General features: G+C 43.3%; 2 protein-coding genes across 5 annotated transcripts; one reads left to right on the forward strand and one right to left on the reverse strand.

The window, feature by feature from the left end:
- The first annotated feature begins 2866 nt into the window (after positions 1–2866).
- On the forward strand, positions 2867–17084 carry LOC136362815 (SERTA domain-containing protein 2-like). Of its 4 annotated transcripts, none has more exons than XM_066321653.1 (4): positions 2881–2994; positions 4779–4877; positions 5878–5996; positions 13506–17084. In XM_066321653.1, the coding sequence occupies exon 4, from the start codon at positions 13510–13512 to the stop codon at positions 14359–14361; it is 852 nt and encodes a 283-aa protein (XP_066177750.1). In that variant the 5' UTR covers positions 2881–2994; positions 4779–4877; positions 5878–5996; positions 13506–13509; the 3' UTR covers positions 14362–17084. The 4 variants fall into 4 exon arrangements, with proteins under 4 accessions (XP_066177748.1, XP_066177750.1, XP_066177749.1 ...); XM_066321652.1 differs by having other exon boundaries at positions 2912–2994; positions 4121–4877; XM_066321651.1 differs by lacking the exon at positions 4779–4877 and having other exon boundaries at positions 2867–2994.
- Positions 17085–21789: 4705 nt separating this feature from the next.
- Positions 21790–31822, reverse strand: CLBA1 (clathrin binding box of aftiphilin containing 1). The gene is made up of 6 exons (XM_066321663.1): positions 31735–31822; positions 30457–31147; positions 26929–27077; positions 25342–25471; positions 23529–23642; positions 21790–22567 (listed from the first exon to the last, which is right to left on the reverse strand). The coding sequence occupies exons 2-6, from the start codon at positions 30913–30915 to the stop codon at positions 22400–22402; spliced, it is 1020 nt and encodes a 339-aa protein (XP_066177760.1). The 5' UTR covers positions 30916–31147; positions 31735–31822; the 3' UTR covers positions 21790–22399.
- Positions 31823–71337: the final 39515 nt, after the last annotated feature.

A 71337-nucleotide genomic window follows, 5' to 3' on the forward strand; every position in this document is an offset into this window, starting at 1 on the left:
CATTCTGTACTGATACCTGTAATCCTGATAAGGGAGAGACATAATTTTCCAGGCATGAGACCAGCTTCAATTAGAGCTCATACCTTAGACACAGAATAATTAATCACAGGCATAAATCCATAGGAAAGTAGTCTTCAGTAGTTCCTGTGTTCCTGGAACCATGCTTTTGAATAGATGCCTAGTATGAAGGTAAGAAGAAGTAGCAACCTCCAGCTTTTCTTTCAGATGAGTTATATAGAGACATTGATAAAAACATTAATGTTTTTTCCTGGTTTATGCAAAATTTCCTGCAAAAGCAAATATGCTCCTCGTGAGAATGACATCCTGGCCTACTGCAGTGAGTATAGTCATACTGAAAGGCCATGTTTAAATCATTAAAAGATCATATGCAATCCTCTGTTTGCCTCAACCTTAGTTCAAGTCAAAATGGGAGAGCATTAAACTCCTAGAACATTAACTCATTTGAGAACGTAAGGACCTTTTAAAGGAAGTTTTTTGTTAGGAAAGACCTTATATGTGACCTCAGACTTCTGAATTCTATCTGAGACAAGCATGGCTCCTCTAGCACGAGACATTAAATATTGCCAAGCTAAATGAGGTTCCAGTTGTTTTATGTTAATCCCACTGTTAACACTAGCAAAAAAATGACCAAATCTTTTGCAAATAATCACCACATTTTGTGTTATTTCTATTAACTTCTTCAGGTGTTAAGCCATGAATCCAAAATTCTGAAGCATGCATTTAAACAATCTCAGGTTCTTTTTTTCTGCAGCTCTTGTCAGAGCATGCTTGAAACAACTGACCTTTCTAGAAACACCTAGTATAGAAGGTACATTCACCTTTCTTATTGCACAGAACAAAAATTGCTTACAGAACAGCTGACCACCTTAAAGTAATAACTCAAGAAAGAGTGAGGAGAGCAGGGTAACCGATGTTGGTGTCTTTCTGGAAGGTCTGCTGGACTAGAGAATGCCTGTACCAGAGGCTCACGCTGTAGAAAGGGAGAATTGTCCAGGACTGGTGCTGCAGGACTGCCCAGAGGTCACAGACTTTTGGCCAGCAGGAGTCAAGTCTGCAAAGCCTAATCTTGGCTCAAGCCGTGGGGACACTCTGATGGTACTACTAGTTAAACTGCCCCTTTATATTCCATATTAGATGTAATGATTCCAGATCCATCCCTTCTGCACCAGCTACCTTTGTGTGCCTATCCTGCGTCTATTCCTTGGAGATAATCCCCAGCATATGGCAGGGGTTGGTTCTGGTGCAATACTTCTGGTTGTCCATCTCAAGAGTTACTGCTCCACATAAGCCACAGTGTGGCGGGAAGGAAGGGGTCTGGGGGAGGTATTTGGCCCACTCCTCCCCCTCAGTGCTGACACTTACACTTGGTGCAGCAGATGGACCATGGGGGTCGGGGTGTCACCCCTCAGCCATGCAGGGAGGCGACACAGCTCTGGCAGCGTGTCAAAAAGGATTCATTAGTGCTTCTCATGGCAGCACTCGCTCCCCTTCTGTGCTCCATGACCCCCAGCAGTGAGGTCAGAGCACAGCTGTGGCTGAGGAACTGGGGGCACCACGCTGCAGGAGAGAGGTGGCCTGGAGAGACGGTCCACTCGTCCTCAGCGAGGGACCCACTTCCAGCTTCGGCTTTCTCTCTGCCCTCGCCCCTACATTTGGGTCAGGCCTCGCACACTCCTACCCCTTCGCGAGTGCCCATCAGGAGACACAAGGGTTAAAATCTGTTGCACCTGAGCGTTTAAAAGAAAAAATCTTTACTGAATAACCACAAAAAGCAGCTGATCGTTCATTGAAGTTGTACTGTATCTCCACCAGACAATTGCAAATGTTTCTGTAGTATTTACGAGACCGACATTGAATCTTCTGTGTGAACTTGGTCTGTGCTCGCTTGTCGATGCAGGAACCCATCTGTGCAAATGTCCTTAAGTTTTCTTTGGTTTTAATGTCCTAGAGACTGACCCTTTCAGAGATGGGTTTAGATCAAGCAGCTTTTTGGGGATGTATAAGGTAACCAACCCGTGGCAGGGTTTGACAAAGGATCAAAATCGATCTTTACAAATACTCCGGTGTCAGATTTTGTAATCTGGTTTGTACAAACACTCGTGCCAACGTAACTTGATTACGCAAATACCCGTGAAAAGCAAATATGAGGTTTGAGCATGGCTAAAACCACCTCATCTTTGAAGAAAAAAAAAATCAAGTGAATATGGGAGAATTGTGCAATATTTGACGCAGCTCTAGGGCTGGCCGAGAGACGCGTGTGCCTCGTTTCCCAACAGCCCTGGCACCGGGCGTTGTAGGACCGCTGCTCTATAGAGGCCCTGGGCGTGCCTTTTATTGAAATTTGGTAGTTTTGGTCACAGACGGACTGCGAGTTTATTGAAAACCAACAACAACAAAAAAAAGGAATGAGGGGTGGCGGTGGTTGTGGGCTTGGGTCCGGGCTGGCCGGTGGCTCCGCGGCGGTTTCAAGGCGCAAAGTGCGGCAGCAGTGCCGGGTGGAGCAGCGCGGTGCCGAGCCCGGCCCGCCCCGGCCCGACCGCTCCACCATCCCCGGCAGCGCGGGCGGGGCCGCCCCCGGAGCGCCGCGCCGGGGTACGCGGGACTCGGCGGCGCCCGTGTCCTCATTGGGCGAGGCGGGCGTGCTGCCCCGCCCCCCCGGCTCTCCCGGCTCTCTCATTGGGCGGCCCCGCGGGACTAGCCATAGCCCCGCCCTCCCGACTCGCCGGCCAGTCAGAAAATGGTTGCCGGGCAGGTTGAAAGCGCCACCGGCCAATGAGCGGGCGGGCAGCTGGCGCGCGCGGCGCACGCAGCGCCCCACCGCGGGAGCGGCGGGCGGAGGGAAGGGCGGAGCGGAGGTTGCCGGGGCCCGGCGGGGGTGGCGCTGCCTCCGCCTCCTCCCGGCCCGAGTCCCAGCCCCGCCGAAGGGAGGGAGCTCGGCCGGCTGCGAAGGGACCGAGGTTCCTCTGCTCCCAGGTGGGGCGCCGGTCGGGAGGCGGCGGGAGGGCGCGGGGCCGGGAGCCGGGGCCAGGGGAGGGCAGCGGCGGCGGCGGGGTGACGGCCGGGCACGGCGGGAGGCCGAGGCGAGGGCGGCGGGAGGCCGAGGCGGGTCGGGGGGGCCCTGCCGGTGAGGGGTGGAGGGGCAGCCGGCGGTGCGGTGGGAGAGGAGGGACAGCGGGGACAGGTGGAGCGAACGGCGGGCCCGGTGCGGTGCGGAGGGACGGCGGCCCCGGGGAGCTGAGCTGGGACCGGGGCCACAGCGGGGCCGGGGTGCGGGCACGGCGGCCCCGGGGAGCCGGGCTGGGCGCGGGCGGAGCGCCCGGAGCGCGGCCGGCGATGGAAGTTGTTCGCGCAGTTATAATTAGCCCGGCCGGGGTCTGAGCGAGCCGGGCGGAGGAAGGGGGAGGAGTGTAACTTTTCGCAGCTCGGGAAGCCCAAGGTTGTCTCTGGTTACCGCTGCCCACGGCCGCGGGGGGGGGCGGGACGCCCGCAGGAAGCACCGACACTCCTTCCACAAAGGCCAAATGGTGGCAGGAGCCGCGGGAGCGGCTGCGGGAGGGCGGCAGGAAAGGGCTTTCCCTGAATCCCAGCGCTTCCATCCTGGTACTCCTGGTCGCTGCCGCTTGGTCGTTGCGACTTATGTATAAGCTGCAGTTACATTTTTAATAGCAGGTTTTGTTCGGCGTAGTAAACGTGTGTTAGTCTGGGCTACGAGCAGGTGGATGGGGTTGGAGGAGCATAAGATTGGTCTTTATGCGTCTTGTCGATTAAGCTCGCAAATAGGTGCAGTTAATAATTTCTGCCCTAGTTAGGCCTGGAATTTTTCAAACTGTATTGGAATGCTCGTTTCTAAAAGCATAGGTAGGAGCCTCGTGCAGTAGTTTTCCACTTAATTTTTGATGTGGCTGAAATTCCGTAGTTCAGGCAGCTAACTGCAGTGTGGGAAATACCATTAACATTGAAATGATGCTATGATCTCAAAATTCTAAAGTGACCCTTAAACACGTACCGCTAGGAAGGGAAGACAAAAAGTAATCCAATTCACAGTGATTTGCAGCTACTCTGTATCTTCTATAGTTGTTGTTGTTTTTTTTCCTAACAGATTGTAAAAACTAAACCTAATAACCTTGGTTCTGTACTTCTTCCTGACACTCAACCCAGTGTGAAATCATACAGGGCAAAAGTCAAAGCCTCCACAGTTACTCCTGCAGGAATCCTTTGATGTATCTAATAAAGAAATTAAATTTGAAAACTTCTTGACTTCATCTCCTTCTAGCAAAATATTGGACTTCTAAAACACAAGTAACAGTACTATTGTTTTATTCAGTGCTTCTAATTTTGTTGGGTTTGGGGTTTTTTAGCTAAGGTGCTAAAATCTAAAACTTTTCAACATTTTGCTATGCCTGTTAGCTTTGTGAAGTTGTTTTCGCATAAAAAAAACCTAAAACTCTAAAGCATGTGTTTTTATATTCAGTGTATAGAGAATGCAGTGACTGCACACCTCTCCCTGTGACCTAACGAGTACACTTTATTGAATTGAACCTCAGTAGTGACCATCTGAAGTGCTGCTGTTTCAGAGCAAATAGGTTCTGAATCTTCCTTTGGGGCTTTTTGTTATTTTTGGATAGTGTGGATATCATACTGGGAAAGAAGTCAGCTTTGAGGAGGAGGAGGGAGATGCTAATGTGTTTGATGCTGTGGGTGAGATTGGCTTGCTTAGGTCACGGGCATTTTACTGCTGTTTTACTGCATCTTTACAGTTCCGAGGTTCTGTAAGCGGAGGAGCCCTTTGGTAGCATCAGGCTATGAGTTGCTATGTAAGATGAACTGTAGGCGTTTACTTGCCCGTCTGTCTGAATGTAAGATTGCCTTTCACTATGTATTATTTTAAGATTTGTGAAATAATGTATGAACTCTTGATTTTTTTGATCACAAGGACCGTGTTTCTCTGGATAGTACTGATCCTTGCTCCTGCGGTGCGTTTGTGAGGCGGTTTGCCGTAGCTGGGTCAGGTGTCTGTGTGTGTGATGTGCACAAACAGGAATGTCACATCCAATCCTGGCTGCAGGCTGTTAGCCCCTGCAAGGGCTTTAATTCTTGGAATTCATAACTTGGATTCTCCAGGTGGAGGTGAGACCTCAAGAGCATGGATCGTGCGATTCCCTCCACATTTCCTAGCCTAGTCCATAGTTTACTGTCACTTCAGCCTTTTCGCATTTCCCAGTTTCCAATCTAATGGAAACTAAGCTAATCCATGGTTTAATCCATGTAGTCATACTGCAGTTGTTGCTATATCAGGGTTTTGATGGAAATGGTGCCACACTGAACATTGGGCATAATCATAGGACACCTTGTCAGCTGTCTTCTCATACTAGCTTTGTGTATGCTGAAAAAAAGGAAAGTTGGGAATTAAAAATCTAACTGCTTTTGCAGCCTGTAAGCATTAAGGGGTTAATTCAGAAACATATTTCTTTACAGTGCATGGTATTCTCTCTCCTGATTATGTAATTTTGGAGATGATTACAATTGTAAATTGGTCTTCAATAACCTGAGGAAGTAGCAGTGCGAGTCCTTATCCTAAAGCCTAACACTTAGAGGATCAGCATTCTGTAATATTCATTTATGAAAGATAATTTCCACATTTTATGTGTTCACAGGTGAAACTATTAGGTCCTCTTATTTTAGTGTATTCATGAACTTCAGGGGGGTTTACCCATATTTATCTGCTTTAATAGAATTTAGCACAAATCATTTAAAAAGTTGTATTGAATTGTGTGCTTAATGCTTCTGGTTTTAAAAAAATAAAAAACACCACATAGTAATTAAATAATCCGGTTTTGTTTTGTTTTTCCTCTTAAGTCGCATCATCCTACCTCGGTGGATGGCTTGGCCTCTGGGATAGTTCAAGACTCTTGGATGACCACGCTTTATGCAAAATCCAGAATCTTCCTGCCTGGACTCCTTTCTGTTTTCTAAGGGTAACTACTTCTATGATTTTATGAAATTGTATCTTAATGTGCATCGAGCGTGTTCTGATAATGGGCTGCAGATGTTATTTGTGGATTAGAGTGCTAAACTGAAATATGTCTTTAAAAATGGGATATATAATAGAAAGTAAGGTAAAAACCCTTTGACTTGAGAATTTTGCATTTCCATTACTATGTTTTCCTTCATAAGGGGGACTTACTACTATTCAATAAGGCACATTGCCTTAAGATCACATTTTTCTTGGAAATTGCTTAATTAAGACTTCAGTCTTGCAGCAAGATCCACTGTTCAGCTGCTAAAATTGAGTGTTGCCATTTTGTGTTGTGAGAAGGTGGGACTTTGGATACTGAAGTAAAGTTGTGTGCTACAAGAGAAAATTCAATGATTTCTGATTTCGTTACTGAAAGAATAAATTCACAGTCCTCTATCAGGAAAAGAGCTTTTTTTTTTCTTGTTTGCTTTTACTGTTAATGGTCCAGTTTTTTTATGTTAAAAGTGTGAGTGTGCCAGTTTTTAATATTTAACAAGCTATAACTTCCTTTATTAGTAGATCTTTTAGATCACTGTAACCCTAAAACGTGTGTCAGTGTTATGTAGGTGAATGTATCTGGTATCTCTATTTGAAGCAAATATGGGATTGAGAACTGCTCAGTTGACTAGAACAAGCTGAAGGGGTCTGTCATTGCATGTATAACTCTAATGATCCTTTGTCTATCCAGTGAGATGCTTTGGTAGAACCATAGTGGTTTGGTTCTTGTTGTTTCCTTTATGAGTCTTATGTTCTCATTTAATTATAGTTTCTAGGTTTTAGTAGCTCTTGATCATGTATTAGCTTTTAGTTCAAGTGATTCCAGGCCCTTCTTCCACTAAAAAAAAAAAAAAAAATCCACGTAAAATCCCTGAAAAAACCTTGCTAAACATACTCTCATTAAAAATACACACATGAGCTTTATCAATAAATGTGGAATGAGATACACAAGCGATAGTAGTTTAGTTTGGGGTATTTTTAAGGATGGAAGTTTCTCTCTACTAAGCGCTGGAAGCCACTTGTTTTAGCTGTAGAAGGTACAGATCCTACCAGAGGAGTCCCTTCTCCAGAATGAAATGCCATGCTCTGAAACTCAGCTGCCATAGTTTGTAAAGCAAAGCTCTTATCAGTGCTTTGTGAAATGAGATGGGAGTAAGGAACTAAGAAAGATGTCCTTAGGTGCAGGAATTTTCCAGATCCCAGTAGACATAACAAAAACAGGTTGTTGTGGGGGGTTTCAAACTAACTTTTAAATCAAGGTAAAACTTACTTCAAATGCTTCCTAAACATAATTTCAGCTCCTAAAATATTTGTGTATGTTGCTGTTTATTTTCTTCTTCCACACATAGTGAATGACAGTGGGAACCTTATTAATTTCAGAATAATTCTGTTCTAAACTCAGTCTTTCTCTCACTCCTTTCCTATACCTAATGAATGCTATTCAGGCTGGTCTTAGTTTCAAAATGTGGGGAAATCCTTAGGTGTGGGGTTTTTCTCTGTCCTGTTTTCAGGATTGGTGTGTGTATGTGTTCGGTTTTAGGTTTGTTTGTTGTTTTTGTTAGGGTTTCTTGAGTCTGAACAGCAGCGTATCTTGGTTCTGTGTTCCAGTTGCTTTGTACCAGACCGTGGGTGTGTTATAGGTCAGGGTTTGTTGACCAAAAAGTTGCCATTAAGTCTGCTTTCTTTGAGCAGCTATTTTCTGGTAATTTCTGTCTCTGGTGAAGAAGTTGTTGCATAGGAGTTTCGGTATGGGAGTAAGCTGGTAGGACTGCACTCCTCCCTGTATGCACACTTTTAGTCACTTGTGCCTTCTCCAGCAGTTACTCATCTTGGCTAAACTGGGGCAGTGCTGAGGAGGGGGTGGGGAAACAATGGGCTTAAACACACTTTTGTATATTTGGAAGTATCTTCAGGTCTAAACTGCTTTTTACTTTGGTGTTTCCTAAGGGGTCTAGTCTTTCCCTCACTTTCTCTGGGTAACAGCTGAGAAGGAGTGTGGGGATCTCCAGCACTTGCTGGGGACCCCAGATCAGAGATGTTCTGTGTGCTCTGACAGCTTACACTGTTATGTAAGGCATGTCCAAGTGATCAGCACTAAGCCTGGATGGGAGGAAGGGATTTGTGCTGTGTCTGTTAACTGCACCTTCAGCCTTTCCATTTTCTTGTGCACTTCCTTCTACGTGAAGTACAAACCAATAGCCAGTTCAGCACTTAATTAAAACTGCTCATGAAGGTGTGTTGCCTAAAAATGTGTGTTGGGTAGGGGAAGGATTGTTATTAAAAGCAGTGTGCGGCATACATAGAATAATTCTGGGAAACAGCTGTAACTGTTGGGGTGCTTGTTTTGCTTTGCACTTCTGCAGATAGATCTGTGCTTGTGAGGTGTGTCTATGGAAGAGAGGGGAGAGCAGAACACCAGGTTATCAGCCAGCCTTGGTCATTCGCTAGCACAAGTCTACAGCACAGAGAGACTTCTGCCTGTCTTTACTCTTACGTGGTTTCTGCAGTTATGAGACAAAGGAGACTTGGAAAGGGAATTGCCCAAATTACAATTGCAAGGAGTCTCTAATTTTGATTTTAATACTTAAGCTGCATTACTACAAACTGGACAGGCAGCTTTCACTCATGAGGTGTTTACACACCTGCAAAGCAGGTATTTTTTTCCTGTAAGAAAAAGTAGTATTTCATTTTGAGACAGTCTTGGGCCGAAAAATGCAGCAGTGTGGCTGTACAGAAAGGATCAAGCAAGTTTGAATTTATAAATACTCTAAAAAGAAAAGCCAAAAGGAACCACTGTGAATTCAGTTATCTTTACCTGCATACTGAAGGCCAGGTACTTTATTGATGATCTTGCTATTTAAACATACTAAGTGGCAAATAAATAACTGTTGTGTAGTTTAATACAGTGCTTGTTTTGTGCATGAAAAGTTCATGTTCAGACCATACTAATCTTGGCAGTTGTGTTTGATACACTCATTATTTTTGAAGCTCTCCTCTACTGAAAATTAAAGGTCTGTGAGGTCCTGAGTTTAACTTTTAACAAACTAAAAGTTTGTTTAACTTTTCTCTTTAGTTCTTCTCCCTCATCTTCCAAAAAAGTTTTTAAGTAGTAGTTTGCCCAGATAGTAATTGAAGGTTTTCACATTTGCATTATTCCTTGAGAGTGTTCCCAGCTGTACTTCTCAACCATGTGTCAGTGGCAGCTGCACTGTCAGACCGTGTGACAGATGGAGCTGAAATGGTGGCACGGGCCCTGTATTGTCCACAACACATCGCAATGTGAATTTTTCTTGGTAGCCTGGAATGTTTCTTCTGAGTAGCTGCACCCTGACCAGGCCTGTTTGTTTGGTATTGTGTGGATTTGCCAACCAGGGATGTGCCTCTTCCCTCCCAAGTTTTTTCAAACCCCGGGATGGTTGGTGTAGGATTACAGTGCTTGGATGCTTCTTCCCATCTTAGCAGGGAGGAGTTGCTATGAAATGTCCTCCATGGAAGACTGGAGGGAACTAAGGAGCATGCTGTCAGGGCGGAATTTCTACGTAGACTCCATTGTAGTTCAGTGATGTGAATAGTTTGGTACTCCCAGATACTGAGTTCACTTTGCTTCCTTTTCTCTGTATCTGAAAAATTATTTCCGTTAAAAAGCGTTCTGCCATAAATGGCCTGTGGCTCAGTTCACATTATTATAATGAGAGAGGATGAGAAAATGCCAGGAAAAAAGTTGAGATGTGTTGCTCCTCATTGTTCCTGTTTTTTTCATGACAAAAGATTCTGAAATAGATCATCTGAATGGAAAAAAGAAATTCTTTTGTGGAACCTTTTCAAATTCAAGAACAGGGTGACTTAGAGCTTGCTGCTTTTATAATTGAACAGCTGTGTACCGACCTCACATTTGAAGCTGGCATAAACTTTTAATTTTTATTCAGTTTATTTATTTACAAGTTACAGAGTTATCAGACTGGCAAGACTGGCACATCCCAAACTCCTGTTAGTTGATCCAATTTTTTGAGACGTGAGTGGGTTCCTGGAATTAGGCTGGAGTAAGGAGAGTGCAGTTTCTGGAGAGACTGTGCTTTAGTGTGCCCAGGTTGTGCTGCTCTGAGCAGGAACTGGGGGTTTATGTGTGCATGGCTGCTTGGTTGCCCTGCTACCAAAAATTCAAGTGGAATAAGCACTGCATAATTAAATAATGCCATCAGCATCTTCTGCTGCAAAGTAATGCTGCAAAAGAGAGCATCTGACTGAATTTTGGGTTTGGGATGAGGTGTCAATGCACAGTGCTGTGGAAGAACAAGCTACTTAGAAAATACACAGTAGTTTGTTAAGAATCTGATCCAGTCAGAAATTCTTGTGTTAGAAAGTAAAGCAAAAGGCCTGATAAAATGTAGATTAGCTGCTAACAAAGGGGCTTTGTGTCTTTTGTAGGTCAACAGCTGAGTGTGTTTGACAAGAACTGAAATTTAATGTCTCCTGTAGCAACCATGACACGAGTCATTTTTAAATCCACTGTACCAATGGTACTCTGGTTTTTATTAGCCTTTTCCAAATTTTTGTGTAACCTCTGAAGTCATCTAGCTCCTAGAGGGAGAGTAGGGGATCCTTCCTGTTAGGAAATAAATCAGTGTTAGACAGAATTTCTAAAAGTAAGGTAGTACTGTGTTTGTTTATTTAAAAAAAAAAAATCTTGAGAGTGAGGAGTATGTTAAGTAGAAATATTTTGAAGTTGGAGCAAATAGCGTTACTTGCACTTTGGTTTTTTAGTCAAGTGCTGTCATGCTCAAGCATTGTTACATATTTTTAAAATGCTCTGGGACAAATTTTATGAAGGCACTTTGAGGAATCAAAAGAGGGGTGTCTGCTTAAATGAGCATGAAGTATTTAGTCTAACTAGACTGCTGGTTGAATTGAAAAGTAAAAGATGTCATGTTAAGTTGTTTTTGTGAAATTATACATCCTTGCATATCATAGTCTGCTTTCTCTTTAAGCTTGCTTACAGAATTGAAATAATAGCACATTTTTGAGATGTTAGGAATTAACATCTTTTATATAATTCAGAGAGATAAGAATAGTATGTCCTGTGTGTCTAACAAAGTATAAATGTTTAAAAAAGATACTAAAACCAGTAAATTATCAAAACCAAGTATTCTGAATGTATGAAATGTCAGAATTGTTGTTTCCTGCATGGTCATAACTTCATTCCCGTAGGGGTGTAAATTTGGGTCTGTTTAATCAACTGAGAGAAAAAAACAAACAAGCGAACACACAGGTCCAACTAGTGTCCAGAATGATAGTGCTTAGTGAAGAAACAGCTGTTTTGATGCATAATTTTTGTTCTTATGGTGATGCTATGAGGTAATGCCTGAGGTAGTACACAACATTTAAATGCTGCTTAAAATAGAGGGTTCGCAATTTTATTGTGAGTTTAGGATTCGCATAAATGATGGTCTTCACGATGAGAGTTGGTATATTTAGCAACAGTCTACTTGTCCTGCATAAATGTGATTTTCCATGGATTGTGTCAAAAATGATGAGCTTCTGACAGTTAGAGGATCCTTGACACACACACTGCCTCTCCAGAATACTTTGTTATTGTATTTTGTGCCTGAGTTTTGTATCCAGATTTGTTCTGATTTTGTTGTAGTGGAGTGCTCAGTACTGGCTGGGTCTGTTTGCTCTTAATGGGGTGCCAGAGTGGGAAAGCGATACATGATCATGTGGGAAGATGACCCAGGTGAACAGGCACACCAATCCAGACACTTTCTGGTTTTTAAAGAGATTCAGCTGGTGCTGTGGCAGTTTAACAGAAAACTTTGGAGAAAAACAGTTACAAAGTTAAAAAATCGCAGCAGTGGTAAAATTACAAGCAATTAAAGTTTGTTGCCGTTTCGAGGGTGAGCATGTTAATGAACTGAAGATAGACCAGACTACTCCCTGCCAAGTAAAAATGCAGTCCTAAGACAAGTTGAATTTCATCCAGATATGTCCTTAAAAAAAAAAAAAAAGTGCGTGCTGTTGAGAAGTCTGACACCTAAACTCCTGTAGCAGCTGTCTGTTTTCTCTCACGTGTCTTGCTGAGGAGGATGCACTGCTTGCTTGCTTTCTGTTCCTCCAGAGCAGCCGAGTTCTCCAACAGCCTTGTCTGGGCAGATGGATGTAGCCATGGAGCCCTGCCATGCTCCCTGCAAATCTGGAGAAATCCTGAAAGTAAAAGAGGCTTTATCCTGCTGCCTTCTCCTTGTCCCCAAAAGTCTAGCAACAGGCTAGCAGCTGGCAGCTGCAGCCATCAGCTGAGCTATTGCTGGCAGCATCCAGTGCTCACATGAAAAGGAAGTTGGGAGGCCCTCAGCAGCATGCAGGGTCTGGATCATTGTGCGTGAAGGATCTGCCCTTAATCTGCCACTGGTGTCTGATTTATGATTGCTTTGTTTTTTTTAATAGTTTGAGAACGAGGTGTCCGTATTCATGGACATTTTAGGATGTGTGCAACTAAGATTTTACCAGTAGTTTTTGTGCGGAGTATACTCATTTTCTGTGTTTATAGGAGTGATTGCTTGGGGCTTCTTGTCCCTAATAAAACCCTTTAGACTTGGGATAGTAATTGCAAAGTACCCAAGGAGTACTTGTTTGGATCACTAATATTTTAGATGTGTGTATGTATAGATTTTTGTACCACATTGTTCCAGACCTACTTTATTTCAGTGCAAGAGCACCCAAAGCAGGGTGAAAGCACCTAAATTCTATTTTTTCCTAACTGTTTTACCAGAATTGGTCACCTTTAAAATGCTGTTTGATAGCTTCCTGCCTGATGTTCTTGGTGTGAAATCAGTAGCAGTTGTTAACCACCAGCCATGGGCACCCATTGTCTCTGTGAGCTCAGTGGCCCAGCCAGGTTTCCTCCCACATTTAACCAAACTACCTAGCTGTGGAATAGATCTAAGTATCCCTTGGGAGGTCCTGCTGTTGGTCTTGCTGTAAAACAATTTTGGGTCACCAAAGGAAAAAAGAAAAGGGTCAGTCCTGCACAGAGTTCTCAGAGACACTGAACAAGACATTATGAGATCAAGCCTTAATGAGATCAAAATGGGTGTTGAAAACTAGCTTGAAATCTTACCTGCTGTACCCAAGAATGAATGTTAAAATGGAAATTATTAAATATTCTGTAGAGTTATTTGATCCTTAATGTAAGTATCCATTTTATTTCATGTGGGCAGTCAGTTATATTTAGAACTATAGCTTTTTTTTTAAATAAGAGTTAGTATGTTTCTTCCATGTTTCCTGTTTAGAAAAGAAGTCACCATGAAACAGTGTAGCTGGAAATTGCATCTTTGGAATGGAAATAGTATTGCGTAGGATTTCTTTCTTTGTCTTGATGTTCTGTGACATCAAAAGTCTAAGCTGACCAGTACATTGTACACTGCAGGGTTTTCAGATTTGACCTGCCCAAGGTTAATTCATAATTTTTGTCTTGCAGGTTCATGTTGGGGAGAGGCCTAAAGCGCAAGCTGAGTGACTATGAGGAGAACATGGCTGGTCTCTCGAGTGCCTTTGATTCCAGTCGAAGTCTGTCATATCCCCTCAAGAGGCAGCTGGTGCTCAACATGTGCCTCACCAAGTTACAGACGTACAAAATGCTGGTGGAGCCCAACCTGCACCGCTCCGTCCTCATCGCCAACACCGTGCGGCAGATTCAGGAGGAGATGAGACAGGAGAGCAGCCAGCAGCCAGTGAATATCTGCCCTGGCATTGCTGCTGCTTCTCACACCTACACAGGGATGGAGTCACCTGGGATTTCCCTTCAGTTGCCTTCAGGTGTTGGTCAGCAGGAGGCTCACTGCTGTGACCTGCGGTCTGTGGAAGACCCGATTGAAAACAGCCTGCTGATCGTTTCAGACGACGACATGTCGTCTGCTATTTCATCTATTCTGAAGGATTTAGACTTTGTAGAAGATATAAGCCCACCTACCTGTCTCGTTCCTACTGGAGATGACCAGCCCAAGTTTCCAGAAAATACTGGTCTGAAACTAGAAGATGATAGACAGGATTTGAAGGGAGCTGAATGTGTGTTTGGTTCCTTTGAGATTTCAAATTCAACCAGTTACTTGAAGGATTTGGCAATAGATGACATTTTTGAAGATATTGACACTTCAATGTATGATTCAGACTTTTGTTGCCCTCCCTTGATGCTGCCCAGATCACCATCTCTTGCTACAGAAGAACCATTGAAAACCTTCCCATCTTGTAATTCTTCTTCAGCAAACAACATTCAGATATGCAGAACAGATCTGAGTGAGTTGGACCACATCATGGAAATTCTGGTTGGATCCTGATACTTGTTTTACCCAAAGATACTTTTAAACTGCCACTTTCATTTGGTTTCAGGATAAAAGCCACTGGAATAGTTGTAAAGAATTCTTTTAAAAGCAAACTAAATAATAATTTGTCCGTAGTAGGATTTTCTAAATAATTCCAAAACTTATAAACCAAAAAAGTGGCAGATTTTTCTTTAAAAAGAAAATTATTTATCAGAACTGTGCAATCATCATTTTCCTTCCAGGGTGTATGTGGAACAATGGGCACATACCCTCATCACCCCTCATGCCTCTTTCAATAAACTTTTTTATGTGCAATTTTTAATTTGACAGAAGAATTTACATGCAAAGCAAATTTCATATGAGGTGATCTTTTACAAAGCCTCCACTTTATTTTTAATATCAGAGTTTATGCCAAGCTGGCATCTGTCAAGTTGCAGAGTTAGATTGTGTGGATTGCAGACATGTTACTAGAGATGGGTATATTTTGAAAATGAGACACGCTTTGCTTTCTTTTGGTCAGAAAAGCAGATCAAGACACTTACCAACAAAGTCTCTTGCATTTTCTAAAGCATTCAGAACTATTTATTTTTGTAAATTTTATAGTCTTTCTACATTTTACTATGTTATTTCATCATAGTTCAAATATAATGGACTTCTAGTTGGATGTGTTTAGCACTACCTCTGAGCTGAAATGCTTTAACTCTTTCCAGTGCTTCATCTGAGACTGCAAATCTTTTTGTTTCTGTTTCTTTCGGGGGGAAAGTACTTCTAACTCATTAAGTTGATCCTTTGACAGTGACCTAGCTGATTTGTAAAATCAAGGGTATTCAATGTTTAAAAACTTTTAAGTATTTACAGATTAATTTATATGTAGATTGTGCAATTTAACATTTTTCTGTCAGTATTATGTGCTTAGATTTTGAATAATCTTGGCGTTCTTTAAATTAAAACTTACTATGTACAGGTAGCTTTTTATTCTCTTTTGGAAAACACTGTCCTTCAACCCTGCTTTCACTACAAATTTTAAGATGATTTTTTTATGTGCAATATTATTTAAAAAAGATACACATTTGTATACCTGGCATTGTGGGAAGAAATGCTTCAAACTTAAAACCTCTAGCACCTTTGGAGGATACTCAGCCTACATCTCTGCATCATTTCAGAAGCCAAGCTGAGGACACTGAGAACACATCACCCACTGCTGTGACAGCCCCAGGAGCACCCGTGGGGCTCTGGGGAGTCAGTTCTGATGCCTCTGTCCCTCCCAAGGGCTGGGGTCACCTGGGCTTTGGAACCCTGGAGCTGCTGTCCTGGGTGGGGCAGGGCTGTTTTTATACAGATCCACAAACACCCTGCTCAGCTGGAGATGAGATTTGCAGTGAGAACTGTTTTTCCATCAGGCAGTTTGGGTTCTGTGTTTCAGCCTGACCTGAGGTCTAGATGGATCCCTCCTATCGTCTTCTGAGTTTCACACTTGCACATTGCTTTTTGGTTTGGGTTTTGTTGGTTTGTTGGTTTTTTTTTCCCCCTCCTTTTTTAATTATAAAACTTTTTCATTGTATTTGAAAGCTGCAGCACCTGTCTTGGAAACTTGCAGTTGTAAAACCTTTGCTTTGGTTTGTTGTATTTTTGGGGGGTTTTGTTGTTCTGCTGAGACTTTCTATGAACGGAGCGTTGGCAGAGGGAAGAAAATGTTGCCTGTGTGTGCATCTCACAGAAGTTGAAATTCTGGCCCTGTTGAAGGGGCCAGGGTCTCACCTGGTATTTCTAGTCTTAACTGATGCTGTGGCACACCTACCTTGTGCAGAGATCTCCATTTTTTTACTGTGACTCTCTTGGTTAACAGTTAGCTGCCGACATAATTTGGTATCCCAGGCCAATGGAGAACCATTTCAGGTCACATCCTTGCAGCCATCTGGGTTGTTCAGCAACCGAAGGGTATAAATGTATTTATATGCATATATTGTATTGATTCTAATATAAAACTTCTGATCTAAAGCATTTTGAATTGCTGGATAAAGGGATTTGTTTGAAGAGTGTATAATATAGTTCTTGAAGAGGTACAGCTTCAGAATGTACACAGATTGTGCATTGTGTATAGACTACTCTGGCTTTTCCTCAGCCTCCACTTTTGTATTAAAAATATGACTGAATAAATCCTTGAAATATTAAGGGCCTTCTGCACTGTGATGAAACAGAGATGCGGTTAAAAATGTCTTTAAATTCAGTGATGAGGGATGAAATAAAAAGACTGCATCTAATCTCTTTTTGCATTGAAAACACGGAATGTTACTATGCAGTAAAGATATTTTGGTATGAAAATTGTATCATATAGCAAATAGTGAACACTTTAAAAATCTACTTACCTTGCAGTCTATAGAAACAGAAGAGAAGACAACTTACTTTTCAACATTTCTGTACTAAAATTTTTTGTATACTGCAGCAAAAGATGTAATTGTTGGTAGATCTTTTATCAACAATTCAAAATGCAATTTTTGTACAAGTCCTGCCTACAGAACTCTGTTTCTAATTGGTTGCTTGTGTCACAGTGCCAAGACCATGAGTTGGTGTGTAATGCAGTTCGGTTATGTTTGGAATTATGTGCAAAGGGAAGTTTAATTTTTAGATATGCACAAACTAATTTTAAAATCCTTCCATGTAAAATGAAGTTAGAGGCTAGTTGTGGTGGACCTATTTATTGTATGTTTGGAAATAAAAGCCACAGTTTTGCATTTAAACCAGTTATATTTTGGAGCCTTCAGTATGTGACTGTTTTAAAGAACAAAGCATAAAAAAATGTATGGCATCTTGCCACCTTTTCTTTGGTCTTTCACTCACAAGGACATAACATTTTCCCTCGGCATTTGAACTTTTTTTCCTTCTGCACATGCCCCGTCTCCCCCATCCTTTGTCCCTAGAAATACTAAACACCTTACAAACCTGTACAGAAATTACAGATGCCAGGCCCCATAACAGGGTTCCACATGAGGTTTCAACATTCCCTCAAGGATGGATTCCTTTAGGGTAACACCTTTGGCTGCCTCCAAAGAGGAACTGTGAACACTGAAATTCCTGGGCAGTTATGCCTATAATGATAATTCAGACCGTTACTAATAAGCTTTGGATCTTCATGGTGTTTGCCCCTCAGTTGCTCAGTGGTCCTTTTCTTACCCAGCATCTCATCCTCCCAGCTCGGGAGCCTGAGTCTGCAATTTGGAATCTTCTAATAATGTTACACTCATTTACCACAATCCATAGGGTTTCTCTACTTCAGCTATTAATATCCAGGCTGCAGCTTTGCTCTAGCTCGAAGTTCTCACTAAAAAGCACTACACCCTGACACCCCCTTTGTAACCAAAGAAGGGATGGCCTACAGAGTGTTTTTCCAGCCAGTGGGGTGGGGGGATTCCTGTTGGGAGCAGGTGACACATCTTTTCAGCACTGTGCTGTCCCCTGGGCTTTGTCTCCAGTGCCCTGTGAGGTGCTCCCAGCCCCTGCAGTTCTTGGTGTCACATCAGGAGATGTGCCTGAAAGCAAGTGTCACATATAAATGTCCTTGACACACGTAATGCTGACTCTTCAGACCTGTGTGCTTGTCAGACTGGACAAAAGCCTTGCCCCTCTGGGCTACTGAAAGGCAGCTTGTACAAATCAAACCAGCAGCTTCAGGTTTAGGGGTTTCCATTCTCTTCCTGTTGTAGACCTGTAAAATGAGATCCTGACCCTTCTGCAGTGAACTTTCAAGATTTAAATTAAAGCAGAATCACCATTTCCCCTCTTTTTTTAAGTGTTTAGATAGAGACAAACCTCTTTATGTGCCTTTTTAAGAATTACATCAAGTTCCCTCCATTTAAAGGGAAAAAACCCATTCGTATAATACAGATTGAGACATAACAGAGCACTCCCCAGCAACTTTCACTGATGAGACTGCTGATGAGGCTGCTGCTTATGGACTTCCTCCTCCCTTTGTCATGAAGCCTGCTCACCTTCACCACAGTGTGAGAAGCACCGGTCTAGAAGGAACTGCACAGAAATCTGGTGGTGTGACCATGGTGCCATCAGCTCTTGGACTGACTCATTCCTGAGGAAGCTGCTACGGATGCTGCAGCACAGGGCTGAGCCTGAGCCTGTGGCAGCAGAAAACATGGCCTTTCGAGAGTGTGCTGCAGTTCAGTGTTTAAAGAAAATATTTTTGAAGCTTTCAGAGCAAGCAGAGGCTGTTTAAAGCTGGTGTAGGCTTTCATATGCTTGCATAGATTTTAGCCACGCTGAAAGATCTGACCTTAAAAGCGTTCAGAGCAGCACAGCTCAGTGAGTGCTGCTTCTAAGTGCTGGCTGGGGAGGTCTGGGTGCTCTCCAGAGTGCTCTGCCCAGCTCTCTAATCTGTGTGCTGGAAGTGACACTTTAATTTTCCAGCACAAGCAACAGTAAAATACACAAAATTAAATAACCTACCCATTAGTTCTGTGAGGAAGATGAGTTATAAATTAGCAGCAAAATTAATTTCGAGCTGTTCAAAATCAATTTTTGAAGTGAGGCATTAAGCTCTGAAGATGCAGAAGTGTGTCTGTAGAAGTGTGTGTTAATAAAGCAGATGTTTGGGGAAGCTGGAGGATTTTTGGCGTTTCAGGATTTGCCCAGCCTTCACAGGCATCTCGCCTTGATTGAAAAAAGCAAAAAATGTTGCAACTTCATTCCATACATTTTTTGCTCATCAGAGCCTGCTTACTCCACCCAGCAGAGCACTAAGCCAGGCTGGCTGTGCTCTGGCATCCAGGCTGTGCTGAGGGAGGCAATTTAGGAGGTTCTCAGACATATTTCAGTGTAAGGAGCAGAAATTTCTTCTCTTTTGAATCTTCCAGATTGAATCTAGAAAGTTAAACTTCGATCCACAAGGAAATTTGAGAGTTAACAATTAATTTGAAAGCAGCTCAGTTTTAGCCAAATTCCCTTCATTGTCTTAACTGGAGTAGGAGTACTCCAGGAAGTCCCATTTTAAAAACTATTTAAGCTCATCTTCATCATTAAAAAAAACCACCAGAGTGCTTTTAAATCCTGCAATGACCTTGCATTTTGAAAAAAAAATGTACACATTTACAAGATTTCTTTTACTAGTTTTTCACTCCATTTTCTGCATATGCAACCAATGGTGGCCTTATTGTATGGAGTCTGACTGTCTCCCTTCCTTTTCTTGACTCTTTTTAAAATTATAATAACTAATTAAATTCCACATTTTAGAATATGCATTGAAAATTTTTCAGTCTTTCACAGTGAAGTTGGTTTGAGGGGGTTTTTTTGCAAAGGAATGTTTACAGCATTCCTCCCACAAAGGAAGCATTTCAGTAATTAAACTGCTGGTTGGAACTTTGTAAAACTTCGTTTCATGGGTACATTTTCCCTCTAATGCCAGCAAGAAGAAAGAGGCATTCCTTTCCAGCTCTGCTGTCCAGAACTCCTGCCTTGCTCTCGTTTTCACCTTTCCAAAATCCTAAGCAAATGTCAGAACTCTTTGGTATTTGCTTTCTGCAAACACAGAGTACAGTAACACCTTTAGTCCATCAAAACTCAGGATTCCACAGCTGAGAGCTCGTAACTAAGACGAGAAAGGGTGAAACTCGTAGCTGAAAACCTGCTGAAGCACAAAGTGGTGTCTCCTCCGTGCAGCTCTTGCAGGGCACAGAAGTGCCTGTGGTGCAGGCGTGCCTCTGGGGACACAGCGTGTGCTGGCACCCTGGGCTGGCTGCCAGGGACAGCAGGAACGAGGAAATGACTCAAGGAAACCCACGGCCACTGCGTGTGCAGGACACGTCACAGGCGCTTCCGGCACCCCTCGTTTCCCAGGAGAACCACGGAAGGACAGCCTACGTTTTTTACTATGAAATGTGCCTAAAAATGGTTGGCTACGCTTTGGTTTGTCTCCCTGATCTTTTGTCAGTCGAGAGAGTCCAGTTTTGTCTTTGTGGGTACTCCCAAATGTGCTGGTCATGGCCAAATTCTCCTGGGGCCAGGAGGGTTGCCAGAACTCCCCAACCTTGAAACAGAATTGAATTATCTTTGCCGTTCAAATTTTGTTAGTCGTTTTCCCCGGAATGGTGAATTTGTTCATCTCAGGTTGGAAATGGGAGTTTAAAGGTCTCTCGGTTGTCTTTTGCAGACAGTGCTCACAGGCAGTGAGGGCTCAGGTGGCCAAAAGCGTGTGTCCAACAGAGAAAGACGTGGAAGGTGGAGCCCATCACCTTTGGAACCCCAGCAGTTTGCTTCCTTGCTGAATCACAAGGGCTGAACCCTTCTTTCTTTCCATTCTGTACCTTGGACAGGGCTGTAAAATCTGCTAATATGAAGGAAAAATGACGTATTCATCCTTCTCCCAGAGTGACAGTGCAAAACATTTTTTGATACATTCCTCCCATGCTCATAAAAGCAAAGGCAAATTTGAAAGCCCGGAGGAAGAGAGGGCTCTGATGCATCAGTGAATGTTACACACACCACAGGTTGCCCCCTCAAGCCCCTCTGCAGGCCCCTGCTTGTCTGAAAGCATAAAAATGGGATTTTATTCTTATAATTGATTTTAATGTTTATTACCAACCTCAACTATCCACTTACCATTTACTGGCAATTTAACATTTTGTGAGCTTATGACTACAGTCTATTTAATACATGTTTAAGAGATCTGAAATAAAGGAAACTGAAAATTAATTCAAATCTAGGGTTAACTGAAAAAATTAACCCTGCTCTTGTACCCAGATGGAGTTTCCTGTTTGGCATTACAGGACTCCCTCCAGGGGTAGGGAAGTTGCAGAGCCACTTTAAAAGCGCATTTTCCCAAATGCCCTGTTCCATCTACTGAGTAAGCAGGACAGAGTTCATCCCATGCTAATAGCACTGAGGTACCGTAAGCATTACTGAAGTTATTACAGCAATTGTAATGTCAGTGCTGAACAGTTTACTAGATTAAGGATTGAAGTCTGCCAGTGCTTTATAGTATTCTTAATTCTAAGAACAGAATAGGCTCATCATTAAATAATTAACTAACTTAGTTTTGGAACACCCAACCCTGTTCCCTGCTTTCAACACATAAAATATCTGTTGCCATGCTTAGCACACTCTTTAAAACAAAAAGCCGTATAAAATTTTCATATTCAGAATGGCCAGAGCAGCAAAGGAATCAGTAACTTGTGTAAAAGTTACTGCCAATGAATAAATAAAGCTGTTGCAGTTGGCAGGGAACCAGCACAGATCCTTCTGAATGACAGTGAAGTGCATCCCCTGTGGCACTCAAGCATGCAGGAAGATGGGCAACAGTCAAGAGTTTCTATAAAATTTTAAAAGGACAGGAATTTACACCATTATGCAAGTCCTGACCTGCAACACTGCTGAGCTTTTACAAGCGGAATATGCATGGTGGTACGTGTGGCTGAATGAACCCAGCATGTCCTGTGACAATCAGCTTCAACAAGGTGATTTATTTCAGACACAGACGGCTGCCAGAACAAAGCATTTTGCTGTCTTCACCCCTATCTCCACAGCAGGCTTCACCAGACAGAAATTAAAACACTTTTATTCTGCTAAAACCCACTGAAAGTCCCCAAATGAAGAACGCTCCTCTTATTACAACCACCAGTGGCAAAGCAACAGATCTCAAACTGGAGCAAGTATGAGGAGAGAGGGTCACAAGGCACAGTACAACACACCTGAGACTTGTGCAGATTTTGTCAGGGAAGAAGAGTTTTCACTGAAGAGGCATTAGGGCTGAAAGGTCAGTAGTTCAGGAGGGTCCACCAGAGTTATCTTGAAGCATGGTTGCAGCTGCAGCATTTACTGGAAGAGACACGACTCTGCAGCACAACTTAGCAGAGCAAAATTACAGAATTTGACTTCACAACTAAACAGGAGAAATATCTTCTAATAGCATGGACACAGGTGCCTCATATCCAGAAATATGTCACTTTCCTAAAGAATGTCTGTAGTCTGTAGTACCAAGTCAGTAACAAAATGAAAGTAAACTGCATTCAGTTCAAAGAAGAGAAAAAAAAGGCTAAAAATTGCATTTAGTTCAACAAACATCACTACTAAAAAATTTCATTTTTAGGTTGTGTGTAGCAAAAATCTGCTTCTTCCTTGGGATTGTAACACACTGTGTGTTTTCATTTGATGATGCTGTCTTCAAAAAGAGGTTACAGGTGAAAAGCTGACCATGTCTGGAGTCTGGTGACACAGAAAGCTGAGTGAAAAAGAAAAGCTTAGTTAATTTTTTCCATGCTACAGGAGGTTAATCACTCTGCATATGCCAACCTAATTTTTATAAATTTTTATTAAAATAATTTTTAAAAAATTATTTTAAATTTTGTAGAGGAAAAAAGACATAAATATGAGGATAAATAGAAAACATCCATTTTATCATTTGACTTACTTTAAAATAGAAATAGCAACATATGGTTTTTAATGAACTTTTCTTTGAGACACCCAGCTGCAGGGTTTGTTCTTTCCCTTATGAGGCTATCCCAGAAAAATATTGTCCTTTTACCTCAACTTTGTACCACAGTTCTTTTTTCTTTTATTCCTTCTTTGTCTACCTCAAACCACTTCTCCTTTGCCTAAACCCTGTTTCTGTGGTTTACACATTTCCAATGTGATCCCCCTTCACGTACTCACTGAAGAAAGCAGAACTGAATTATGAAGGAATAAGCTGAACAGTCCTTGTAAGTTTTATTTCTGAAATTCTCCAGGCTATCATCTCTTATGTACAAGGTTCCCAGAGCAGTTATACACCTTCATTGTCCGAGGCAGTAAATAGAATAAAACAGAGCAATGAAAGTGTGTCTTGAGCTATCTGTCTCCACAGTGACAACAGCTCAGTTTTACTCTCCACTGAGGAAGAGACCTTGGGTTAAGAATATTTCTCCAAAATACCTTGCTAAAAAACAGACTGAGGTGTTTTACAGCAATGGAGAATGACATAATTTTCCTTTCAACTTGCATTGCTGTAACAAGAAACAAATAAGTGCCAAAGTATCTTTTCTGAAGCTGTCAGAGAGGTTTAAAAGAGTAAGAACCAATTCCACATCCAAAAGTTATACCAGGACTAAACCATTACATGAGAGCAGGGGCTGGGACAGCAGGGAGGAACATGCTAAATGCACTCTGTGGTTCTCTGAAGTGCTCACTTCCAGAACAATCCTTACCTTGGTCTGGATCAGTGCTTTGCAATCATTAACACTGAATCCATCCAATCGAAAGTCCTCATTATCTTTGACATTTGATTCCTCAAAAATATCATCCTGGTTCTCTGAAACATGCTAAAAAAACCATAATTTACATTTTATTTATTAATTGATTTATACATGTCTATCTGATTTCAATACATACAACCTAAAGAGAAGTTCCCCTCAAATAAAGACCACTAAATCTTACTTTCTGAAGCTGTATTTCATCATGTGTCCTCCTCTGCATTAAAACAATTTTATGCCACAACTAGTTCTATGAATTATGCCTTAAGTTTTAGCTTTTGTATTTTTCAGATTCTGTACTGCATTAGTGTATAACTCTGAACTCTGTATAGAATGCTAGTTAGCTTTCTTCATATTTTTTCAGACTAAACAATCTTTTTAGGCCTGAGAACCAAGGTCATCAATACAGTCTCAGGCCTGAAAAGTATAAACAAAAGTAAATCGGGAAGAGAAGCAAACTGGGAGAATGTGTCTTCATTACCTGAAGCTATAATTGGACAATTAACCTCTGATATGCAAATATATCTGTCTGAGAGAACTGGTGACCATCATCCATCTGCCCAAGGTGTATCCTTTGAAGGCCTTTCAATAAATATCGACTTTATTCTCTAACTCTGTCCCAGGTGGCCCCTCAAGGCATCACCTACACACAAGAATCTGTGACTTCAATTAATGAAAAAGCCATTTCCAATTAGAATTAGCCTTAACCAGCACCAAAGCATTGCTGAGAAATGCATCTTAATCAGTATTGTTAAAAGCAATACAGTTTTCCAGTAATAGATAAGAAGTAATGATGTAAATTTAAGCTGCCTGGGCATTGATTTAATGCTGACGAGCAAGAAAGGAACAGAATGGGAGTTTAGCTATGTTAGAGAAATGTCTCTGATTCTTTCTGTTAAATTACTGTTCTGCAAAGTGACTTTCTCAAGTGCAAAATAGGTTTCTACCTTCAGCACCATCCTTCTGTTTGTATACAACTTGCATGAAAAGTCAGTTCTGCCCACAAAATTATTACCTTGCCAACCTCATGGTACAGCATTCAAATAATCAATTGAAATAGTTACTTCTGAGAATTACATGTGACTAATTAATCCCATGAATAACTGAATTCTAAACCACCCCTGACACCTGTATCTTCTCAAAACAAGAGATTGTCAAACAGGCATATTTCTGTTTGAGATCTTTCAACACTGCTGGTTTGGTTTCAACCCAATTTAAAACATACTCTCCCTCAAGCCTCCCAAAAGCAGACAGAGGAATAATGTGAGGAAAGGGGAAGTTGAACACACTTTCAGTTTCTTCACAGTAAAAACATCCAATTACTACTGTAACAGCCTCTCTGATTCAGATCTGATTTTCACTTAACAGAAAGATATTAGAGGCTAACAGTTTTCTCCCACTCTGGGCAGAAAAAGTAAAGAATCCTACTGCACACACACCAGGGAGCTGATTCTCCATCTCTACCACCTGAAAGCTACTTCTCCATCTCTACCAAAGCTGAGTGTACCACCTAACAACAGGGAACTGTGTTGGGCAGACTTCAGTGTAAAGACAATCAAAGTGTGATCCTGCACAATTTCTTAGTTACTTACACAAGAAGATGAGAAAACACTTAGCTATTGTCTTAAAAAGCTGCCTGTTAAAATAAAAAACCCTTTGTAACTCACCCAGATCCAGTCCCTCATGCATCTGCATGTACAGCTTCGAGAAGATCAAATTCCCAACCCAGTGTTTATGCTGGCAGAATGGAAAACCATTGTTCAATTACCTTTTGATTTGCATCTATTCCGAGAACACTCAAGAGGTTTTCTTGGCAATGAGATTTACTCCAGGGATGTCTTAAGCTGGGGATATTATCAAAGTCTCTGAGTGCTCTCCATATATTTCCAGAATCCACACTAGGAAGCAGAACACAATTTGAGGTTTTGAGCTGAGGTTTCCAGTGCACATATGCAACAGTTATTTTCTCTACATACAGCTGTATGCTAACCTTGATCTAACAAGCAACTTGTCTTAAAACTCTTTCTACACTTGTCCAAATTATCAACCAATGTACTAATGAGCTGGCATGACAATTAGTGGAAGCAGTAAGTCAGCATAAATGTATGTCTGTGCTCCTCAGATAAGGAGGGCATTAGAAGCACAGTTCAGAGACTGGTACATGCCAACAGCTCACAGTGTTCAGTTACTTCTGTGAAATGTGGGCAGAGTTCAGCCCTGTGAGTTCTGCACTTTGCCTTTTCTCTAAAATCCTTCTCCATCCCATAGGTCACACTTCACCTCTCCAGCACATGTCCTACAGAACAAGCCAAAGGCACTCACTGCTGAAACAGCAAGAAGGAGAGAGTTCCCTCCACGTGGTACTTTAGATTCTTACACTACATTCATCACATACAAAAATTCAGTTGGGCTTCACTTAATTTGCACTTGTCATTGATCATAGTTACTCAACACAGTAGATCAGGAAATTTTTGGTTTTACTTGGCACTCTGCTGTATATAGTGCAGTCCCCTTTGCAATTACATTTTTCCAGTTTGATGCTGATTAAAATATAACACATGCAGGGAACTTGGCTGAAAGGGTGCCCACATTAAAAGTTTTACCTATGTTTCTTCTGAGCCTTAGGACATTTCTCAAGTATGGTCTAACACTGCCTTCTAGACACGAAGTCTCCAAGTTATGAAAAAATAAATCCAATGCTGTTCAGTAACTACAATAGTGCTCTGAAGCTGCTGATCCTTAAAAAGCACATAACAAAACTAGAAGTGTTCCAGCTGTCACAAGAGAGAGCTTGGTTAATGATACTAATTGCTATTAACATAGCCCAGGAAAGCAGCCAGATGCGCTACAGATTCTGAAGCACATCTGGTTAAACATGAGAAGAAGTTACCAACTGGGAAAACTGAGGGGGGAGGAAAAAAAAAAGCAAGTAAGTTGTTAGTAGAAGCAGCAGCCTCCAATGATGAAGAAATAAGTGGGATGTGCTGTAAGAAAGGACAAGCAAACAGGAAGAACAGGCTGCCTGTTGGGTTCTGGCATTCCAGAGGCTTAGTCATAAGAAGGCACACCAACAGCAGGAAAAACCCTAAGCAGGAATTTGTAATTTTGATATATTCCCTTCATTGTTTTCAAATGGCTAAAACACCATCCATTTCCTTTAGCAATGTGCTTCAAAACTCCTAAGATCTGTACACTGAAAAGCATAGTACTAAAAAGACTTTTAAGTGCACCACTGGTTTTTAAATTATGAAACAAACAATGTAATTGATGAGGAACTTTTCCTCTTTTTTTTTTTTTTTTTTTTTTTTTTTTTTTTTTTTTTTTTTTTTTTAAACTGTTAATCTAAACTCATTACCAAAGTTGATTCTTCAAAAGTTCAGGAATCCAAACATCTTCATTATTTGCATCAAGAGCTTGCTCTAAGCTTCTTATGCACTCTCTGGACTGGGGTACAAAGACTTCTGGAAAGCCCAGTTTAAATATCTCCTCATAGCTGTTGTCTTCCTAGAAAAAAAGAGATTTTTATTACATACACCATACAGGCCATCCCCATAGTTCATGAAGGACCTAGTCCAAAGACTACAATAATTCTCGAGATTGTCTTATTGTTTTTAGAAATTATATTTATATTTATAGCAGAGAGACTGAGCTCATATTTCAGCGTTTTGAGTACTTTGAGTACCTAGAACTAGAGGAAACAAGAGTCCCAGAGTTTCTGATGAAGTTTAGTCTTTAACTTCCCAGCTTCTTGGTCATAGATTTGCATATTTAACACTTGTGACTCCTCCTTCTGCTCAGCTGATTCAGTCCAGGTCAAATCTGATGTAGGCATCAGTTCAAAAGCTTGCTTTGCTAACATAGTATTTGCTAACATAGATGTTTCTATATCCTTGTATTTGCACCAAACTTTTCCCAGCCTATGTTAAAATGAGAGCCAGATTTAAATCCTTGCTCCTCCTCAAGGCAGCGATGAGGAGGAGGTTTGGAGGACTGACCACAGCACAGCAGTGATCTAGACAGGCGTAGTAGAAGTAACCACTAGTGAGTGGGGTTATCTGACAATTAAGGAATACATATACAAGGGAAAACATGCATAATTTACATCCTATCCTAGAGGCATGCCATCTGGTTCAGGAGCTGTATCCTTTCATTTCTTCAAGGAAGGAATTACTACAATTTTCCAAATAAAAGAAAATAATTGACTTCACACCCTGCCCAGAGACTGTAATGCAGGAGCAGCAACAAACACTGTGTGAAAACTCAAGAATGGAAACAGTCAGTTTGGGTTTTTTTCCCAGCAATCAACAACTTAGTCTGAAAACCCTAGGCAGGGATACTCCGTAATTTTATAGTTTCATTTAATTCAAACTATATAATTGAAACTATTTCAAATAGCTGAAATATTTCCACAGTCTCATTACACTGAACTCAGACAAGTGGGGTAAATACTAAGAGAGTACAGGTTTAATCTGAGGGCAAGTAGGCAAAATCAACAGAGCTGACCGAAGGCTACTGCATTTCTGACCATGCTTCAAGGAACAGAATTTATTCCTCATGCTGCTTCCTCCTGAAGTAAGGCCTTGCTAAAATCTTGTCCTGATGATTCGCTGCTGGGACATTCAAAGACTCCCGGGTAAATTCCTTTGAATCTTGCCCAAAGTGTCACAATACTTTCAATCAATTTGTAGATTATTCCGACAGGGATACAACATGGAGGGTCCTGATGGATGCTCGAGAAGCAGAATTCTGTGAAGTAACACTTGCTAAAACATACATGGTCAAGGGAAAAAAAACAACTTCCAGGTAGGCACCAAAACTGAAGTGGGATGGGAATCAAGGAAAAGCCAGGCAGCTGCTCTTGGCTTTAGGATAGGGGTGTGCATCGAGGGAAGCACAGCTCTGCCTCCATTGCAGCATCTCTGTAGAGCCTTGGTCCAACACACATACAAGTCACTGACTTAAAGTTTAGCCAAGACAGATAAAGAGATTTTTTTATTACCTTAACTACTGTCTATTTCAGTGAGTGTTTCTGAAGCAAAATTTAGGCATATTTCCATTTATCTTGTGGCTTTGAATTAATGATAAAAAATCAATGTACAAAGTTCACATCAGTACTTTCTGAATAAATCCTCTGTATCCTATTATATCAAAATAGGCTTAAACACAAGCACCAGTCCCACTCTCAAAGGCCAATGTTTAAAAAGCACATGAAAAATCCTCAAAGTGTTCAACCATGTAGGCAAAACACCCAGCTACTGCAAGGAAATTAATGATCGTTTCCATCTTAAAACACATGGTTCTGATCCCAATTGATGTCTTGAATTTAATTAATTCAAGCAATAAATACTGTAGGTCAGACCTCTGACCTGAGATGATTTCTAGAGGTCCCTTCCAACTCACCCAGTCTTTTTTCCACTGATCCTACAGAAGCCAGAGTCTCAGTCCAAAGATTTTATGATTTCAAACTACCAATGCAAAAAGCACAGGGATAAAGGACAAGCTACACATATATTCTACACTCCAAGGGATCTCCAGCAGTTCTGTGGCTGTCTCTCTGCCTTGAGATGAAAAAAGACAACTTGAAACTCTAAGCGTGGTTAACTTATTTAACTTGTACTGGACATTTCCTTCTGCCTTTAACAAATGCAAAATAAAGAAAAGGCTTCAGTAAGATTAAGATCTATTGCTTTTGGAAAGAAACCAAGCAACCTGCTATATTGCATTTCAACTTGTCATTACAATGTTCTCTTTCTTCAACAGAAGATTTCTTGTTCCCCATTTCCAGCATTACAAAAAATTTGAATTTTCTGTGGGTGCACACCAATAACTCGTTATTTTGTGTATTTGCACTCAATCAGTGTGGGCAGCTTTTCCCACCTGCATCTTTGCTTTTCCTAGTAATACCTCTGCAACAAGTAATATTCCTAGGCAAAGGGCAAGAAATCCTGTCTCCAGAAAAGTCTTGGTTCCCTACACATACCAAAACTCACCCAACAGACTACAAGCAATAAATTATTACTGCTACAGATTAACCCCATGGAAGTCTTTCCTGATAGTTCTCTTTTTTTTCAAATGTTGTCATTTAGGATGGAAGTAGTCAGAACAAGGGGATTTTTTTTTCCTGTATTTCTATGTTCTTTCTTCCCTTTTGTTACTTTCCTTCCCTTTGCTGGTGCATGTTTGGTCCACATAGAAACACATTTATCCCAAGAAGATATAACCCTTTACCTGAACCTTTTTTTTTTTTTTTTTGTGCTGATAAGAATTCTTTGCATTATTTACTCAAATTTTAGTTCTAACATTGTAAAAGTGAATGTTACATCCTATGCTAAAAAATTAATTCATAATATTATTTCTATTAATTTCTTGTGTCAAGAAATCATCAGTCAAAAAATTCCAGAAAAACCGTTGATATTATTCAGGGAGTATATTGAATAACAAAAGACATTGCTTTTTGCCAGTTTCTAACTCAGTGGTATGTGGATTTACTTCACTAAGTTTGCATGAAACTCACAGAATTTCTGTCCACCCTGCCTTTGTCACCCACCTTCCCAATTTGTCATTTCTTATGCTCTTTCTTGTCTAAATTTTCAACTGCATGTCCTTCAGGGCAAAGTTCATGGTGCCTACGTGTTTACTTGCCTATGTGCCTACTCATTCCTAGTGCCTAGAAGCAAAATACTGCATTACATTCTTTAAAGCTCTCCAGCAGGACAGCGTAAGTATTTGTCAAACACCGTAAAGGAGTTGCTTTTGTTCCACTTGAGGACAGTTTCTCTGCATGTGCAGCATTATCCTTGACAGAGGAGACAGATACAAACCCGGAGGTGTAGGAAGCAGGGACACAAACATTTCTGGCTCCTGGTTTGCTGTGAACACGTACCTCATCCCGAGAGCCCCAAGCCTCCTGCATCCCGCGGCACGGAGATGGCTCAGCACACACGTGGGCAGCAGAAATGCTGCAGCCTCCGCTGCTCAGGTCCGGATCGGCTCCGCAAGCTTTTGCTGACTGCACCAAAACTTCGAAGTTATGACTGAATGTGTCTGATTTGTCTAAGGGCTCCTTGAAGCCTTCAAAATCACCCCAGGAACCACTGGGTTCTGAGGTACTAAAACTGCTCTCAGAAAACCCCTCGTGACTTCTCCCTTTGCCGTTCATTACAGGGAGGCTTTGCCGCATTGCTTCATGATTAAAAATTTCTTCGTTACTTGTTCTTTCATTCCAGTTACAGCCACTTTCATCGAGAAACACGCCACCAGCCTCAGCTGCTAGGTCCTTTGGAGGCTCACAGTACGATATGTCTGTATTAGCAAGACTTTCTACCACCGACAAGTTCTGCATCTTTGTTCAAGAGAAAAAAAAATATATAATTTGTTGAAATCGGTACTGCAAAAAGGTTACTGAAGTTCAGTTGCATCAGAAATATGAGTGTTTCCAAAACAAAATCAAATTCTTCATTTCACCCCAAAGAATAACAACAGTGCTGAAACAAAACAGGATGTCCTTCAGCCTCTCCTCCAGTACTCGGCATGTGCACGTTATTCAGCCTCACTTTCTGTGGAGAGTATTAAGCCTGCAAAGAAAGGATTATAAATAAATACCTCTGTGATAAGGCCTGTGTAGGAATAAAGATAGCTGATAAGGCAGGAGAAAGAATGCTTGGGTTAAAATAAACACATTCCAGCATTATCCACTGAAAATTGCTGTAGGCGCAATTATTTAAAATTTACACTGAACTATCTGCCCACACCACAAGAAAGCCATTAAATTAGTGAACAATACTCAGCAAATACATTACAGAAGCTGCTGGATTATTAACTCAGTACTAACTAGGGATACTGGAGACAAACCAAAACTACAGTCAACATCCAACACTTTAAAAATACTTTCTGTGACTACTTCATCCACCTCACGCACACTCAGATAACTCTATTTCTGCCTGCACCAGCCGCCCCAGCCCAACGACTAGACTCCTGTAAAAACATAGTATTTCCAACTATTTAGGTAATTAAGGCAGATCTAAGAAAATTCAGTGTGGCATCTGTAAATGACACAGGCTGCATCGATCATGTTAGATCAACCCCATCTCCTCAAGCATTTTCGCGAGCTGTTTTGAGGGGCGGGTTAAAAAGCACTCACTAAAACGCGCTTCTCACCGACCTGCCGCTTGGTGCTTTACAGAACCAAATGTGTGTTTTCCCCGCGGCTTTCCTTGGTAGGCGGGCCGGGCACAGACCAGGGGTGCGACAGGTCCTGCCCGCCGGGACACGGTGGAGCGACAGCGCGGGGGATGGCACCTGGCCGGGAGGGCGCGGCCCCTCAGGTGGCCGGGGGCGGGCCGAGGTGTGCGGGGCGGGCCGCGGATAGCCGAGCTCTCCGTCCTGCCGCCCCAAGGAGGGCAGGGAAGCCTCAGCTCATCCTCAGCGCCCGCCGTCTCTCCTCGCTCTGCTTCGACCAGCTCCTCTCCATCCTCGCCCCCCGGCCCTCGTTGTCACCCGCGTCCCTCGGGGCACAGCCGCCCTGCCCGCCGGGAAGAGGGGCTCTTTGCCCCGTGTTCAATTTGTGATGTGAAAAAGAAGCGTTCACTCTTTTTTAAATGCAGCCTGGCAGGCTAAGGACGCACTGTTTGATGGTGATGCTTCCTGTTTGCCTTTCATTTGAGGCTAGCTAAAATTCCCACATGGCTGCAAAGTTCCAGGATATGAGTTTTACAAAAGTGACAATCAGTCCACCCATTAGTAGAACCTCAGGATAAAACAGTAGGAACGGACGGACAACTCTGTTCCTCCCTCTCTTTTTTTCTGCCCCCCAAGGTGTTTGGCTGTCCCCATTCTCTGCTGAGGCTTGATCCCTCGCAAGAGATAAAGCCAGAGGCTGTGGGTCAGTGCAGCACACTGGTCACTCCACGGCCTGGGTGACCATCCCGTCCCACCCGCTCACAGAGAACAGGCTGGCTGTTCCCAGGTCTGGGGGACAGAGGGCATGATAGAGAAAACTCAGCTCCCTGTCCTCAGGCTGGGTTAAACATCTGGGCAGTCCCAAGGAACAGGGGACAGTTGTAAAAGCAAGGAAAGAGGTTTTCTGGAGCAAGGCCCAAAGTAAAAAGCTTTTTCTAGGCACTACAGTACATGTTTTCCAGCCCAAACACAGACACATGCACTGCTCCCACGCATCTGACTCTCATTCCAGGCTGTAGTGCTTTATCCGAGGGCGAGAGGCTGGATTTGGGAGCCGTGCCCAGACGCAGAGCCAAAGAAACTTTATTGGCAACTGCCTGAAAGGGTTTTTTGGTGGGTTTTTGTTTTGTTGGTTTTTTCCTTTCTTTCTGCTTTGGAGCAGTTTCCTGCCCTGCGTGGCCATCCCGTGGCAGCCTGCAGCTCTCAGGATATCCGACCGGCTCGGCCAGATTATGATTCAGCCCCAAAGCTCCTGACACCGGCTGGGGTGCTGTCACCGCCCCACGCTGCTGTCACTGTGTGCCGTGGGGACCTCAGGGGCTCCAGCTCGCTCTCTTCAGTTTTGAAGGGAGAATAGCTTTTTTTTTTTTTTTTTTTTTTTTTTTTTTTTTTTTTTTTTTCAATGACTGAGATTGTTTTGCTCGGCTTTACACTTTCACCCTTGTCTTCTCGAAGGGAAAGGCCACAAACAGGCGGCACAAAAGGCTGAGGTGCTCCTCTCCTCTGCCACGCTTTGCATCCGGAGGGGAAGGGCTGTGTGGGTTTTGCAAACCCTGCCGAGCTCAAGGTGTCTCTGCAGCAGAGCGAGGGGCTGTGGGAGAGCTGGGGATTTCCAGATGCTGCACCTAAGTGTGGGAACAGAAAGAAGCTCTAGCTTCTTCCCAGAGTCACTTCAGAAACTCTGTGAAGGGCTGGCTGGCCACGTCAGGGTGTTGTTTGTGTCTTTCCAGCACACCTTATAACCCACCTTGGGAAAACCAGTTGCTAGCCCTGGGTCCCTGCAGTGGAACAATTGGCTGCAGCATCTGCTGGGTGTAACCACTGCTGCCTTCTGCTCTCAGGCAAACACCGCTGCAAACCCACACAAACAAAAGAAAAACCTGCACCGGTGTGGTTTTGGAAGGTTTTCACTTCAAAGGGGGTTGGTGTGAGGTACAGCCACCCTGAAATGTGGATTTCATCTGCCCTTGTCTGAATTCAGTCCTCGGGACTCAGCTGAGCGTGTGACAGCTGCTGCTGGGATCACCAGCTCCTGCTTTAAATTACACTGGTTTAAGTTAGAAGCATCAACACAGTTAGATTAAGAATTTTCCCCTCTAAAATGTAGTAGGATAAAATTCTTGTTTTCTGTTTGGGGGAAAAAAGAATTTTACGGTCTTGTCAGTCCAGGCCTTGTGCATAATTACTGCATTAAATCAATATTTTCTTTTCGAACTATCACCGTGAGATTTTGGGTTGTTTCTTGTTGTATTTTTTAAATAACTCAGTCATTATTTAAAAGGCAGAGAGGTCAAAAGCTTCAGACATGGACTATAAGCTTATATTTAGACACATATGCATCTACCAGAGCAGAATATCATTACTCAAAAAATTTACCAATGCAAACATCTGAATTGAGTGAACATTTGTCTTTAACAATTATTACTGCTTCTCCCAGCATTCCTACTGGAAAATAATTTGATTTTAGTACACATATTCTAGAATTATTATCTTTTTCTTCTTATCCTTTAGAAAAACACCAATTTGCAGTGAAAAAATTCAACATCATAACTGTAAAGTGTTTACTTTCAGGTCAAATCATGCTGCTGTATTACGAATTTGTGTTTGCTTATGAAAGATCTGGTCCTGGATTATTGAGTTAAGTGGTTGCCTTGTAAGTGACAAGGATTTTTTTTTTATGGATTGCTTTTTTCTTCATTCATTTTTTCTTTTGGAAAAAAACTATAAGCAACAGATATGTTTGCATGCAGAATTTTCAAATCTGTTTTCAAATTTGAGTTTTCTTAATTGAAGATTTAAACACGATTAACTTGCTATTTAAAGTACTGAAATATTTTTTTAATTTGTATTAAATATTTGAATGTCTTTTCTTGTAAAAAAATAAAACAGTTACACTTAGCTGAACTGATATAAAATGTCATTTAGAAAATAGAAGTAAAGATGTTTTCAGAAGCAAATAATTTTGAATGACTCAAAATGGCATTTCAATAAATGAGGTGCCTTTTCAGTTAGTGATTAATGGGGGGGGGGGGGGTTCACCCTAAGTACCCAGAGTTTAGAAGTGTAGGACATCACCAATTCTTTCATTTCCATGATAATAAAGAATGCTCAGCTTTTTGAAAACCCACTGCAGAGATCAGGCCTAAATACTGATCTAATTGGCTATCTGTGGCTTACATTTGAAGATGTCATTGATTTTTCCACTGAAGTCCCTCCTGGAGGCACAGTGGGTTTGCCGTACCTTCTTTCCTCATTGCTTTGCTGCTGGTATGGAAGGTTCAAAAGGTCAGTAAATCCATCCTCTTCTTCCTGATTTACACGAGATCTGCAGATCTTCAGGGCAAACTCTCTCCCCCAGTGCACGGCGGGTGCAGATTCCTGTTTCCCCTGTGGAATATTGCTCTGTGTGCTACCCCAGCGTGATGGGAGCCACCGGCATGAAGGAGCCACCTGCAGCTCTTAGCAGTGCCTGGGCTAAAAGACGAACCAGGATTTTTCCAACAGCAGATGGCAGCTCTCCCTTGTCTCTCTTTAGTGCACATAACACATCTGTCAGTTCTCCTGAGCGGGGGAAGTAATTAATCCCCTCTACACTACATTTTACAGAGGTATTGGACCACCTGCTTTATGTGCTGACCACAGGAAATCCACCCCACGGGACCCCTTCATTGATGGGCTGTCAGTGTAGAAGGACTTACCCATAAACAAAGTGACATCCTGTGCACGAGGTGGAAGATGTACTTTATGTCCTTCTCTTGTCTCAGGTGTGAAAGATAAGGGAGCTGTTATCCACCTCTGCAAAAAGCAAGATGTGCAAGAGGCATCAGTGCCCTGTGTTCACTGGCTGCCTTTAGTGTTTTTGTTTGCCATGTTTACTTTTACAGTCTGGTTCTCAGAGTGATTTTGGGGAGCACAAACTGGGGAAAGGCAGTGAAACACCATTCCACCCTGGCACTTAATGAAACATCACCTTCCAATCCAGTGGGCAGCCCTACTTTAGGATCTTCTCACAATTCACATAGCACACATGATAAAAGAAAGCTCTCAAACCATTCAGAGCTCCCATAAGATCCAAACTGGGTTTTGTGCCTATATGAAGGGGCCAAGTGCCACAGGCACCATCCTGTTTGCCAGCATTTTCCCGCCTTCCACTCTGCCACCACTTCATCATCCAGTGACACTTCTAGTTTGAAATCCTTTCCTCTCTTCAGCTGCTTTCCCTTCTGTTGTCAGTTCCTCCTCCTGAACCCCTCAATTATTTTATCAGATCTTTTTCTTGCTATCCAATTGCCAACTGTTCTCTCTTCTGCCTTCAGCCTCCTGGAAACTCAGAGAGCTGAGACTTGGGCCCCTGATGGAAGTGGTGGTGCTTTTAATTCAGTGAGCAGGACATGAGAGGGACAAAGGTTTCCTGGGCAGCAGAATAATTTGCTGGTAGAAGCAGGAGATTGCTAATGTTATGACTGTATGAAAGCACTGGCCAGCAACAAATTTCAGAGAATAAAGGTGATCCTCTTGAAGTTCTATTACACTGCACTGAGAGCACGGCAGACATACACCTGCTATGAGAGCACAATACAGCAGCAGCTGCTCACATGGGCTCTGTCACCATGATGGAGAACCTGGAGAAGTGACAGTGCTTTGATGTGGCTCCAGGGTGCTATTCTCGGATCCCACAGAAGACACCTTCAAGGCCATTCTGTAAGATGCCTTTTTCATCTCCTCCTCTCATTAGCTGGAGCCAGCACCCTGTATCCACACTCGTGTTTCCAACACAGTGAGTGATGCTTTTCCATACAGGTTGCTTGGGAGGGGGCAAAGCTTCCGAAGGAATTACAGCTCTGAGCTCAGATCTGCAGGGAAGTGATAAATATCATCAGACTGCCCAGGAGTGCTGGCACACCTCTAAAAGCAATTCCACAGGGGCTATGAGCTGCAGGAGAAATAATTCACACAGCAGCTACGTGAAAATACCAACAATGATCAGATCTGCCTGCCCAGCCCTGATCCAGGATGGATGGCTTTGCCTCAAAGCCATGCAGAAAAAAATTGCCAGGTTTGTGTAAAACAAATGGTGGGATGGCTCCTTGCCTCATTCAGCAAGGCTGGCAGACATCCAAGGTGCCAGACTGGCTTCCAGAGGCTCTGGAAAGGTGACACGGCCTGACAACAGTGTGTTCCTCCAGAGCCACCAAGCTGTTGCACACATATCCCACAGGAAGGCCTGTGGCAGGAGCCAGAGGTGGAGGGAGTTCAGCACCTTCCACGATCGATGTGCAAGCCCAGAACTTATTGCATCATATTATTTATCATTGTACACATAGCAATGGCCATCTAAATAATCTTGCTTCTTGTGATCAATTCAGCCAAGAAAAGGATTCTAAAGCAGACAGTTATACATTTCTTTTAGCTCTGAAACCTCCAACTCCTGCTTCTCTTAATCCTGTGTTCTTTTCCTACTCCAATTTCTCCTTGCCTTGAGTGTAGTCAAAGCAGAAAAACGAGGAGCATATATACTCCTTGTGGTACCTTTTCTGGACACAGGTGAAAGTTCACTCCCTGAACGGGCTACATAAGCCACATCTTCAAAAAGGGGGTTGTTTAAATGTAAGACAGTGAGGTGTGGTACCACACTTGGAATGTATTTGATGCTTCACACTCACCTACTTATACCTGCTCCTCTATTAAAATTTCCCATTAAGCTCCTGCTCTGTGCTGCTTTTTCAGCTGATCTTTCAAAATCATCACATTTATAAATTAGGCCCAACAGTCTCTGCTGCCCACAGAGGTTTTTCAGGTACAGAGACATTAATTTACTGGGAGCATGCTTGGCAATTTTTGCCAGTCCCCTGCATGCCCTGTAAACCGAGCCATGATCGCTGCGGTCTGCAGCTCACTAATCCTCTGTTTTAATGCCTGATTAGGTCCCAAATCCATCATTGTTAGTGAGATGTGGGTGTGGGGAGGGCAGGAGGATTTCATCCTCTCGGCTGAGAGTTAAGCTGCTGGAGGTACACCCGCCCAGTGCCGTACCAGTGTATTAATTAGCTTGCCTGGAAATTTCATCGGTGCTGTTCAGTGAGGTTGTGGAAAGGTCACACACTTCATTAGAAGTGCTGTGCATCAACTTGAAGTCATTACATTTGACACTTAGCAAATCTCTAGGAAAAAAAAAATCAAACATTAGCATAAAAATATTTTAAAAACTCAAGCCCCCACTTCAAGCAGCACGTGAAAGAACACAAAATCATGATAATTATCTTTGTAGCTCCTTAATTACAAGGATCTTGCTTCTTCATTCTGCAAGTGAGCTCTGCAGGGGCTGTAAGCTTGGTGCACTAGTGGTCATCACTGCACTTTGCATGGGGGGAACCACCCTCTGCCGTGCACAGTGGGAAATACCATTAAAGATGGTTTAAGTTAGCTGCCTCTAAAAGAAGACACAAAGTCCCTCATGGATGTCTCCATGTCCCAAAACCTGTGAAATTAAATTGTCAGTAAAGGTGTCATTTTATTGCTTAAAATGTATCACTGCAGTATGAATGAAAACACATGCCATCCTCCCATGTTGGGAGGAGTGGCCAATACCCCGGAGGGCTGTGCAGCCCTTCAGAAAGACCTCAACGGGTTGGAGAGATGGGCAGAGAAGAAACTGCTGAAATTCAACGAATGCAAATGCAGGTCCTGGGGAGGAAGAACCCCAGGCATCAGCACAGGCTGGGGGTGACCTGCTGGGGGGCAGCTCTGAGGAGAAGGATCTGGGTGTCCCAGTGGACAACACTCTGTCCATGAGCCAGCAGTGAGCCCTTGTGGCCAAGAAGGCCAATGGGATCCTGGGGTGCTTTAGGAAGAGCATTGGCAGAAGGTCAGGGAGGTGATCCTGCCCCTCTGCTCAGCCCTAGTGAGGTGCATGTGGAGTGCTGTGTGTAATTCTGGGCTCCTCAGGACAGGGGAGACATGGAGCTCCTGGAATGGGTCCAGCAGAGGGAGACAAAGAGGATGAAGGGATGGAGATCTCTCTTATGAGAAAAGACTGAGGGAGTTGGGCCTGTCCAGCCTTGGGAGGAGATGGCTGAGAGGGGACCTCATCCATGGCTATCAGTATCTGAAGAGAAGGTGGCAAGAGGATGGAGCAGGCTCTGCTTGGTGGTGCCAAGCTATGGCACAAGAGGCAACAGGAAGAAACTGATGAACAGGAACTCTCACCTGAACAAGAGGAAGAACTTCTTTACTGTGCAGTGTCCATGCACTGGAACAGATGCCCAGAGAAGGTGTGGAGTCTCTCTCAGTGGAGATACTCAAGCACCATCTGGATGCAATCCTGTGTCATGTGGTCTGCGATGGTCTTACTCTGGCAGGGAGGTTGGATCAAAATACACCATGTGGTCTCTTCCAATCTTACCCATTTTGTGATTCTGTGATCCTTGAAAAAAATCAAAAAAACCCAAAACAAAACAAAACAAAACAAAACAAAACAAAAAAAACCAACCAAAAAAACCCCAAAACAAAAGAAAAAAAAAACTCGCCAAAAAAAAAACCAACCAACCAACCAACCAAAAAAAAAACCACAAAAAACCCCAAAAAACCATAACCAACCCCAAAGACCTGTAGAATTAAATAGCGAAAAGACAGAATTTGTTTGAATTTTGCATATGTGTGTAAAAGAGTCACCTGCCTTTCTTACCAGAGGATCTCCAGGAAGCAGTATGGCTGCAGCACAGACAACAGGCAAGGGCTTAGCTGTCAAATAAAACAGGTGACAATTTCTGAAGCTGAAGTAAACTGCCTCTTGTACTTCCAGACCGCTGCTCTGCCTGCTTATGCCCCTGGGAGGTGGGAATGTGCTACCTCAAACATAGCTGGGTGAGCTAGAATGTGTGTACCAGGGCTAGGGCAAGTGAGAGATGGCAGCTGGTGAAGCTGCACTAAGTCCATCACGTTGGGATGCAGGTGAGCCCAAAGCAGCCAGGCAGGCTGCCAGAGAACCATAGAATCATACAATATCCTGAGATAAAAGGGAACCACAAGGATCATAGAGAACAGGGCACAGGGCAGCCCCAGGAATGAGATCCTGTGTGCCAGGGATTGTTGGAAGGGTCTGTAGGAACAAGTCCTTCTCTCCCACTTTTGCAGCAAACATCCTTCATGTGCTCTCACCTTGTCTATCCCCTCCCCTCACAGCACGTCCCACAGCACAATTGTTTTAGAAGTGTGCCTGCATTATATGAACTGCATTAAAAACTTTTCCAAGCACCTCCTTGATCTGTGTTTCCAGTGCTCTTTGCAGCATGCAGCTCATAAGAAGTCAGGCTTTAGCCTCGTTCTGTCTGTATTGCAAGTGGTAAAACTAAATACAACTAAATGGATCACAAGGTAATTGTTTTTGCAAAGAGAAAACTGTTTAAACCTCTGAGGCAGGAGCTGACAGCCAGGAGCTGGCTGGGGAAAGGCGGCTGCTCCCAGGTCTGTGTCAGTAACACCATAAATACAAGGCTGGACAATCTACAGCAAAATCAAAAGAGGGCAGAGGAGACAACACAGCCAATGCCTCCTGCACTAACGACGCTATCACAGCTCCAGCTGGAAGAGGGCAGCATGTGTTTTATTTAATGGTTTATAACGCTCCATGTTGAGGTCACATTTCTGAGAGCAAAACAAATCAGCGGCAAAAGCAGGGAACCTCTGCTGCAGCACCTGGGTCTGGCCTGGAAATTCAAGGTTTGGGTCTAGATCCAAACTCTTCCCAGGTGCCCAAGAACTTACATTTTAAAATTTAGATTTTGTTCATTTCTATTTATGCTGAAAAAAACAACACCAAAGAGAAAAGGCTTACCATGCATCTATTAGCAGCTGGCCCTGGCTTCTCATGCTATTGTAAATGAGGTCAGCAGGATTCTGCAGAATATTATCATAAGGTTGCAATCAGCAATGAGATTTATGCCACACATATTTTACATTAAAGTAAACAGTTGCAGTAAAAGGCAGTTCAATTCAGACATCAAAGCACACAGTTTGTGTCAATTAATAATACAGCAAAATATACACTTGAGAAGCACAGACACACCAAAAGTTAAATTTGTAGAAGAAAAAGCATTTGTTGAGAAGTTCAATCACAATTTATATTAATTTTCCACTTTTGAATATTGTATAAAAATGCATACATTTATTATTAGCTTGAGTACAGACATGATTTACAAGGGTATGAATGTGTCAGGGAGAAACATAAGTTATATATGGATAGGATCATGTCAAGAAAAGGCATTCTGTGAACAAAAATGCTCTTTCAAAGTAAATCTAGTGAGCCATTAAATTTTATGAAATACTTAATCACAGACTAGCCTGTCAGTCTATTCACCAGTTGCTCTTTTCCTACAACCTATTTAGATGTGCTGTATAGGAGTGGAACACTTCAGAGTTCTGAGTTTATTGCTAACACCTGGATGTGTACAGTCAGTGAGATCAGTTCATTGCTATCACTGAAAAAAAGATTGGGTCCTCTCTTTTGAAATAATGATACCAAGGCTTCCATATTTAGATAAATTTATATGGAAGAGCCGGTTGGCAAAAATATTGAGAATACAGAGAAGACTGAGCTGAATATTGTGGTAAGGTTAGTATTTTAGATCTTTGCCTTGTTTAATTTTTAATGTATTCATTTTGCATTTCTATACAGCATCTTTCAACACAGAAGATGTGGGCAAAATTTAGTTCCCATTAATGAGAGCTCCTCACTAAGTAAGTAAGGGCTGTGAATTCATTTGACAACATCTGCATGAAGAGCTGTGGCAGCACAAAGCAACTTCCAGAGAGCCCCAAGGATAGGCTTGGAAGTCAGTGACATTAGATGGGAAATGCATGCAGTCATTGCATCAGGATCAGCATATCCCAACAGCTCTACTGCAGGGGGCCCTACCCAGTCACAGCCAGCTTCAAGCTGCTGTTTTCCAGGCTGGAGCCTTGTGGAGGACAGCAGCGCAATTTTCCCCAGCCTTCAGCTGAGACCGGTGGTGTATTTTGTGTTACAGCATCCTGTTTTCCATACTATCCCAGGGGGGGCAAATTATGGCAAGAAAATCTCCTTGCAGATCTGCTGAGTATTGGAAGGGCCAATACACAGTGGGAAGAGAAAAGTCGTGAAGTAGAGCCTGTAATATAGGAAAAAGCATCCCAGGAAGTTCCACAGTCTGAAAACAACACTATTCTGCAAGGGAAATGTTGGTACTGCAAAGGAAATGTCAGCGGTGCAAGGGAAATGTTGGTGGTGCAAGGGAAATGCCAGCTCAGCTGTGGAGCCATGGGTGGTGGGACATCTTTGACCCTTTTGTCCTGTGAGCCACATGCCAAAATCTGCTGCTTTTTGGTCACAAGCATCCAAAGAGCAGGATCCAGCAGCAATCCCTCCATCCTGCTGATTCACAGAACAAGGCTTGGTTGCTACTGGGCAGACTGGTTAGCTCACCTGGAGCATGTGCATTTGTTTTGCCCCTCACACTGGGGATTTTGCTAAGCCAGCAGAGCACAAGCTGTAGGTCTGGGGAGGATTTGTGCTCCATCTGCTCTGCAGTAGCATGTGGCTGCTGGTGGATCACTCCTTGTGCATACTGCTGTGATCTGCTGCCCAAATTTCACCCAGCTCTGCACAAGGACACTGTGAGCCCAGCCATGCCATGTCCCTCAGTGTCAGTCCACCCTGAGGATGGGCTGCAAGAGGTTCTTTCCCTTCTCACCCACTGGCATGAGGGTAAAACCTTGATCACCCATCACTTGTTCCTCTTCTCAAACTTAACTGTGAATGAGATGACGGTTCAGCCACAGGCATAAATAGATGCTTTGCATCTCACCCCTCAGACAGCCAGGCCAGCAGTCTGCCATTAGGAGTAGTCTGTGTAAGGCAGTTGTCTCTTCTGTCCTGGTTTTACTGTTATTTTTACCCTTTTCTTCTACTACATCTCAAAAAAATCTGCAGTCTTAGCTAATTTGGCTTAATTTACTGCAAGGATTTCAACATTCAGTGAACCAGACCAAATTACTGATTTTGAATGTCTGGTGTATAGCATGGATGGAGTCTTGAATCAATTACAACCAGCAGAAATTATGTGTGTACATAAGTGAAGCTTGGTTCTAGCAATGTACCTCTTTGTATCTCTATGCTTTTCCCAGGAACTGAAGAAACTTTCTCAACAAGACAAAGAATCCATGATTTTTTACAACTGTGCTTTCTAGAGATCAGTCCTGGAGCCCCTGACACTCTAAGAAACAAGGCTCAGCAAGAGACTTGAGAATACTGTTCTGTGGCTACAGAGCTCTTCCTTGTGTGCTTCAGTAAAAACCCTTCCTTCATTTGCTCAGATTTTCTACCAGTGTAATGAGAAGTTTGGAATAATTAAAATCAGGAAAAAGATTTGCAAAGTCCATCCTAAAATATCCTTGCCTTCTCTTAGGCAGCAACTTACTCTAATACAACACATGCAATAATTGTATGATATGATAAATTCACATCAAACATTGAGTGTTCTAATTGATCCAATGGTTTTCCCCAATTAATCTTTCTGTAATATAAAAATGAATCAAGTTATTTTATAGATTTGCAAACTGAGCTTCTGAATGAATTAATCCAGATTTTTACATTAATGAGGTGGATTTATAGCGCTAAAGAATAGGTGTGTGTGTGGCAATTCAAATAATGACTAAATTACTCACAGTGTATATATAAAGTTGCAAAATACTAATCTTAAAGAAAACACATGTTATAAGAACATCTAATGTTTATTTTCCTATTATTTGAGCAATTTTGAAAGGCATTTTTCATGGGTACAGGGTGTCAAGAAAGAAATACGGTGGTATTTTGCCTTGGGGGGATTGTATTCTTATCTTCCTACTTGAGAGAGGCCTGGGGTGAAATGTCCAAGCTGTTCTCGCTGTCACAGCCACATAATTCCACTCTGAAGTGTGCTAATATTCTCTCTGAGCTGTTCCTCTGAAACCCTCCCAAGTTACAAGTTGTCTTCAACTAACAGAAACAGCTTGAAGAACCCTCAAGATGCAGGGCCATGCAATGCTCCTCCGGACACGTTGCAAAAGAGGACAAGAAGAGGGAAGGAATTAAAGCCAACTGATGTGGCTGAACTGTGGAAATTCGTGCAACCAAATTCCATGGATTTGCTTTAATCGGTCCTGCGATCTGTTTAGTTATGCTGTCATAAATCCTGGTGTGAGAAATGTGAGGGGTATTTATAAGGCTGAGACAGGGAAGACTTCTCCTGGAAGGCTTTTCCAGAGAACAGCTGGGGCTGTGGATGCACTGAATTGATCTCACCAAAAGATGCTGGAAGAGCAATGTCTCTCCCTCCAGTCTGTCTGCTCCCTCCAGCTTGCCCTTACGTTCACTGGGCTTTCCCACCAACCAGATCAGCTTTCTAACACTGAGAAAAAAGATTCCCTGTTTTCTCTGCTGGGTTAGTCTGCTGCCAGGCTGGTGGCTGAGCTGGAAAAGGGGTGACTTGCCCTTCTCTAGATAAGGCTCTCTTCCACAGGGTGATGAGCAGTGCTTTGGGTCACTTGAGCATCTTCACAAAACTCTGACTTACAGAGCAGCACCATGATTCTGCATTACATGTATGTACCTCTATCTATCTATATCTTAGTATATTTATCAATGTGTATATATGCATGCTTAAATTCTAACCCTAGAGACACCCTCCCCACTACATTTGCCTAAGAAGGGGTTACATAAATGTATAAAAAACTACATTGAGGAGCAGTTTGTTTAAAAAGTGTTGCCATGGCTGCAGTGGGTTTTGTGTACAGTTACTTAAAATATGGACAAGTGCAGAACGAAGTGACAGACAGATTTGTGTCTTTGTGCAGTCAGACTGCCTCTGGTCCAGCTCTGTTTGCTGGTTGTAACAAGGGGCAGCAGTATCCCTCTGATGTCCTGAGTGGGCAAGGCTGGAGCTCAACACTCAGCTCTCTTCAGGCAGCTGTGACTCAAATAACCACTCTGAAGCTGTTTGTTTGCTTGAGAAAAGAGGTGGATGTGTGTCATTTCCTTGCCCAGACACATACCATCATTTTAATTTTTTTCCTGTTTTGTTGGTTTGTTTGTGTTTTGTTTATTTTTTTTAATGAGGCAGCAAATCCCTTGGGACCTACAATGCAATGTGCAACAGGAGGCTGAGGCTTCTGAGCATGAAAAGACTGAAAGGACTGAATTTTTTTATAGGTCTTCATCTGAAATCCTAAACATTACAAGAAGCACCTGAAACGTTCAGGCACTTAAAATTTTTGTCCCTGGATTACACAAGGGTAAAGCAGTCAGAGAGCCTATCAAAATAGTCATGAAACTTAACTTGTGAAATGTGAGAAGGAAATATGGCACAGGGTGTGGGGCTGAAGGAACTGCAGCAGAAGTGAGTTCAAGGAAGAGCGAGTGCTTGGCACATGTGAAAAGAATATTGTCCATCTCTATGGGATAGTTCAGCCTTACCCAGTCTATGATTCTGTCCCTTGGCTTCCCCAGGAATCAACGGGCAAATGCTGTGTGCAGCAAACAGATCCCAATCCTGTGAGGCCCTTCTCCGGTATTTCATATCAGTTCTGCCAAAAATGTCTGCCAAAAGTCAATTTGCAATTGTTTCCATAGCTGTGTCTTTATAATGGGGTCATTAATTATCCTCCATGTTGTTTATGAAGCAATTCTAGTGATTTTCAGATTTGGCCTTTCCACGCTGACATCTGTGCCGCAGAGAAATATTCACCACCACTCTGTTGCCTCCAAGTTCCACCTGGGCAGAGTCTTGCCCAGGTGAGCTCTCTGGAGATGCAAACCCTTCCCACAGCAATCACAGTAGACAGGACCTGAAGGAATTTATTTCAGGAATTTCAGAGGTGACACATGCCCAAGCTTCTAACTTAAGAGACAGGGATAGAGATCAGAGTTGTACTTAGCTGGTGAGGGTTCAGACTGGTTTGGCTAGAAAGTACCTTTCTATCCACAAGAAAGATGCTGTCTGTCATCAAAGACTTTATCACCTGAAATGCTGATTACATTTATATGGGAGAGAGTGTGCCCATGGCTGTTGCAGCATTGCTTTACCTGTTATCCACCATCAGGTGTAAATACTAAAGAGAAATAAAGAAAGTATGTCAATCATTATCTGGGAGGAGGTGTAGCAGAAACAGAACATCTCCCAGGGGACCTTGGTACACTGTGAGGTAAACACAGCACATCCTTAAATAGATGCATGAGTCTGTAGTCTGAGCTAAATGATCACTCTCTGTGAGTAAATAGGACAAGGGCCTGGATCTGAGCACTGCACATGGTCATCCTCTTTATTAAGCTGCTGATGGACACCATGTTCAGAGTTACCAGGACCAACATTTCTCCTTAGACCCCTTGGTTTAAGCCTCAAAGAGAATGTTTCTCCCAGCTTCCTCCTGAGAGGTATTCGAGATAAATTTTGCCAGGAACTGAGCAAGTATGATATTATGGTTTTGCCTGCAGAGTCAGGAATCCTGTAGTGTAAACTTTGCTCCTGTTCATCTGCTCATGCAGATGATTTTCAGATGAAATTTTTCAGGCATTTTTCATGAATAGTCCCAGAAAGAGGTTGAAAATTAGGTTGAAAGTCACTTAGACTGTCCCAAACCTTAGTCAGGGACAGGTGCTGGCTGTCCCCTGTCTTCAATACTCTGAATATTTCTCACGGAAGAGTGCATACACCTCCTTCCTCAGTATGAAAAGAAAGAATTTTGAAAGAAAAAAGTAGATTTTATTTGTAAGAAAAAGCCCCTGAGGGGGCTGAGACCCCTCTTTTGACAGGATGCAGAATATGGATCCCAAATGGATAAAGACCCAGGCTAACAGAACTAGGAAGGTGTTTCATCACTGTGTGTGGGTGAAGTTTATACAGTTGTTTCTGCTCTTCCACCAGCAACCTGGTGATCCTGCACTGCACATAAAGGACCTGCTCCTTGTCTGAGGAGCCCAAGTGCCCAGCACTAATGATGGATTTCTCTGTGAGCTGTGGGGTTACATTGCTGTGATAGTGACACACTTCCATCAGCTCCTGAGCTTGTAGTGCTGCAGGGATGCTGAAATGGCTGGCTGCATGCAGCCAACACAAACCACAGGTCTACATCCCAAACCAAAGTGTGTTGTGCAAACTTAGTAGGAAATGACACAATTTACTCTTAAAGCACTGTTTGAGCACATGGAGGAGTTGTTAGGCACTGACTGAGCAAACACACTACTGCTGACTCATCTCTTTGGCCCACCAGTTCCTCTGTTGGCTATTGAGATGTCAAATGCCCACTGGAACAGTTGAGGTTCCTGAATATTGCCTTTGTTGCCCTGAAGCCAGGGTAGGAAGGAGAGATGGCTGGACCACAGAGCATTTGCCCTGTATGCTTATGTGTGTTTGTGTCTCACATGTGCCTGAGAAATGAACATGCTCTGGTTTATGTTGCACTATTGTACCACTTACAGTGACATTACGCTATTCCAAGCAGGCAGTATTTTTAAAAAAATCAATAATCATGTCAATTAATAATGGCTAAAACCTTCACAGACTTTTTTTTTTTTGCAGAGATATCAAAGTACTTGGCATGCATAGGAATAATTCATGCTCCAATAGCCTCATATTAACATATTGGAAATATTTATGTAGAAGGAATAGGAATATTTTCTTATTTCCTACAAATGGCAACAGAAAAGATGAGTGAACCTTGTGTGGTTTCTCTTCAGAAAAGACCTGGCATCCCTGGCTTGACTGGATGCAATGTTGGCAGTTCATTTTATTCTCTTCTTTGCTCTGAATTCTGTGAGACAAGGCTCCTCCTATTTCAGTGCTTTTGATACTCTACTGGATTACACAACACATTTCACTAAATTAAGGGAGGTGGCTCAAGAACCCTGTCTTCACATTTGGTATTGTGCTGGAGAAATCAAAAGGAAGAATTGTACTACTGCAGAGAGAAGTCCATGTATAAAGGCAGAAATAATGAAACTGCTCCAGAATCTGCTACTGGTGTGTGACACTGCTTCCTTTCGTCTTACCCACCTGTGTGACAGATTCTTTTATTTTACCACTCTGGTATCACAACAGGAGTTCTTAGAGATTGGAATGTCAATGAAACATGCAAGCCATGATGTATAAGTGAGACATTTGTTAAGGTGAAGTATTGGCCACTTCTGCTGAATCCCAAAATCATCATTCAGTAGATCCTGAAATCTGGGCCAGACAAAATTGTTTCTCATGCATGTTTCAGATAAAACGACTGGGCACAGCACACAAAACTACAAACACAGAAGAAAATTGAAAGGAATAACAGAGACATTGAAAAATTCAGGTTAGAAGGAACCCCTAGCTGTCATCTAGTTCAGGTCTTTCCTCAAAGCAGGGCCAACTATACAAGTTTCTCTGAACCTTGCCTAGGTTTTTACTGTCTTCCACGATGGAGATTTCCCACCCTCTGCCTTGTCCAGTGCTCGTCAGTCCTCCTAGAAATTTTCCTTAGTAGGTGAGCTTCTCACTCTCCTACTTTTGCCCATTGTGTTTTGTCCTATTGCTTGCACCTCCAGGAAAAGTCTGAATGCCTCTCCCAATACCCTGGCACAAGGTAGCTGAAGAGAGCAGGAAAATCACCCTCAGCTTTTGCTTTTTAAGGCTGAACAAGCCCAGCTCTCTGAGTCCTGTACACCATGTTCTCCAGACGCCCACCCATCCTCTCTGCTGAACCCTCTCATTTTCCAGCCTTTTTAAACCAAGGATAGACAAGTCCAGTTGGACAGTGACCCACTGTGCAAATTGTGCCCTACTAGAGAGAGGAACAACTGCACTGAGGTTATTGGGGCATTGTCAGAGCTCTCTGGACTCCAAAATGTTCCTCCAGAACCAGCAATTTCTAAAATGCAGCAGTCTCTGGATCCAAAGTGCTCATGAGTGTGGCTGCCAAAGTAGTTCTAAATTTCTGCTCATTGCAGTTATTGCTACAGGAACATTGCTGGCATAACATTTTCTCCTGGAGTCTTTCTAGAGCACCTGCTTCATTCACTGTGTGTGCAGGCATCAGCCAGGACAGATGCTCAGGGAACGAAAGAGCTGAAACCCCAGAGCTCACAGAGCTGACGCCCTTTATCAGAAAAGAGGCCACCCAAGTTCTTGTTTTAAGTGAGGAGGCAAGAAAAAGTCTTTGAAGAAGAAGCAGCTTCCTTAAAGTGTTTAAGGAAAGCCTTTCCAGAGAGAATATTAAAAATGCATGGGTGGAGTGAGAGAGAAAGAATTCTTATTTATGTATAAAGTTACACATGGAGACAATGTCCAAAATTACTGAAAAAAAAGAGTCAGTGTGTCTCTGTTTTCCTGAGTTATGACAGCATGTGTTTAGTATTATGGCTAGTCCATTATAGGAGCCAAAGTTAACATCTTCCAAAGCACAAGAGTTTTTTGGGTTTTTTAAATCTCAGTTGAATTCTAGCACTTCAAACCTACTTAAACATGGCAAAATAAAAATCTCTGGAAACTCTTTATTTAGTTTTCTGTAGTCGAAACAATTATGCAACCGGATAAGCAATCCAGTCAGTTCAAATTTGTGAAATTCTGCATTATGGGCAGGACAAATTACATTTGATCCTGGAAAAAAAAAGCAATATAAGAAATGTAGTGGAGGGTTTTTTTTCCCATTGAGGAAGGACAGCCACACAGATCTAGTCTAAAGGGGTCTTGCTGTAGCTTGAGGAAACAAACCAAAAGACTTCATGGAATGATGTATCTTGCATATCTTACAGCACACAGGTGCCACAGGACAGCTGGATGCAAGGAACTGGTGGCTGCAGAGGGGTTTTTGGAGGCTTTGCACAGTTCTTGTGCCCCAGTGTACAACATTCCAGTCACTGAATTGCTTTCTGTGGGTTTTATGTGCTCACAGTGCACATAAAACTGTGTTGGAGTGAGCAGGCTCTGGAGGCAGCAAAGGGGAGACAGGAGCAGTTTGTGCCTCCCCATCCTGTCTTTTCAAGCAATTCATCCATCAGATCAGCAAGATGGTAAGATCCCAAATGGATGAAGTCACTTTTCTTTAACTCAAACCTCTTTTGGTTTGTTGAGTAAGAGCTTTCACTTGTAACAAGGTCTCTTCAAACCAAGCTGCTGGGAGCTGTGAGTGTGGATGTTCTGTTGGGGACATCCTGTGGAGCTGATGGTACAAACAGCATAAAAAGGTTGTAGAACTGCTATTTTAAGGAGTATTTCTTACAGGCATAAAGGGCATAAAGCTAAAAGAGATTATACTTCCCAAAAGTCAGTCCTCCCACATCCTCTGTCTGCTGCTGGCCTCCAGCTCTGAGCTGGCTGATAGTGGCAGGTCCTTGCTGTGGTGCTGTGCTGTCAGGAGCTGCATGTGAGACACTGTGGGAGCAGCAGGGCATGGGCAGGACAGGATCAGTCTCCTGCTGCTTCTGCTAGGATCAGATTTTCTGCCATGGTCTTCAGTACAGGATTAATAGATTTGGATTCTCTTTTTCGGGTAGTAATTTCCTAAGAAGATAAAATACTGCTGTGTATTGTTGACACTGGGTGTATCTTGAATGATTTTCTTGTTTTAGGGACTTAAAGACAAGGGTCAGGACACTGCAGCACTTCATAATGACTGGAGAAGGGGACCATTGCAAGCAAGACCTGTGATCCCTTCTAGAAGTCAGCTCTGGCAGGACAAGAAAAGCACAAAGCTGGTGGATTTTCTCACCTCATTCCTCCCGCATCCAAGGACAGTTAATTCCATATGTTTTCAAGCAGGGAAATTGAACAAGAAGTAAAAAGGCCCCTAATTAAAACCTGAGGGATTCAGCAGGACTCAGTGCCACCCAGTGTCAGCCAGAGTTCCCATCCATCCATCCATCCATCCATCCATCCATCCATCCAAGCTCAATTTCCTGCAATTTGTTTCATCTCACCAAAACAGTGAAAAACAAATCACCTTCTCAGATAGCACAGAGAGATAGCCATAATTCCACAGCACAGCAGTTGGAAACAAAATGTTACTGGGACTGCTTGGGTAAGGAGCAACCCAAGCACAGAGAAGATAAATTCTGGTGGTTTCTTACATGAGCAGTGCATTTAATCCAGCAGAATGAGGAAAACACCAAACTGTTAATTTGATTGATACTGGCATTGTCCAGGCTGCCAAGTATTTAGCAGCTGATAGCTAATTTGTACAGCTTCTTTTATCTGACTGATCCAATAAATTTTCCAGAGTTAAAGGGGAAAACATGGCCAGATCCAATTTCTATGATATTTTCAGAGAACTGACAGAAGACACAAGCCCAATAAAACATGGGCACATTCTTTTCCTTCACATAAGGCCTGGAGAACGCAAATCACAGGGAAAAACCATGAATTTTCAATGCTTTTAGAGTTGGATGGATCAGGTAATGTCCAGCCAATGAGCCAAGGCAAAGAGAGGAGAACATGTTTTACTCCAGATCATCACTGCAATGGCACAGACTTCTGTGAAAGAAGAGCCACCTCACTGGAGCATTTGGTCACTTCTCAGCTTTGGCCCCTGAGTTTTACTTGTTCACACCTTCCTTGCCATTACAGTCTCTCCACCTCACTGTATAAGAGAAACTCACAAAGAAAATATTTTTGACAGCCTGCCTGCTCTCAGGGGTGTTTGGGTTGGTACAATATTTGTTGCTTTCTCTCTTTGGTTGTTATAATATTATTAACCCTGCACTTACCAGGCCACCATTCTCCAATGTTACTCATACTCTGCAGTGGGACCTTGATACCCTTAGGTGAAGTTTCTTCAGGAGGAAAAAAGCAGCTGTTTTGTAATTCTCACTGTTTCTCAGGCCCAGCTGCAAATCCCCCCTCCATTCCCCACGCAGTCAGAGACAACTTCAGATATAAAAGCCTTATAAGATCTTGTAGATTTGATTACGTAGGTTAAATAGACACAAAGATGCAATTTGCAGTGATCTTCCTGAGAAAATGCTCAGTGGATGGGAACAAGAACCTCCTCACTAATTTGATCACTTGAACTCCTCTGTGTTTTAGAGTCCCAGCCATCAGGCAGAGATGCTGGAGGAAAAAAAAACCAAGCTACCCCAAACTGTTGTGAGGGTCCTGTGAGTGCTCTCCAATACTGAGCATCTACCTGTATTTAGGTAAACTATCATAAATCACTTATTTAAGTCCAAAAACGACATTTGCTGCCTTCACTGACTTCTTAGGAGAGCACAAAGCAGTAAAACTAGCTAGACTCAGCCCCTTGGTTGAGCTCTCTGCCTCTCCACAGTAAAACCCCAAGTATGTGACAAAACCAGCACTCCTCACTGTGACTGTGCTCCCTACAGCCTATCACAGCCTGGAAGCAAAGCAGATGAGCAGTGGGTTTATCCCATACAAGAGCCACACACATCTCTCACCCACAGCAGACCCCTCACAGCAATCTTCCCCATAGGCAAGTCATCAATATAACCACCATTTCTTTCACAAATAAGCTTGTGTTGCTAAATAGAAATGCCTGCTAGGTCAGAAGGTCCCTTGATAGTTCTCTCTGACAGAGACAAGAAGCAGATTCCTGGGGGAAGAGGTAGGAAATCCAGCACCTACTGAGTTACCTCTTTCCTGCTTATGCCATTCCAGCCAAGATCCCTGCAACCAGCGATTTAGGGACTGTGAATCACCTTACTCAATAGCTTTCAATGGGCTTCTTCTCCCTGAGTTTGTTGAAACCTGTGCAGGCTTTTGCCCTCCACAACATCCTGCAGCAATGAGTCACGATTCAGTTATGCATTGTGTGAACAAGTACTTCCCCTTGTTTATTTTAAAATAAATCTGCTACTTGCTCTTTTCACTGGACTGCCTTCAGTGCTCATGTATGACAAATAACGCCCCGTTGTTCCTCAATCACCTTCTCTTTGTGACTCTAAAACCCTCTTTATTTGCCCCCCTTTAATAATTCCTTCTGTTCTTCCCATTTTTTGTTATTCAGTGTCCCAATACCAGGAATCCCTCAAGGCCACTCTCCTCAAATGCAATCCAATATTTTCTGCCTGAACTAATAGTGATCCTTATGAAGTGGATCAATCACTTTATGACCCAAAGGCAAAAATACCCATGAAAAAATTAAAAAAAAAAAATCTATAGGTGTATCACTTTAGGAGGGTGAAAGCTGCAGGAAGACACCCCTCATCTACTTCAAAATACACCAGTCCTTTTACCAAATCAATTTTGTTACTGTGGCTTAACCACAGCAAAACTGAGCTCAGTAGGGTGAATAATTTGAACACTGGGGATAGAACTGTCTTTTCTGGCTAAAAGAAATGAAATATCTTGATTTTGTTTCGTATGATAAGGCATCCTAGGACATGTTAGTCCAAAGTACAGCTCAACAGCATTCAGAGGAGATAACTGATGCCCAGTTATCAACAGCATGGCTCTGCTTGTCTTCGAGACACACAAATACAAAATGTAGGATGTTTGAGGTGTGGAAATGCTACTGAAACCATACATGCCTTTGGGTGGTAACTGGAGCATCCTTTGGCTCAAGGGTTTGCTAAAATAATGGAATGAACCTCATGCAACACCTGAATAGTTTTGGGCTGTACAGAATTATCCAACTGTCCAACATAGGGCAAGGATTTTTTTATTAGAACAAGCAAATGCTTGCCAGTTTTATTGGCATCTTGTGACCACTAAATAAGCTGGGACACTCTTCTTTCAAAACAGTTTGACAATGCAATCTGAAATGAGTGTGAGACGTGGGAGTGACCCCATAGGACTGATTTAAAGTAAGGTTATACTAAAGGAATGTGATAGAAGTGCAGAAAAACTGTCTGCCCACTGTGCCCTCTATAAGGCAGCTATCTTACCAAAAACATGTTTTTTCACACTGATTATTATTAAAGCCAGGCAGATGAAATCACGTGTGTGAAATGTGAAAATATTAAATTGTTATAAATAGTGATGGTTGTAGATGAGCCCTTAAATAGTGTCAGAGGTCAGGCAGTGTAAAGTAATCTCCTAACCCTGATGGCCAGGGACTGACAGACTCCAGGTTTGAAGTTTGGTAAAGGAATTTATTCTTCATAACTGATGGATTGAGGTTACATTTCAGCAGGCAAGTCACAGCACTGAGATAAGGAAATACAAGGGAATCTGTTCCTCATCATGGGTTTATCTCACTGGACCACAGTGTTGTTACTCCTAATTTACACAGTGCAGAGCTGAGCTGAAGGAGTTCACTGCTGCATGAGTGGTTCTGTGAAGAAAGTGTGATGTGTTTCACCAGCTATGCCAACACTGAGCTTTTCTTATGCCAATGTGGGGATTCTCCATGGGGGAACATTTGATACAGGACTGGAAAGGGACTGTGATGCCCAAACAGGTCTTGTGCTCCAGACAACATGGGCTGTAATACTGAAGTGTCATAGACTGACCTATGGCTGTGAAAAACAATCTGTGATGAACCTACAACTCTAAGTCTTTAGCAGTAGAAAAAGATGCCATACTGATGTTCTTTCTGACACAGAAAGGTTCCTTCATTCACTGCCCTGGAAAATTGCTGCCATCAGGGAGTTTGGTTGTTATTTTTTTCTCCCTCTACCTTCTTTGGTGGAGAAAGTGATTTTTCTTCTTTCTGAGTTTGGAAGTTTGTGGCCTTTGACCCCCCATCTGCACATGGAGCATTTCAGGATCAGCTCCTGGGTGAGGAAGGGGTCAAAGCAAGAGATACCAGAAGGATGGCTCTGGAGAGCATCACTGCAAACATTTCTGAAGGGCACTGAAGATGGTTGCTGCTGTGTCTGGTGTAGAGCCCTGGCAGCCAATGCAGATGAGTTCTCCTGCTAGAACCGAGGGGATGGCAGGGAGCTCTCAGATAATCCTGCTCTGCAGCTGCCAGCCCTTGTTCTTTCAGAGAAGAAAAGAGGCCTTTCCCTTAACTCATTCTTTCCCTTCTCCTTGTCTGTCTCTCCTAATTCATCACGCTGGTGGCCAAATTTAGTTATTTTCTCTGTAGTATCCTGTATGCTTGAGTTCAGCCCTGCTTGCCTGCCAGGGCTGAGACATAAGTAAGGGAAAACCTGCAATTCCTCCTGCCTGCCCCTGCACCCCTACACCCGTTCCGGATCCTCTGGGAGGTTCTGACATCTCCATCTCTCTACTGGATGAAGCTCCTGCTGTGGGGTGGGATTAAGCACCTCATGCCTCCAGTTTAGTGGGATTGAGAGTAGCAGTGCATGGAGAAGGCTTGGAGAGATTTTTAAATTTTCTCTGGGACTTCTCTCCCCTAAATAAGGTAAGTGCTGGCTGAGAGCCCTGCTCCACACGGGAGCTGAGATCTTGTGCTAAATGGGATGGGAAAGCTTTCATCAGGCTGCACTAAGAGTATTTTCTTTGCTTTTGGAAAGTAACTGACCTGTGAAGTTTGGGTGGTGGTAGTATGGGAAGAACAGCCAAGGGGACAAAACTTTGACAAACTGGCCCCAGTCAGCACAGGCTGATGTTCAGCTGAAGAGCAGCTCTACAGGGTTTTTGACCCTCCATAATCCCACAGTGGCAGGGAGGGGTGGCAGGATGATGACCAAGGCCCTCCAGGAGGGAAGTTTTGCTTTGCCATCACAGCACACTTCTCCTCAAGGAATATGGGGCACCCCTCATGCTCCCTCATGGAGGCAGCTACACCCAAAACACCACAGGACTGCACTGCCAGGACTCAGCTGCATCCTGGGTGCTCTGGATTTTATCAGAATTGCTGCCTGGATGTTTGCTGGAGTTGCAGCCATGGCTGACAGCTTCATAGGGGGCTCCTCAGAGGAGCTCTCTGTAGATGCAGCAGCAGGATTAAAGATTAGGATTTTGCACACATCAATACACAGCTGGCTGTGCCAAGGGATGGAGGGTTGCAAAGCTCACTGCTGGGGCTGAGGCCTGGGGGAGGACACCAGATTGTGGATGTGCCAGAGGGACTTGGTGCACCTCCCCATAGTGCACTTGCATCCAGGCCAGGGAGAAGGAGGGTGCTGCACCTCCAGCCAGATCTGTGCAGACAAGGTGGCCCTACAAAAAGCCCCAGTGCTACCCACACAAATTATGGTGGGTTCCCACAAGATCAGATTCCATCCCTGCAGCCTTAGACTGTCATCTTGTTTGCTTGCTTACCCTTTCCCTATATATCCCAGAGGCAGCAGAGGGAAACATGCTTTTTCTGGTATGGCCATGCCTGTGTGCATCTGAGTAAGCTGACATAGTTCCAGCCTTCTGAGCTATTGCCATTCTAATGGCCTCAGGTTTAATAATAAAACACTGCTATAAATAATGGATTGTGAGAGAGGACGTCTTCCAGTAAATCCCTGCTGTGTCTGCTTGTGTTTGGATCACTGCATTATGCTAAAGTCAGCTGCTCAGGAGCTATTGATGTGGGGAGGCAGGAGAGGATGAGGGAGGAAGGGGGGCATTCAGCTCTTTGTTGGGTGATGATTAAGGGGCAGTGCTGGGGTGACTGGTTTGATCCTCAGAGTGGCCTCACTCTGCTCCCAGATAAACCATGGGCAAAACCAAGTCCAGTAGGAGCTGGATCAGACAGCTGTGTGCTTGGTTCATAGTGTAAGGGGGATTTAAATTGTTGATGGATTCACCTGGACTCTCTGGCAAAGGGGTCATTTGACTGCCAGGTGAGGCAGGATTGGCAGCCCCAGAAGCAGGAATGTGGCAGGGAACTTCAGGCGTGGATCAAAGGGCATTGAGCCTTCCACTTTTATGATGTATTAATAGGGATTTCAGGTGGGATCTGCTAAATGCACAGTGAAAATATTCATAGTGCTTGTGCAGCTGGAACACACCACTCCTCAGCACCAGGGCACACTGGGATCAGCAGCTGGAGCTTGTTCTTGCTGGGAAATTTCTTACATTAAACCAGCTTCCCTCTGAATGCAATATCATGATTAGATAAGACCTGAATCAAATTAAACACAATTCAGAAAATATAGATTGGACTTACATGGCCTCCTTTGAGCAGCACCCTGAGTTTTGATGGATTTATTCTCGAAACTCCTGTGCTAAGTACACATCCCACAGCTCCCAGTATATTACCAAAGAGCTGAAACACTAAGAGCTCAGCTTTGCAAGATCTGTGACAAGAGTGCGCCCTTCTATGTGACAGACACAGTGCAGGGACCCAGAATGAGCACAGGGGGTGCAGGCTATAGGATTGGAGGCTGTATTACCGGGCTGTGGCAGTGCTGTTCCTGCAGGAGCATCTTCCAGGGAAGTTGGGCTGTGCAGCCCTGGCAAAGGAAGTGCCTGTCCTGGGGCTCCCTGCCCCTCTCTCAATGCTGTGTGTACCGTGCTGTACCACCCTGCCTGCCTGCCTGGCTCCCTCACACCTCACTGCACACAAATGCTCTGAATCTCCTCTTCAAAAGCAGCTCCCCATCTCCAAAGGTTTGCTTTTACAACACCCCCACACACCTAGCCATGGATAATTAATGCCAGCGGACACAAAGGATTTTACAATCCTACCCAGAAATGGATGGATTGGGAAGTCTTGCTGCTCACCAACCTGTTTTAATGTCAGTAAATGACTCTAATGAAATACTGTGCTGTGAACAATCACATGCTGGCTCTGCACTGATCCATCACAATTCCCGAGCTCTTTGTGCCCTGTGGGGCTGAGGGCAGCATCATCCCCACCAGGCACACATCCCTGCCTCTGGATGGAGGCCCAGCTCACACCCCCTTTGTCTGTGGGATGTGCACCATGGTCCAGGCCATCCTGCTGCTCTGAACATTACATCACATCAGCCACTGCCACTGAGGGCCATGTCCAGACTGGGGCTGGAGCCATGGGTAATGTTCCAGCCATGCAGGGCAAGGAACATCTCGTGTTTCCAAATATCCCATATCCCACCTCCGTGAGTCAGACTCAGCCCACACCCAGGAACATTATGTGTTATAGGCATCTGGATGGCAAATTATGGTAAGGACCAGAAGTATTGTCAGTAAGCAGTGCTTTTGAAATAAGAGATTACTTTTCAAATACCACAAGAGCTATGGTTGTTTATTAGCTTGCTCAGCACTCACAATTTGCAAACAAAAACTTTATTCCATTTTCATGTGGAATGAAACATTTCCTGGCATTTTGCATTTTTTCACTTGTTTAGATTTTGTGTGGCTGCTCCTCCTTCTCTGCTTTTCCATCCCAAGTGCTCCAATCTGGCAATGATGGAACTTGGAGAGGAAGACAATAAATAAAGAGAACCATCCTATTATTTTGTTGAAACATGGTTTTACTGGAGATTCAAAAATTTCTAGGATTGTGCTGAGTGGGAAGGCAAATGTAAGTTGTTATAATCACCCTCTAACTAGGACTGCTCCCATTTCCTCCAGCTTCCAGATCCAAAGCCTTGCTGAGTCAGCAGTCCCCATCCCTGCTGAGGGCTGCTGCAGTGTCCCACAATCCTGCCTGCAGCATCTCAGCCTCCAGCCAAGACTGGGAGTGCTGCAGACCCCAGCATTTAACCTTCCAAAGGTCTCCTCTTGTCTTGGAGACACACCATGCAAATACTCTCCACTTAAAGCAAGTTCTTGGCCTGGCCCTGAAATATTGAGTGGCTATGGCAGAGAAGGAGTCTGTGATGGGTGATCAATTAAAGATGGTAAACATGCTGTCAATGACTGTTCCAGGAAATACAAATCTTTTTGAGTCATTTTTATGTGAGAACATGAGGAGGGTAATTAGAAGAGCCAACAAGTGTATTCACTTGGAATGAATAACATCTCACTGAGATACACAGGCTTCCCATTAGCTAGCAGAGGATCAGAGACATCCTGGAGCCCAGACCTTAGAAATGGACCAAGAATAACAAATTCAGGTGATGTAACTACTGTTGAAAATTAGATTTTTCAAGACATCATTCACCCATTAGGCTGTTCCTGAGGTGCACTCATGTTTGGGGTGGCATTTTATTGTGGGCTCAGAGAGACTAGAGGCTCAGCTGGTTCAAATCAGCAATATCCCCATCTCCGCCCAAAGCCAAGGGAGTTAAGGTATTTACACCTGTGGAGTCTTCCTCAAGAGATTTATGGAATGATCTCAGGGAGGGCAGAAAGCTGAGAAAGGGTTGTGCAAGAGGAAAGAGTTTCTGACCTGCTGTCCTGACCCTGAAAGCTGTAGTTTGAGAAAAACATTAGTATTAATTTTGTTTATCTCTGTCTTTTTTCCCTTCCTTTTTCCCAGCACCCAGAAACAAAGGTTTCACAATGGGCCTCTGAGCCTCGTGAAACTTTCCAGGGGTGTCTGTTGCTTCCCTCATCCAATCTCATGAGGCTCAGACCTTTCCTGAAGGCACAGCCCTTCCTGATGCACTCCCTTGCCCGTCCTCCAGCCACTGGAAATCAGGGTGTCCTCATTGCTGTGAACAGTGAGCCTGGGCTGGAAGCAGCATCCAGCAGGAAGGATGAGAGTGGGACAGCATAGCCAGCAGTTCTCTTAGCCCCAGGGGTGAGGACAAAATGCTCCCCACCCATCCAGAGCCGCCTGCAAGAGAGAATTGTCCCTGGGTTGCATCCTACAGGTCTTTGTGGGCTGCTCATTTGTGTATTTATGTGGGTTAAGTAAGTTGAGGAGTTTGTCAGTAATTGCTACAGTGAAAGCAAGTCAGAAATGATGTGATGTAATGTTCAGACAAATTAAATAATGTAATATTACCCCTGAACACTCTTGCTCTTATCCTGTCACAGTTCTTCACACTCTCTCTGGATTCTTCTCTTGCCTCTAGGCTCTATTTTCCCTTCAGTCCCTCCCTGCCTCATGTGTGCCCAGGTGTGCTGCCTGTGTCCTTCACCCTGACCTTATTCTGTGCCATCTTCCATACCAGCCCTTCCCCAGGAGCATCAAGGTGTGCTGGTAGCTCTTCCATTAATCCAGACCCACGTGCCATTCCTCACTCTTGCTGGTTTGTGCTGTGCTTCTCCCATGCTTTCCTCCCTTCACCTCCATCCAAGAGGTCTTTTCCCACTTAAACAATTCTGTGATTCCATGGTTCCTGTTCCCTTGGATGAGGTAAGTGCACAAGCCAACCTCTTTGAACTTTTCATCACAATTAGGCAACAACAGAGGTCCAGGGAGAAGGAAGTTCTGGAGCTCTTTGGTGAGATCCAAGGTGCCTGTGGGCAGGAGCACAGGAAAAGCTGAGGGAACTGCAGAGACATTCCTGGCAGAGTGGGGCAGTGAGTGGAGCAGTAGGGAAGTTTTCTGCACAGAGTCTTGACTGCAAAGTGTGCTTCACTCATCCTCCCACTTCCAGGCACTTTGGCTATGAGGTAGTTGTGATAATTTTCTATTTTATTCATGATGCCACACTTATACATACTCCACTTGGATCAGGGCCTGCTGTCTGCTGGACGTGACCCACCCATGGCACATACTCAGAAATGCTAAAGGAAGGTAATAACAACATAAATGTCTTTTTCATCAGTGGATCTGGGAATGCTCCATGAAAGGCGTCAGGACAATATCCTTTCCATGAAGGGGAAGCTGAGACTGTTCAGGGTCTTGTCCAAAGACACCCAGCAAGCCAGGAATCCAATCCAGGGATCCTGCACTACAGTGCGCTCCTCTTTGTTGTAGGTCTTTAAACAAAATGGTATGAAACACCTTTTCCTCAATTCTCACTTTCCCAGAATAACAAAAATTACTTTGAAGTCCCAGGCCACATTTCACACATTCCCTGCTGAGAGCCTGCAGCCACCCTCCCCTCTGGCCTGGGACCAGGAGGATTGTTCAGAACAGCAGAGAGACTGTTGCACGGACAAAAGCCTCTGGCATGGACACATGAGGGTTATTGCAGTTTCAAAAGCCCATATGTGAGTTCTGCTGGCACAATCTGGGCAGGAAATTTCACAAACATGCCAGCTTTTCTTTGTAACTTCATCTCTCCTGACAGTGTATGTATGACTCATTCAGACATATCTTTTCCCATTCCTTTTTCATTTGTTTGAACTACGTCTCACTCTACTTTCTTCCAGAGAATGCCCTGTCATCTCATCAGTACACGAGAAAAAATGTGGGGTTTTTTTAAGAGTAAAGGGAAAAAATATTTTAGTCTCCTTTTTTTTGGTAAGTATTATGACAGAAATCATCATCAACAACAACAACCTTCAAGCAGAGGATCACAAAACCAATTGGGTTGGAAACTGCCACAGTCAAGCTCTTGACCTCTTTTATATATATATATATATATATATATATATATATATATATATATATATATATACACTCAGTTATTCAATACACTCCTTTTATAGCTTCCTTTTCCTAATAAACACATCTCCTTTTTTATACCTTTTGGATCACACTGTGATTTAGGCACACATTTCTGTTTTCTTAGGGTCTGAAACTGTGCAGACTAGTGCTGGCTGTGGAGTACATTACAGCTAGGGAGTTATTAGCAGCAAATTAAGCAAGGATTAATTCCTCACCCACACGTTTCTTGCAGCAATGCAGATCTGCTTATCTCTTTGGTATGATGACCTGACAAAACACACGGTGAGCCCTGGCTGTGTCTGCCTGCAGGGCTGAGCAGAGTGGCCAGGAAGGATCTCAGTGATGTCCCACATCACAAAGGGGACATTGGTTTGGACAAGGGAAGTCTCAAGAGCTCTCACCAGGGACAGTCACTCCAGAGGTATTTTTTTAACAGCCAGGGAAGTGACTAAAGGTGTACAGGCCTTCCATGACAACGCCTTGTCTGACTGATAGCCAGAGACAGAAAGTTTTGCCATAATAATAATAATTAGCAAGTATTGCCTAATGTAATTTTTATTTAGAGGTGGATGTTGTCTGGATTTTGCAGGGCAGAAGTAGGGTCTGGAAAAAGGAATTACACCTCCTAAATACCCAGCTTAATGTCTGCTGTCAGGAAGATACCAGAGCATCTGACCAACCCTGGGCATAGAGCTGGGCTCAGAGGAATGAGGTGCAGTACCTGGTACTAACCTTTTGCCTTCTTCTGGCCAAGACAGCTCCTGACTCAGTTTCCCCATTTGTAAAGCAATGTTAATTACATGTTTACTCCCTTTGTGAAATGCTTTGAAGCCTACTCATAGTATGTGTTATCTACAGGGCTGGTAATGGCTATTACAGTGAAATTAAAATCAAATTATATATATATGTACCTATATTTTGCATATACATCATAATTAAATTATAATGAAAACTTGTATTCATTTTTTTTTCATTACTTGAGACAACATACATAGCAGTTACCACTATGCCAGAAGATTGCAAGTTCATTCAGTATAGAGCAAAAATGCAATTAATTTCAAGATGGAGTTCTAGTGTAAGCAGACCAACAAAGAAGAGCCTAAATTAAAGAAAAAGTATCAAAGGATTCCTGGTTGTTAGTACTTTGCTGAGCATTTAAGTTTATTTATGCAACTATTTAACTTCTGCTTCTATTTAAGCAGAAATGTTTTTCAACATTGTTTTGACAATCACATAAAAGTAGAAGCAACAGAGTTCAGTCCTCTGTACCTAAACTGGAGATCCAGATCTGGTTTTGTCCATTTTTTGTCTTTTTTTTTTTTTTTCTACTTAAGCTCAGCATTACTAATTCATAATTCAGACAGATGTGTTGACATTTTGTGAAACTGGCAAAAGGTTTGATTCTTCCTTAATTTAAGTGGCTGTTGGCTGCCAGTCAGAGGGAACTTTACTCTTTCCAACTGGTTTCCAGTGTAAGACTAGTTCAAACTTTGCATTAATTTGAAAGCTCTTTTCTAAAACTCTAACTTCCAATAGTTGCTCAATTTAATAAGAAGAAGCTGAACTGACATGAAAGACAGGCTGATTTATTTGTGACTCAAATTGTCTGGGAACATGATCTCCAAAAAAGAAAAAGAAAAACATTATCATAATGAAGCAATGTCAGATGCAGGACACAGTTCTCTGGCTGAAGATGGAGTGAATTGCATTTCCAATTTACCAACACATCAGTCACCTCTGTTTCAGAGGCACTGTGACATTGAATAAGTTTTTATTCCTAATGGGGCACTGGATGTATTACAAAACTTAGGGTTAGAAACAGAAATGCATTTATCTGCTTAATGCCTAATTTCCATTAATTTCAGTCAAAATGCAACTTTTGCTTAAAATGCTCAGCTTTTTTTTTTTTTTTTTTTTTCTTTTTATTGCTCTGGCAAGTTCACCAAATCCCACCCTTCAGTGGGCACCTTCCCTTCCGACTCCTCCCCAGCAAGCCTGTGAAGGGCCACAGTCAGCATTAACACATTGTGGGACTCCTTTTTTGTAGTCACCACCTAAATGTCCCCTTAGTAGTGGGTTTTCTAAACCTAGACCACACCACAATCCTCCTCCAGCTTTGCAAGCCTGGGATTAGTGCAGAAATTAGCACAGTGAACACAGGAGGATGACCATGCTGTGGTCGCAGTCTGAAATGAAAGGTCTGTAGTTTGTACCACAGACCACCCAGACCCCAGGGCTGAGCCCTTCCCACCTGTTGGATGTCACCTAAAGGATCTGGGCAGCAGCAGTGCACAAGAAGCCTTCTCCAAGAGCAGGCAGAGAGAGCTCAGCTGGACTTAGCTGCAGCTCTCATGAGTTATTTGGAAAACATTTGCCATGTTTAGAAAGATGGCCTCAGCATCTTTCACCTCACCTGCCTTCAAACGCTTCTCTCATTTTGCATACAAGAGGTGCTGTGAACTCACTCCAGTTCTGAACTCTCAATAAAGACACAATTCCCACAGTCACAGCCTGAAGGTTGCTGCTCCATGAGGAGAAGCTCTTGACACGTTTGTTCCTTTGTGCAGAGACAGCGATTCACATTGCCCTGTGCTAGGTGATTAAATAAATTACTGTTCTGTGGAAACTGTGCCTGAGCTGGGGGAAAACTGGGGCTGATTTCGGTTATCTGCTGTAAGGAGATGAAATAGTCCCTGCACTTCATGTGTAGACATTAAAGCTTTGCCACCACCTGTAGTTTATTTCTACTGTGCTGTGGTTGAAGGTGTGTTAGAGCCCCAAATCAAAGGTGGAACTCTCAGCTGTGGGTGCTGCAGAGAAGACAGTGTGTGCCACTAAGTCCCAATCTGTCTAAATAAGCAAGGAAGTCATCAGGAGAAAGGCAGGACTGCAGAGGCTGAGCTGGACTACTGCAGAGTCTTTGACATTTACTGATCTAATTCAGAGGGGATTAGGTACCTGCACATGCAAGAGGAAGTTTAGTTTGAGCAACTCGATGAAGATCACACAGGAAACCTGGGATAAAGTTAGGAACTGATAGAAAATGCCAAATTGTTGGTCAGTGCCTGGACCACAGGGCAATTATCTGACAATGTTCTTCATTGTGCTTTTAGAACAATTTCACAGTCGCCCAAGAGAGAGGCAGAGGGCTTGGTCTGGCAACTTTGCTCTGTGAGAATTTGCCCTTTAGGACCTATAGGTTCCTTCTTTCTCTTACCCCTGAGGGTATGTTGGCAACCATTAAGCCCGAGTGAGTGCTTCCAAGCTGTAATTTCTAGAAATACGGGTAATTATTTTTGGCTCAAGTTGTTTCTTTCCAGCAACAGGTGCTGTTGGAGAGTTTTGCAATGGCTCAGGTGGGAGGGACTTCAATGGGAGAGAAGGCAAGGAGCCTCCTGGGAGATCTGCAGAGCCTCTGGGGTGAGAGAGGATTTTTGAAGAAGCAGCAGAGAAGATTTTCTCCGGAGATAAAAGAGTGTGAGCAGGATGGAGCCATACTGCAGCAAGAGACAGTGGGTAATAACAAATTACAAAGGTTCCTGGTTCTGGCAAAAACCTGGTTTATTTTGCTGAAACTCATTCAGTAGGAAACATCACTTTGGAGTTTCTCTTTCTCAGCTTCAAGTCAGTGCTTCACAGTGCCACTAGGCTGCTCAAGATAAGTCCTATCAGGGCTCATGGGCACACCAGGTATACCTTTAAGACAGAGAGGTTTTGCAAGAGAAGAAGGGAGAAATCAAGATTTAACATGGGAGATAAAGGTGGAAGCTGCTTTAATTATAGATTCAGAGCACGTTGCATTAAGGATTACTCAGTGATGAGATGACCACTCAGTCCCCATATAACCTCATTAAAGACTGATAGGCTTGTCTTTTAAATATGTGCTTTTCCCTGTGCCAGATCTTAAATGGTTCTCTCCCGGTAATGCAGCTGCACCTTTAGCAGACCTTTAGCTTTTTTTAGGTTATTGAAGATGCATAAAAAAATGAATCTGCAATGCTTCAAATGTTGCATCTTAAATGCTGACTGCTTGGCCAGCTCCTCAGAGAGCCTGGGGAGCAGCTGCTGGGCTTCTAAGGGTTAAGTTCTGCAACCAAATCCCAAAACGTTTTTAGTAGCCAAGCCTGGCTGGCTCAGTAACCAGCGTGGTGAGTGCCACACTGGAAGCCCTGTGGGGTCAAAGGTTTGGATCGTGCCTCATGTCTGCATTTCAGTCTGCACTTGCTTTCCCTGGATCTGCACTTGCTTTCCCTGGATCTGCACTTGCTTTCCCTGGATGTGCACTTGCTTTCCCTGGATCTCTCAAGATATACAGAGTCTTCTGTGGTGGTTGTGAAAGGACCACAGGGGAGGTGAGCCCATCAGGACACAAATGAAAATTCCAGGGGGATGGAGCAGAAGTGATGGAGACTCACTACAAACAGTACCTGGGCGTCTCTGGCTAACTCTCACTCATCTTGAAATAAACTTAGGACGTTTCTTATAGGAGGAAAACAGCCTTATGCATCTGGGACAATATCCAGAATCAATGCCACATTTTCCTCCTGTGACTTCAGACAAACGAGTTACCTTTCCCCCCACCTTTTCTCAGAAAAAATGAGAACAAAATTTACCTATGACTTGCCTCCCTCCATAGCTGAGGTAAGTCAAGAGCACCTCAGCTCGGTCAATGGATTTGCAAGGATGTAAAAAAAGGTGAAATAAACAGTGTTCAGTTACAAGTCTACTTAGATTTGGGATGTTCCTGGCTGTTTTTACACCTCACTGTATGATGTGTATATAATATTTGGTACACTATGTCACAGTCTCAGCTGGAGTCATTAGATGATCCTATCCTATAATTAATGAACACTGTTGTCTAAATATGACATGCAACATTTCTAACAGCAGAGTATTTTTCATCTGAGAGTCTTAAAACACTCTCAGAACAAACCCTGATTTCTACTTTAGAAATATGTGCTTTTCACTGGTCTCATGGAAAGAAAACACCCCTCCCCCTTGTCTCTCAATCTAGAGAGCACAGGGTAAAAAAGCATTTATATGTCTTTGCATTCCTGCCAAAATGATTATCAGTGTCTTTAACAATTACAGTATTTTGAAGTGAATCATCAGCCTACATCTCATATGAGCATCTATTTTTTTCCCCATAATCTGCTTTTAGAGGGGCTTTTAACTGCATCGGATTTTTCTTTCCCATTAAAATGCTGTCTGGATGACTGGAAAATAGAATAGCCAGTCCTCACTGCTTAGTTTCCATAGTGAATGTCTGGAGCAAAGGGCTGTGGGATTATTCAATTACTGCAATAATGGCCTTTGACCTGCTAAAAACAATCCAAAAGACAGAATTCATATATTGGATTATTTTTAACATTAATCATATTCTATTTAGAAATCACAGTAGAACAGCTAGGGTTGAAGACAGACTGTAAACTATTTGTGTATACTTTATTGAAGTGGTGTAAATTTTTATGCTGCATAGTTGTACAAGTGGTGCCTTCAGGGATTTTCCTCCCCTCCCCACATCTATGTACTTTTTAAAATGTGCTTCAGGCTGCAAAGCCTCCTCCCTCAGCAGTGCATTTCTAAATAGAACAACCGGTGTGATCCCAGCACTCTGTGTAGACATTAAATTGCAGATAAAGAAATGTTCTTGATCCTGAAACTGCAAAAGAGAGGGAAAGCAACAACACCTCACACGTGAGCCCAAACTGTTCATTTCCATGAGCTACAGGAAGAGACAGCAGCCTGAAACAACAGTGCCCTCCTTAACTTTTCCCCCCTGTCCACACGTCATAACCTTCCCCAAGACTCCCTTTTTTTGCAAGACATTACTTTGGAAAAGAGTGAATCTCTGCACTGGACAAACTCCAGGAAAAAATTCCTGGGATCACCAACACATGCATCATCTAGACATGCTCCCCTGATGTCCTGAGCCACTGACTGATGCCACAGCACAGCCAGGCCACCACTCCAAGGAAGGAGGAAACACACAGGGCTTCAAAAGGAGATCTGTGGGGCTATAAATCAGAATTAGGTTTTAAGTTCAAGTACCAGTTGAAAAACACTCATTATTCCTGCAAGCCAATATAGGGTCAGATGCCCTTGCTGAAATTTCAGGAGGTTTTTGTTGGCACTAGAGCTACACCCATAGCAAGGGCACATTGAGGACATTGGCAATACAAATAAACATCTGAAAAAGGAATTCACACAGCAGTTACACTGGCAACACGCAGCTTCCCACCCAGCTGTTGTAGAAACTACAAAATACATCTGCTTGGAAGCCTGGTGACTGTAAAGAAGATGCATTCCTTATCAGGAGCACCGTGACTGTTTGAAACAGCTTCAAGAAGAAAATTTATGTTTTGGCATGGAGGCAGTGGTACCAATCTCTCCATACAGGTCCTCAGCTGGGAACAGCTCACAGCTCCTGTATTGGATGCTCAGGAGATCACTGGTGCTATAACCATGTAACATGCAGTGTGTCTATCACTGAGAAGAGAGTGGTCCTGCTGGGCTGATGGAGATGAAGGGATGAGAGAACCCTTCCCTGCAGTGAGATCTCCCTCCTGCCACGCCTGCTCATCCAGCCACTCCCAAAAGCACCAAAACCACTGCTGTGCCTGCTGCTCCTGCACCCCTATGATCACCAGGACTCTGCACATGTAGATGTAGGGGCTGCTTTTGGGTTATCTCATGACAACAAACACTTCCAGTGAAACCTCCCCTTCAGGAGCAAATCTGGGGGAGGCATGTTTACTTCAGACACACAGTAAAATGAAAACTTTGCTGGTACAAAGAGAGGTCTGCCCTAGAGCTCCTGAACTATGAGGTGAGGCAAACTCTGCAAATTGCTACTACAGAGCAGTGGTTACCCTCTGATGTTGTGACTTTGTGGCTGTGCCTCTACACTGAGGCCAAGCAGAGTCCAAAGGGGTTTAGATAGTCTATCCCGGCTCTGCCTGGGGCTGGATGACTTTCAGAAATCCCTTTCAGCCCTTTTTATTGATGGTGCTGTGATAAAATTTGAGAGGATGAAGAAAAAAATATAACTTTCTTCCTCCTGAATGTAAACTAGTGTTTTCCTAACATAGGCACAGGGGATAAATCAGGTGTGTGCTCACTCTGACAGCAGGATCTATGGCACCCTGTGACAGTCAGTTATAAATGGCCCAGCAGAAATTCACACTGGGCAAAATCAGAAATAATTGTCAGAGCAGGTGGCATGAATGTGCTGAGGGGAAAATCAGCTGCTACAAATAAGCTGTTATCTGGGTGACAAGGCTGAATAAAAAGGGGTTCTTAGAAGCCCCTTCAGGTCCTTTCCAGATCACTGGAAGCTTCACTGCTGCCTCTTGCTTGGCAGGGATGTGTGTGCACACACACGTGTGTGTTTCTGTGTGTGGCCAGGCAAGTATCACAACCCCCAGTGGCACTGCCCTGCTTTATCAGTCAGCCTCTGCTGATAAGGCTCTGTGCTGAGAGCAAGGAGGTCTGTGCTGGGGAAAGATCCACCTGATCCCAGAGGAGTGTTGCACAGAGCATGGTTTTGCCAAAACTGTTGTGCTAGTTTGGCATTCATTGATGTTTGATGAGGAAAGGAAGACACCTATGAAAGTGGCTTTTCTAGGGAAAAGATGCTTTACCCCCCTCAGATGCACTGGGATGGTGAAAGCCAGTCTGAAGCCCACCACAGGACAGATTGCAGGGACAGACTCCAGGGCAGAAAGTGTGAAAGTGAATCTGCAACTTCATCTCCCTGCCTGAGGAACTGCCCCACGCATTTCAGTGGGGCAAGGAATGAGAAAAGCAGCAGACCCACGGTGCCAGTGGCAGCTGGGGCAAAAGGCTTGCAGCCAGATCCCAGGCTGAGCCTCCCAGCATGAGCCCCTTGCTCACCTGGGGATGGTCTTAAACACCTCCCTCTGCACAGGGGGTGTGGTGGTTGCTGCAAACCAGGGCTGTGCCCCAGCCCGTGGGGAGCAGACAACTCTCACAAACTGGAGCCTTCCAGCCCTCCCCAAAACCTTGGGCCTCACAGCAGCAGCTACAAGCCATCCCTCCACCCATATGCTGCTTTCCAAACCCAGCCTGAAAATGAGACTTCTGTCTCCAGACTGCCACAAGCCCGGGCTGAGCTGCTGAGCACCATCACTTTTCTGTCAGGTTCAGGGCTGACTGGATGTTTCCATTTAAATGGATGGCAAATCACTGTGAGTTGCCATCACTTGATGGTAAAAAATCTCTGTGTCTCGGGACTGGAGAGTTCCAGTGTCCCGCCTTGGAGCAATGACCCTGCAGCACCTCTGCCCAGTTACCCAGCACACCGCCAGGGCTTTTGGCCATCCAGCTGATGGAAGTGGCCTGCAGGTACCTGGAAAGAAAGCCATGGCTTCAAGATGGGAGAGATACAGACAGGTTATAAAAAAGCCAAGCAAGCACACACTAGCACAGGTTTCTGTAAAAGCAGGGAGAGCTAACCCACGTCACCATTGGAAGTGCTGCTTTTAGGGCTCTAATTGGGGATTTTTATTCAGCGTTGACTCTCTTTTATCAACTCCTTGTCTGCATGAGGTTCTTTTAGGCATGGTAAAATGAGATTCATATTACCACATTCCTGCTCCTCCAGGCATTTTCACATCACTTTTCCCCTCTGCAGATGAAAAGCAGTGCAGTAATAAGTGGCATTTCTGTAGAATATACTGCCTCCAGACACAAACTGCATGCACAATTACTTCTCCCTATGGGGAGAGTAAGATGACTGAAGACGTAATGATAACAGCACCTTGCCTTTGCTAGGCTGCTTTGATCCTGGAGGATCTCACAGGTTTCCAGAAAATCTTATCCTGAAGCAATAAATCATGTGAACTAGGCAAAACATTTCTGAGATAATTTTTTTAAAATACAGACACTGGTCATACATGGACAAAGCCCAAGAGATTCTGTCAGATGTCTCCTGTGACAGCTTTGCATAAAAAGAGTGAGAGAGAAGAAAGAATGAAAAATACCCATGGATAAGCATACACACAAACATTTTGCATTTTCCTTAAAAACTGAATCTCTTACATGTGTTTCCTACATCATGACAATCTGCACTTGAGGACAAGTACAGGTAGGGAGTATGGCCCCTCTAAGTGGGGCTGGGCACTGCCCAGAGATCTGGAATAAAAACATTTTATTTTTTCAGTGGCTGCAAGGGACTGGAATTACACCCATCTAGCTGTGGGAAGGCCTGAGTGCCCATCTCAGCTCCTGGAAATCCCTTATCCCAAATATCCTATAGCCTGGAAGTCAGGGAAATACCCTGTTAGAGATATGTTTGCAATTTACCATGTCAAGAAGGGCTTAGGCATGTGCCTTCTCTATCCATAAGCACAAGGTCTCTGAGATCAGTTGGAGCCTCATCACTTCAAGTTCATGTTTTCAAGGCACAGTCAGAGCTGCACCAGCCCAGAAAGAGAAATTACAGAAAGAGAAATACATGACAGCAGGGATCATATTAGGCAAGAATTCAATGCAAGAGGCATTGCACTTTTGAATGTCTCCATTTCCTTTCATAACTTAGCTTAAACACAGGTGATGTCAAACGGGTGCTTTGCAGTCAAATAGCCTATTTAGTGCCTGGGATATTCCATGGGAGTAGTTTTAGCTGCAGTAATTCAGAAAACATCGCAGCCTGACCACCCAAGTCACTGACTCGATGTAGCTTTTTTAGGAGTGAGCTGAAAAGCACAGTAAGGGGATTTAAGAAAACTTTTGGTGATCTGGCTCTCTTTAAGTAATAAAATAAGTGCAGAGGCCTCTGAGTGAACAATATATTTCACAGCCAGCTGAAGTTTCTGACTATCAACTGACTTGTGAAAGAACACACTGAGACGCAGACACCATGTGAAAATTCTCCATCGACAGAGCTGCAGGTCTGAGAGTTTCCTTTGGTCTCACCCTGTACTGGTGGAAAACTTTATTTCCATCACCCAGCTCCCAGCCAGATTTCATTTTGACTTGGTTTTAAACAGACTCATTAGACCATTCCTGAGGTGGCTTTGGTTGGTGAAACTTTGCTTCCTGAGACAAAGTGAAGTGAGAAAGGAAAACTTAAAAGGTAAGGCAAGATGATTTTGCTTATTTGCTGTAAGTGGACGGTTTTTCAGGCTTGACTAGGAAAGTCTTCCCAAAATCTGCTTTCATAAGCTCTCCAATCTGCTCTCTGCTGGCTGGCTCACAGATCCTTTGCTGGCTCGGTAATGAGCTGTTATAAGTGAGACTCCTGTAAATCAGATGACTTTGTAGTCATTTGATGCTTATATTTGGCGTGCTG

Source organism: Sylvia atricapilla, chromosome 6, assembly GCF_009819655.1.
Source record: "Sylvia atricapilla isolate bSylAtr1 chromosome 6, bSylAtr1.pri, whole genome shotgun sequence".
NCBI lineage: Eukaryota > Metazoa > Chordata > Aves > Passeriformes > Sylviidae > Sylvia > Sylvia atricapilla.

Excerpts from the sequence above, each read along its gene's own strand:
- LOC136362815 (XM_066321651.1), top strand. The coding sequence starts at position 13,510 with ATGTTGGGGAGAGGCCTAAAGCGCAAGCTGAGTGACTATGAGGAGAAC.
- CLBA1 (XM_066321663.1), bottom strand. The coding sequence starts at position 30,915 with ATGCAGAACTTGTCGGTGGTAGAAAGTCTTGCTAATACAGACATATCG. Across the intron at positions 27,078-30,456 it reads CTTGGGGCTCTCGGGATGAG|GAAGACAACAGCTATGAGGA; the intron begins GTACGTGTTCAC and ends CTTTTTTTCTAG. Across the intron at positions 25,472-26,928 it reads CTTTTGAAGAATCAACTTTG|TGTGGATTCTGGAAATATAT; the intron begins GTAATGAGTTTA and ends TCTGCTTCCTAG.